Raw genomic sequence first — 72,089 nt, 5'->3', positions numbered from 1 at the left:
CCTGGTCAGCATTTATAATCTTTTAAATATGTTGTTGTATTCTCTTTGCTAGTGTTTTATACATTATTTTTGCAATAATATTTATTAGAGATTGTATTTTATGCTTTGTCTTTTTCTGATTTAAGTATCAGGATCTTTATTTGCCTCATAGAAGGGTTTTATTAGGATCTTGCCTTTCACTATTTTTCCAAAGAATTTATGTAATAGTTGAATTAATTATATTTTGAATGTTTGATAGAATTTACTTTCTGGTCTCAGAAGTTTTCCCCCTTTGGGAAGCAATATGATATAGGATTGCTCAATTTCTTTTTATAATATTGAGTTATTTAAACTTTCTTCTCATTCTATTAATGTATTTTAATGTTTTTGTAATTATGTATCTGTTTCATGTAAGTTATCAGGGTTTTTGGGAGAGATTGTTATATACTTGAAAAACAATCAACGAACATTTATTTAGTGCTAAGTGATGAGAATTCAACAAAAAAACAAAAATAATCTATGACCTCAAAGAGATTCATTACAAAGAAATCACATAGATAAATCAAAAAGTACAAAATCAACATAGTAATGAGGGTTGGTGTCCCTTTAAGATTCCTTTCTAATTGCCCGACCCATGACTGACCTTGATTCACAAATCCTGGTCAAAGGCACCCTTTGAATATCCGGGCCCAGACCCCACCCTCAGCTCAGCTTCCCCCAGCCCTCACCTGATCTGAGCTAACTGAAAAGCCCACCGAGAACTTAGGGGTACCACCCATCATCTTTTGGGTATAAAAGAGGTGAGCCTGATCGCCCTCTTGGCAGGAGCCCTCCCTGTCAACACATGGTATTCTTCCAGCCATGTAAGGGTTCCTGCCCACCTAGTGGCCACCTTCGGCCCTGGCGTCTTTCTAACTGAACTTCCAAATTTCTACAATAAATCTTTTATTTATCAATTTAGGTTTTCGGGTCTGTAAATTCATTTTACAGGGGACATTGCGCCTCAAGAGGTTATCTATGCGCTGAGAAATGGGGTTCCCCTTTCCTTTCCCTCATTAATAGTTTTAATGATTTCATTTATTTCCCCTTAATTTATTAATTCTTAAAATATTCATCTTTTTATATTGGCAATTTGGTTTTCCTCTCTCTTTTTTAAAATACATAAAATAAAATATTTATTTTGTTCATTCCCTCTACTTTCTCAACCCCATCAAAAAAGACAAAAACAAAAAGCATCTCCTTGTTTTGTTTGTTAATTCACTGTTTTTTTTAAATTTCCATTTTTATCTTTGATTTTTCAAAGATTTTCCTTTTGTATTTAGTTTTTTTTTTTTTAATTTTTTTTATTATATATATATATATTTTATAATATTGTCCCTTGTATTCATTTTTCCAAATTACCCCCCCTCCCTTATTCCCTCCCCCCGATGACAGGCAATACCATACATTTTACATGTGTTTGTATTTAGTTTTTAAAAAGTTGTTGCTTTTCTATATATTTTAGTTGCATATCTAGTCTCTAGATCTGTTTTTTCCCTCTTTTGTTCTTAAAATTATGAATTTTACACTAAGAAACTGCTTTGGCTGGTTACCAAAAGTTTTGCTATGATATCCCTTTTTTGTAATTTTCTTCTGTGGTGTTAACTATTGTTTCTATGGTTTCTTTTTTGGCCCAGAAATTCTTTAGCATTAAAAAAAATTAGCTTCCATTTAAGTTTGAATTATTTAACCAAATATCTTTATTGATTCTAATTTTTATTGCATTGTGATCAGTAACTATATATTTAACATTTCTGGTTTTTTTGCATTTATTTTGATGTTTGTATGCCTTAGCATATGACACATTTTTGCATAGGTGCCATGCAAAGCTGAAAAATATGCATATACCTTTTTTTGTTCTCATTCTGGAATTGCCAAAGGTCTATATTATCTAACTTTTAAAAATTTTTATTCAGGTACTTAATATCTTCCTTGTTTACCTTTTTGTTAAATATTTTTATAATTTAAAAATTTCACTTGTCAAGCATGTACTTCTCAACTTCTGCCCCATCCACAAATTGAGCAAAAAAGAAAAAACAGAGCCCATTTTACAAACATGTATAATTAAATCAAACAAATTCTTACATGGACCATATTTTTAAAATATTCTCTTCATTCTGAGATCTTCATCTCTTTAAGAGGAGGTGAGTAATATGCCTCATCATGAATCCTCTGGAATCATCATTATGCTGACCAGAGTTTCTAAGCCTTTCAAAATTGTTTGGCTTCATAATGCTGGCATCATTTAAATTGTTCTACTGGTTTTGCTTATTTCACTTTGCACCAATTAATACAAGTCTTTCAAGGTCCTTTTGTGAATAATTTTTATGAAATAGAGAAGAGGAAAGAGAAGGGAATAAACAATTATAAAGCAAGGCAATGTGCTAAGTACTTTTTTACAAATATTTTCTCATTTGATATTCACAACCCTGAGAGGTAGATGCTGTTATTAAATCCATGTTACAGTTGAAAAAATGAAGCAAGCAGAGGTGAACTAGTTTTCCTAAAGTCACATATGTGAGTAAATAAATGAGGCCAAACAGAATGGTATTTTACAACACAACAGTAATTTACCATACACACACATATAAGCACAGAAATGCATATTCATATATATTCACACCCCATAATTTGTTTAGTAATTCTCCAATTGAAGGGCACCTCTCAGTTTCCAATTCTTTACTACTGCAAAAAGAATAGTTATAATGTTGTTATACAGTCTTAATTAGACTTCATTTTCTTAGGACCAATCCCGCTCTTATTCTTCCTTCTATCTTCTTCCTTTTTCTCCTGTTTCTTAGTCAATTGAATTTTGTTATGTATGTATTATCTTCATTTCCTTTGACTAGTTCAGATATCAGTGAGATTTGGGTATTATCTATTTCCCTCTACACTTTCCTCCTCATTATATATCCCTCTTCTTGTACACACTGATTATATATTTTTGCTAAATATCCTCTTCATATTAGTGTTAATGAGCTTCATTTTGTTAAATTTTTTATAGTCTCTGAGTGTCTCATCTGGTTCTAATCTTACCCCACTTAATTGATCCAGGTCTTGCCTAGAGTAATGTGATGGGGAAAAAGGATTCTGAAGAACTTTGGAAGAAAATGAAATGAATTGAATTGAAGTCATCTAATCAACTATGATTCTTATTATGTGCTTAAAAGCTATTTTAGACCTTCTGTGGTTCCATTAAATCTGTTCCACTAATGGGGGAAAAAAAAACTCCTGCAAAAGGTTAAAATCTGCAAAATTTTCGATTGCTTCTTTATTTATTTATTTTTTAGCCTAAGTAGAAAGAACAACAGGAAGGAAAGTCTGCATAAAGTTTTAGTAGCCCTAGAGTGAGATTTGGATTCTTATTTCTTCTTATGCTCTGCTTTGGACCTCAATTTACACAAATGATAAATATAAGATAATTTGACAGAGAAAAAAACTAATAACTTTGCTTATCAAGAAAGACTTTTTGGAAAAAGTAGCTTGAAGCAATCTGATTCTTGAAGGAAGCTAAGGATTATAAGAAGCAAATATGAAAATGGAGTGCATTATAGACCTGGAGAAGAGTGTGTGCAAAGATATGGAACTGGGAAATGAAATGCTGAGTTTGGAGAATAACAAATAGGCCAGTTTGACTGTAAAATGAGTGGAGGGGAACAGAGTGAAATAAATATAGAATAGTAAGCTGGAAGCAAATTTTGAAGGCCTTTAAAAGCCAAGCTCAGTGATATATATTATATCTTAAGGCCAATAAGGAATCATTGAAAGATAAGTTTGGTAGGTATGTGAAGGATGGGTTAAAAGCAGGGAGACCAATTGGAGTGGTCCAGACGAGATGTTAGAAAAGTCTAGTCAAGGATGTCAGTGATGTGAGTGGGGAAAGGGGGACACGATGTGAGGGATGTTACAGAGGTAGATAGGAGAAGACTTAGCAACTAACTGGAAGTGAGGAAGGAAGGAGAGGAAAGAATGAATGAATTTGCAGTGCAACATGTTCTCCACTAACCTCCTTTTAACCAAAAACTCAGTCATTTTTACCATTAGGGGTCTCCCAGCAAGACCACTTGTATCAAAGCTAAAGAAACAAAAGCACAGCTAGAAAGAACAAAGAAGAAATGGGCAAGGGACACATCTGTGTATTTCTAGAAATAGGACTCTAAACTGGTACCAACCTGTTAGAGAAGGATGTAGTTTTAGAGCTGAAAAACATAATGCAGCCAAGTATAGCTGTTATCAATTAAGATTCTGGAAACCTCAGCAATACTTGGGAAGCCCATAAAAGGACAAGAACATAAAGATTCATTGTGACAACAAGGCCATGGTTATACATCAAGGCCAATGGAGGAAAACAAGGATCAGGAGGGATCTGACATCTGTTCCATGGGGATGGAAAAACTGTCATAACAATTTCCACATACATCTGGCAAGACAATGTGCAGAGAAAGCCAACTGAATGAAGGCAGGCAAAGCTAAACCCAGAAGTGGGAGTCCCAGTACAACAGTACAACAAAGCCAAACAAACACTACCAGGCTCACCTTCAACTTAATGTTAAAACTTTTAAGGAAGTTTATTTGAGATGAAATAAATTGTTGTGTTTCTCTCACTATTTCCTTTCCCTGTAGCTACTGATTCATCAAGGAGTCCTAGAAAAAAGGAAGGAAAAGCAACTAATATTGTCAACCTTTCTGAAGTCTCAAATAAAATAGTCAAATCCTGTTTTGAAATACCATTCACAAAAATAAAATAAATCACCATTCAGACCACAATCCAGTCTCCATGTTATATCATGGATAATGGTGAATGAAGACTTAAAACTATTAAGTGAGGAACTGGAAAGTAAAGGTAAAGTTTGGGAATGTTGGATGGGAGCAAAGTTGGGATACACAGATTACAGGGAAATATAAATCAAGGCAGAATAATGGGTCAAAAGTCAATAGTCAGAATAGCAAAAGCAGACACAAGAGAACCTTGGAAAAGAAAAACCTTCCTGAAAGACAAGATTTTTCTTATTATTTCTCATCCAATAGAAAGCAATAACTGGCTTTCCAGAGCAAGACAAAGCCTTACAATTTAAAGACTACTGGAGTGAATGAAGCAACTCTTTCCAATCCCTGAGAGGTCCTGACAAAGATTTTAACCCTCCCCCCCCCCAGGCAATGATCTACTTAATTCAAGTTATTTAATATGAGGGTTTTTATCACAACCAATGACTTGGACAGTTTCTTAAGATTTAGACAGACTGCATCTGTGATTTTCTTGATGGAAGACATAAACTCCTGGTGAGGAAACTCCTACCAATTAAGATCAGCAACTAGCCTGTAATATATAGTTTTAGAAAGTTGTCTACTTCTTTACGTACTACATTTGATGTGAAGTAAATTCTACCCCTAAAAGTTAGTATCAATAAAAAGGCAAAAGATGCTCTGGAAATACTATAAACTGCTTAGTTTTTTTTTTTTTTAACTCTGGCTTTGGGGTTGGGATCAAATCTTGATTCAAAACTTAGCCTCTAATACATCAATCAATAGAGCATACTATGTTCCAGGCACTGTCCTAGATGCTGGGGATACAAATATAGTGCATAAAACAATTTATATTTCCAATGTGCTTAGACTTTAATGGGGAAGACAACTGCATATTGAATGAGTTCCTTAATGTTTCTGGTGTTCATTTTACCTTGATATAAAATGGGTATAATATTTGCAGTTCCTACATCACAAGGTAGTTATTAGGAAAGTGCTTTGTAAACATCTTAGTGCTACATAAATGGGTAGGTACTATTATAAACATTTGGGCTACTTAAAATTTACTTACTTGAGTTTAGAGAGAACATTTCCAGAGAGATATCCAGAATCCTGAGCCTTATTCCTGCCTTGAAGTTAAACAATATTTAACCAGATTCCTTAATTCATTTATATTTTAAATCAAAAACCATTTTCTAATCCTTTCTTCTTGGCAGAATAGTGGTAAGGACCAAAGAAGAAACAAAGTTTAGGTAAAATACAATCATTGCCCTCATGGAGTTTATATTCTAGTAAACAAATAAATCTAGTACAAAATATTGGCCCATTGGGGTGAGATAAAACATAGTTATCATCTATAGGACTTTTAACATCTATATAACTTTAATCTATAAGTCAAAACAATACTTTCTATTATGACTTTAGAGGACTGACCTAGCAAAGAGATGATGGCCTATATAATAGGTGAGATAAGGCATGCATTGTTACATATGATCAGTATGTTGATTTCTTTTTCTTGATTTTATGTGTGTGTGTGTGTGTGTGTGTGTGTGTGTGTGCGTGCATATACATAATAGATATAAAGTGTTTTAGGGAGATTTAGGGTAAGTGAGAAAGACTTCATATAGAAGGAAATGTTAGGGCCAAACATTGAAAGATATTAAGAATTTTAAAAGGTGGGGTTAAGCAGTGACTACATTCTGGGTAAGGGGGACAACAAGTGAAAAGTGCTTTTTATAAGGAGGAATAGTAAAGATAATTCTTTTAGAGAGGAGGTAAAAGTAGAGAGTCACTGTGGAAGGGATGTTGAAAAATAGATACACTTATTGTACTATTGGTAGAGTTATAAACTGGTCCAAAACTGGTCCAGCCATTCTGGAGAACATTTTAAAATTATGCCCAAAGGGTTATCAAACTGTGCATATTCTTTCAACAAGCAACGTCACCATTAGGTCTATACCCCCAAAAGATTTAAAAAACAAGAAAGGAAAAAGACACACATGTATAAATATATTTATAGTAGTTTTTTCTATGAATTGAAAAATGAGGGGATGCCCATCTATTGGGGAATGGATGAACAAGTCATAGTATATGATTATGATGGAACAGTATTATGTAGTAAAAAATGAAATGGATGATTTAAAAAAAACATGGGAAGAATTATATGAGCTGATGCAAAGTGAAATGAGAAGAATTAGGGGAACATTCTACACATTAACAGGAATATTGTATCAAAGATTTAGCTACTCTGAACAATACAATGATTCATGACAATTCCAAAGGACTTAAAATGAAAAATACTGTCTAACTCCAGAGGCAGAAGATGAACTGATGAATTTGAAGCATGTTATCTTTCATTTTTCTTTCATTTTTTGTATTTTTCTTGCTTTTTTCTTTTACAACATGGCTAATGTGGAAACATGTTTTATATGACTTCATATGTGCAATGGATATCATAAATTAAAATTAAATTTTAAAAAAATAATAAATGGAAAGTGGCATTATGTATACATATAAAGTGACAGTATATATACATATATATAAAATAGTATTTATTATATGACTAATAATATAAATGGAAGCTATCGATGTCAATGTAATCTGAATAATATAGTTCTTATATTAGAAATGTTACCATGGAGACTGGGATATCAAAATGATTAATGAAAGAATGTCTATAACATTGGTGAGTACTGCAATAGCCACATCCCAGATTGCTTGTGACCCTGGATAGAGACTTAATAATGAAATAAGTTAAGCAATAAAGAAGTTGGTGTGTTTTGTTCAAATAATTACACATCTTACACATACAATTCCCATCCATCCTCCATCCCATAGCTAAAAGAATATAAATTTTATTATTATTTTAGATCAGACCAATCATTTCATTGCTACAGAGAATTTTTGGTGAGAAAAGTGCTTCTGTCTACAGGTAAGTCAACACCTACTCTGTAATTTGTACTCAGAGAATTGCCTAAGGCACTGAGAAGTTATTGACTTACAGAGAGAGTCACATTATCAGTAAATCAGATGCAGGACTTGAACTCAGGTCTTCTTGACTCTAAGGTCAGCTCTCTACTAGACCATGTCACCTCTCTTTGTGATAATTATGAAGGAGGAGGAAGAGAAGGAGAAGGAGGAAGAGGAAGAGGATGAGAAGGAGGAAAAAGAAGAGGAGGAGGAGAAGGAAGAGGAGGAGGAAGAGGAGGAGAAGAAGGAGGAAGAAAAGGAAGAGAAGGCAGAAGAGAAGAAGGAGGAGGAAGAAAAAGAGGAAGAGGAGGAAGAGAAGGAGGAGGAGAAGGAAGAGGAAGAAGAGGAGGAGGAGGAAGAGGAGGAAGAAGAGAAGGAGGAGGAAGAAAAAGAGGAAGAGGAAGAGAAGGAGGAAGAGGAAGAGGAAAAGGAAGAGGAGAAAGAAGAGAGAGGAGAAGGGAAAAAGGAGAAATAAGAGAAAAAGGAGGAGAAAAAAGAAAAAAAGGAGGAGGAGGAGGAGGAGGAAGAAGAGGAGAAGGAAGAGAAGGAGGAGGAGAAGGCAGAGTAGGAAGAAGAGAAGGAGGAAAAGAAAGAGGAGGAGGAATAAGAAGAGAAGAAGGAAAAAGAGAAAGAAGAGGAGTAAGAGGAGGAAAAAGAGGAGGAGGAGAAGGAGGAAGAGGAGGAGGAGGAAGAAGAGGAAGAACAGGACAATGTTGGAGGGGATGTGGGAAAACAGGGGACATTGATACATTGTTGGTGGAATTGTGAGTACATCCAGCCATTCTGGAGAGCAATTTGGAACTATGCTCAGAAAGTGGTCAAACTGTGCATACCCTTTGACCCTGTAGTCTTACTACTGGGCTTATATCCCAAAGAGATTTTAAAGAAGGGAAAGGGACCTGTATGTGCAAGAATGTTTGTGGTGACCCTTTTTGTAGAAACTGGAAACTAAGTGGATGCCCATCAATTGGAGAATAGCTGAATAAATTGTGGTATATGAATATTATGGAATATTATTTTTCTGGAAGAAATGACCAACAGAATGATTTCAGAAAGGCCTGGAGAGACTTATATCAACTGATGCTGAGTAAAATGAGCAGGACCAGGAGATCATTATATACTTCAACTACAATACTATGTGATGATCAATTCTGATGGCTTGGCGTGACCATATTCAACAATGAGATGAACCAAATCGGTTCCAATAGAGCAGTAATGAACTGAACCAGCTACACCCAGTGAAAGAACTCTGGGAAATGACTATGAACTACTACATAGAATTTCCAATCCGTCTATTTTTGTTCACTTGCATTTTGGATTTCCCTCACAGGCTAATTGTACGCTATTTCAAAGTCTGATTCTTTTTGTACAGCAAAACAACTGTTTGGACATGTATACATATATTATATTTAATTTATACTTTAACATATTTAACATGTACTGGTCAACTTGCCATCTGGATGGGGGGAGGAGAGGAAAAATTAGAACAAAAGGTTTGGCAATTGTCAATGTTGTAAAATTACCCATGCATATATCTGGCAAATAAAAACTATTAATAATAAAAAAAAATACTATGCTTTGATCCATATTCAGTCTCCATAGTTCTCTCTCTGGATGCAGATGGCTCTTTCCATTACAAGTCTATTGGAACTGCCTGAATCACCTCATTGTTAAAAAGAGCCAAGTCGATTACAGTTGATCATCACACAATCTTGTTGTTGATGTGTACAATATTCTCTTAGTTCTCTCACCTCACTTGGCATCAGTTCATGTTAAGTATCTCCAGGCTTTTCAAAGAAAAGAACTGCTATAAATATTTTGATTACAAACATTTTTGCACAAGTATGTCCTTTTCCTTTTATTATGATTTCTTTACTATGATTTCTTTTATTATGATTATTATGACTTCCTTTTTTATGATTTCTTCTTTATTATGATTCTTTGGAATACCCAATAGAGCTGCTGCTGGATCAAAGAATATGCAGTTTGATAGCCCTTTGGACATCGTTCCAAATTGCTCTCCAGAATGGTTAGATCAATTCACAAGTCCACCAGCAATGCATTTGTGTTCCAGTTTTTCCACATCCCTCCACCATTTATCATTACCTTTTCCTGTCATCTTAGCCAATCTAAGAGGTGTGATGTGGTCTTAATTTTCATTTCTCCAAATCAATAGTGATTTAGAGCATTTTTTTAAATGACGAGAAATGACTTTAATTTCTTCATCTGAAAACTGTCTATTCATACCCTTTGGCCATTTATCAATCAGGGAATGGCTTGCATTCTTATGAAGTTGAGTCAGTTCTCTATATATTTTAGAAATGAGGTCTTGCAGAAACACTGGATGTAAAAAAATTTTCCCAGCTTTCTGCTTCTCTTCTAATCTTGGCTGCATTGATTTTAATTTACAAAACTTTTTGATTTAATGTAATCAAAATTATCCATTTTTTATTTCATAATGTTCTCTAGTTCTTCTTTGGCTATAAATCCCTTCCTTCTCCACAGATCTGAGAAGTAGACTACCCTTTGTTCTCCTAATTTATTTATAATATAATCCTTTATATCTAAATCATTCATTCATTTTGACCTTATCTTGGCATAGGGTGTTAGATGTTGGCCAAAGCCTAGTTTCTTTCATAATATTTTCTAGATTTTTTTGGTCAAAATAGTGAGTTCTTATCCCAGAAACTGAAATCTTTGAGGCTATCAAACACTAAATTTCTATAATCATTGACTATTGTATCTTGTGAACTAAGCTTATTCTACTGATCCACTACTCTATTTCTTAGCCAGTACTATATGGTTTTGATAATTGCTATATTATAGTTTTAGGTGTGGCTAGGCCACTGTTGTTTGATTTTTTTCCCACTAATTGCCTTGAAATTCTTGACCTTTTGTTCTTTCAGATGAATTTTGTTATTATTTTTTCTAGCCCTATAACATATTTCTTGGTACTGAGGTATGACATTGAGTAAGTAGATTAATTTAGATAGAATTTTAATTTTTATTATATTAGCTTGGCCTACCCATGAATATTTGATATTCTTCCAATAGTCTAGATCTAACTTTGTTTGAAAAATGTTTTGTAATTGTGTTCACATAATTCCTGGCTGTGTCTCAGCAGGTAGACTCCCAGACATTTTATATTATCAACAGTTATTTTAAATGGGATTTCTCTTTTTATTTTTTCCTGTTGGACTTTGTTGGTAACATAGAAATGCTAATGATTTATGTGGGTTTATTTTATATCCTGCAACTTTGCTGAAGTGGTTAATTATTTTTAGTAGATTTTTAGTTGATTCTCTAGGATTCTCTAAGTATAACATCATATCATCTGCAAAGAGTGATAATTTTGTTTCCTCCTTACGGACTTTAATTCCTTCATTTTCTTTTTCTTCTCATTGCTACAGCTAACATTTCTAGTATATGATTGATAGTAGTGGTGATCAGAATTACTTTAAATGTCAAATCAGCTTCCTCTGTTATAATTTCCACCCATGAAATAAACAAGATCTCTAGGAAAAAATATTTTTAAAATAATAAAAGAATGTTCATTTGCTTGTTTTTCTTTTCAGGAGTCTGGATTAGGGGAGACATGGTGTATAAAGTTATAAAATTTTGCAGCATTCCCCTGGAAGAGATGTTATTAAAACTATCTTTGAAAAAAGCCAACTAAAACAATGAGCTCTTTTTTCCAGATGGAAACAGATCACTCAGCAAGTGTCAAAGCACAAATCCTATAGGACCCAATTCAGTGGTAAAGTGCATTTTAAAAATTCCTTGGAGCATATGTTTTTTAAAAAAAGATTATAGACAGCCAAGAAAACACTAATTTGAAGATTCAAAAGGAGAGATGGAGTTTGCCAATGGCATTAATAAGAAACATTCATTCTGCAAGACTTCCAACAGACTCTTAGAATTTGGGACTCTAACCAGGACCCCAGTCAATTTCAGTTTACAATTAAACAAATTTAGTTCTTCGAAGTTGGAGAAGTACATGAAAAATGTAGATTTGGGCTGAAAATTGTTTCCAGGCTATTTAAATGGACCACAAGCCCATTAGCAAGCTAGAAAAACAATTAGCTTTATGAAGTTTTCCCCCAAAAAATTCTTTTTTGAAATGATTTAATTACATAATGCCTTGGACTGACATGATTACCTGGAGGATTTATTTAAATGCTTTTTAGAAGTTCATTTTCAATCTTCCATAAATGAGAATGACATTTAGATTATAGCCACAAACACACATGAATTTTCAAAATTGTTTTATTTGATCCTAACTTGGATCAAATGGGATGGGATCCTTGGGAGGATTTTCATATTCTACACACACTTTCTCTGTTCAAAACATTTCCATTGGCCAGACTAAGAAATATTTTTTTTTTTATGAGACCATCATTTATTTTTTGCTTTAGAAGAAACTATTTGTTTTGGACATTTGCAAATGTATAAAATGAGTCTTATTAAAAGATCTGGTGGACACTGTATTACCCAATATCATCTAGCATTTCACAAAAGAGTTGATTTTGTAGTATGCTTAGGAGAAGGAACTCTGTATTCTCTGTATGTACTTAATTTCTAGAATGAAGTAGTATAAAGTTCTTTAGTTTTAAACTGAGTAACATCTCTAGAGGTATGAACAAGAGATTCTTGGTTTTCTACCTTTTAGGCTCTTTAGATATGTATTTTTGACAAATTCAGATTTATTAGCATGTATCCCATCTAAATTAAAACAATTCAGTTGCCCCTGTGATCATTATTGTCAAGATGGTTGATGGTAATAAATAGTAAAAGTTAATTAATTTGATTAACATACAGGGTTTTTCCCCTGTTGGACCTATGCTGGGACCATATTTAGTATTCATAAAGACGGCTATCTCTCTCAATCCCCAATTCAAATTAAAAATTATATTCAATTTTTCTCTTAATTTCTTTCTTAAAGCACTTAGCACAATATCTAGCACATAGTAGGTGCTATATGAATTCTCGTATTAATACCAAAATTACTTGTTATAATAAATGGCTATCTTGGAGATAGGGGAGATATACAAGGGGAAATCTTGAGAATGTTAAAACGACTCAAGAAAAGTCTATTAAAAAAAAAAAAAAACTAAACTCAGGAGAGTTGAATAATTCTTTGGGTATTTATAATGCTCTCCCCTCAGTTATCTCCTGAGATTTGGGTTTAATGTTAGGAATAAGCATTTAGTCGTGGACACCTCTTCATTATCTCATTTGGGATTTTCTAAGCAGAGATCCTGGAGTAGTTTAGACTCTGGGTTACTTGAGGCTCTGTCAAGTTCCACCAGATGCTACCACACTGGAAAGGCTTAGAGCTGTAGGGGGGGGGGAGAAACCCAGGATGATTTGTCTCCCATCTCAGGTTCACTTTGCGCCAGGCTGCAGCAGCTTGCTTCAGTGTGTAGATCACCTGGTGTACAGAAACAAAACCATAAATCTGGAATTTATTTTAAAATATGCTCTATAGTCTTTTTCCTCTTCCTTACACTTTAGTGAGCATGTTTCTTACTTTCTAACTCACAGCATATTAATAAAAAATTAGCAATTATTTTATCAACCTCAGCAAAGGAATGACACCTACGGCACACAATGGAAAAGCAATGGCAACAGAAATCGGACCCATTTGGCCATCTTTCTGGGGTCAAAGCCCAATGGAACGCGGAATAGATAGCTAGCGTTTACATAATTTGGAGAATTCTTCACAGATATTCATTTATTTTATGAACCATGCTGAGATGTGGCTATTTATCCCTATGAGGAAATTGAGGCAGACAGCATTAAGTGATTTGTTCCGGGTCACACATTAGCAAGTGTCTGAGGCCAAATTTGAGGGTCTTCCTGGTTGCGGGAACAATGCTCTGCCCCGTCCGGAGCGAACAAGGAAGATTCACTTTTCATAGAGGGATGGGACTTAAGTCAAAGTGTATCTCACTGAGAAAAACAGCAATCCAAGTTCTTCGCCAGACTACACTGGCTGGTTCCACGCGTATCATGGGCACTGTCTGCATTACTGATGCTAACAGGTTTGGAACCTTCTGGGCCACATGAACCTCGAGGTTAGCCAGGTTGTAAACCCAATACGACCAAACCACCCCCGAACGCTGAGGTTGGAGCCTGCCTGACCCAAAGCCCTCCATCATAGGCTGGCTACCCAGAATTCTCTGGTTCCACTGAGAAGGATTCTGGGAACTGTTTTCTTGTGCGGACCCAGGAGAGCATGTTGGGTATTAACTCAGGGAAGTTGGGTGTGGCAGGCTTAATGACCTCATGACTCAAGCAAATGTAAGCCTAAGCCCCACCCAAACTCCACACTCCTTCAACTGTTGCTAACGTAGAAGCCCTTGGGTGCCAGACTCTAGTGTCGCACTTCCCCGGCCCCTCCTCTTTCTCTTCCCCCAGCTCAGCCTACTCTAGCCAATCATCACGGCTCCAGTGCCCCGCTTCAGCCAATCCCGAGCCTTCCTATTTTGAGCGGGAAAAGCCGAAGCTACGGGAAAGGCAAGAGCACGCTAACTGCCCCTTCTTTGCCCTGTCTCTGGGGGAAACAGGTTCTTGGCAGGTGATGCCCATTGGCTCCTGCAGGAACCAATCAGATGTTGGGGAGAGGAAAGAGGACCTGAGAGGGAGGGGGGAGGGGGGAGGCAGGAGGGGGCGGGGACGGGCCGGTGCCAGGTCGCGTGCCGGGTCGCGAGCCCTTGGGTATGAAATGTAACGGCCTCTCCCCCCCTCCCCGGCCCCTCCCTCCCCCGCCGGCCTCCCCCCCTCCCCACAGACGGGCCTCAGGCGGCGCCGGGGGCGGAGGCTACGGCGGGAGCGGCGGGGTGCGGGCTGAGGGGAGCAGCGGCCCGACGCCCCCCCTCATCCCCGACCCCGGGAGCCGAGCCTAACCGCGGAGGGGCTGGGGGGGCCCCAGATGGAGGTGAGAGGCGGAGGCGGCCCGCCCGGCTCCTACCCCAAGCACTCCAGCCCCCTCGAGCCCGAGGGGGGCAGGACAGGGGGATGGCGGGGTGTGGAGGTAATGGGGGTCGGGGTACCCTGGAGTGGCTGGGCACGGGCGCGGGCGAGGCGCCGCGAAGGATCGGGAGGCGGGAGGGGAGAACTGCCCAGCCTGGGCCCGACGGGAGCAACCTCCCTGCTGCCCTGTCAGATAACCGACCGGGGCCAGGGGCAGATTGCTGGGCTGCAGCGGTGGCAGGGATCTTCGGAGGAAGACGGAGCCCCGGATGGCCGAGGCCAGGGGAGGGAGGAACTGGGCCGGGGTTGGGGGAGCGGCGCCCTACGACAGAACTGACCGGACCAAGATCCGGACTCAGATCAGGACCCGAGGGCAGGGGAGGGAACTCCTGAGGAGGTTTTGAGCCGCTTGTGAGGGAAGGACCGAGAGATCACAGAGGTGTGAGGAGGACGTGACGAGTTGTGGGGGCCCAATTTGAAGACTATGGAGGTGTCGAGATGTGGGGGGCCGTATGAGGGGCACGCTGAGGTGATGAAGATTGGAGGGGGCCTGTGAAGGGTGAGGAGGTGACGGAATAGGGAGGAGGCCGTGTAAGGGAAGAGTGAGGTGACGGGTGTGGAAGGGACCATGTGAGGGAAGAGCTTAGGAAGTGAGGAGTTGTGGGTGTCCCGTATGAGAGGGAGGGCTGAGGTGGTGACTGGTGTGGGGGTTACAAGGCCTGAGGAGGTGACGAGTTGTGAGTGGCCCGTGTTAGGAGAAGGCTAAGGAGGTGACGGGAGGTGGGGCGGTTTATGAGGGGAGGGCTGAAGTGGTGACGGGATGTGGTGGGCCGTGTGAGAGGGAGAGGTGAGGAGGTGACGAATGTGGGGGGGAAGTCGTGTGAGGGGGAGGGGTGAGGTGACGGGATGTGGTGGGCCGTGTGAGAGGGCGAGTTGAAGAGGTGACGGGATGGGGAGGTTCGTGTGAGAGGGAGGGTTGAAGAGGTGACGGGATGGGGAGGTCCGTGTGAGAGGGAGGGCTGAGACTGAGGTGACTGACGGGGTGTGGAGATTTTGTGAAAGGAGGGCTGAGGAGGTGACGTGGTGCTGTGGGACCCTGTACGGGAGTCACTGAGGAGAGACAGCGGGGTGTGGAGCCCTAGTGAGAGAAGCGCTGGTGACGAGATGTAGGCTCTCTGTGAGGAAAGAGCATTGGGCGGGGGGAGGCTGCAGAGCCAGCGGGTCGGGAGTCTCTCGAGGGGGAGTTTGGAGGCGATAGGGTGTGGGAAAGGGATCGAGGAGGACTGGAAGCCAGGTCAGGCCCCTTAGCGAGAAAGGGCTTGGGAGGAACCTGGAGTAAGCATCCTGAACTAAGGAAAGGGAGTGGGGAGAAAAGATGGACGGCGATGACAGCGCTTAAAGTAGCACAGCACCTTGCTCCATATAGTAGGCGCTTAATAAATAATCATGGGAATTGACATAGGTCTTTTGAAAAAAATGTCTTGTTGAGCTACTAGGGTCAGGAGATGACACGACGTGTAGACCTGAGGGGGACCTTGGGAAGGTCGAAGCTGACAGATTACGAGTCCTCATACGGGAAAAGGGACCTGTGTGAGTGACTGGAGGAAGAGCTGACTGAGTCAAGAGCCCTCTAGTGAGGGGTGGGAGCGGGGGAAAGAGGGGGGAAAGAGAAGACAAGCTCTTGGGAGGGACTAAAGTGAGTAGATCTCGGAGGAAGATATCGAAAGAAATTTGACTGAGTTACCGGGAAGTTGAGAAATTAGCTAAATAGTCCCGTACTTCTACCTCCCCTTTCCCTTCCCATATCTACATGGAAGTCCATGGAATCTCAGTACACGGATTCTGAGGCCACTTTATTTGTTGGGAGGATCGACCTCCCGTTACGCTGACTTACAAATACGGAGTTGGGTTTCCCTCGGGATCAGAAGAGACTAGAGCGGGCCTCGGGAGGATAGGGAAAAATCCTTTGCTGGGATCCCACCTATCCGGCCTCTTTGAATGTATACCAATTGTTTGGCCTGTGTAATCCTATTTTTAAAGGATTTACTCGTTAAGAAATCCGAATCCTTTTCCAGAAAAAGTGTCAAATCAGTCTTTGAGACAGTTCATTCGGTACATTTCCCTTTATTCATGCTTTCCTCCTTTTCCATTTCTGTTGTCCGCAGCCCAAAGTCGCTTTCCGTGGAGGTGCGAATCGCTGCTGGAACATTAATGCAGATACCAGCAGCCGATTAACTGATGTGTTCAACAGTGTGATGTTGACTGGCTCCACTTCCTTCTATGATTGCTACAAATCACAGGTTTATTAATAAACTTTAATTCCGTGTTAAAGTTAAGTACTGTCAAGCATACCAAATTATTGCAAAGAAATTCATCTTCACAAATCATCCAATTCATAGTGTTGATGAATCTCTGATTAAAAGAGGAAAAAAACTGAGAATTTGCAAAAAAAAAAAAAAATATATATATATATATATACATATATATGTATATATATATGTATATATATATATATATTCAAATATCTTTGAAAAACTGTTCTGTGGAATACTTAACATTTTTCATTAAACCTTTTTATCCTGTGCTCAGCTTGATGTGTGATCCAAGATATATTAAGAAAACTCTTTTACATTAATTTCTTAATTTTTTGGGAACACTTTTAAAAAGTTATTATATGCATATATGAATCTAAAGAGTAGGTAATTTAAGGGGAAAAGTTTTATTAGCTTCTTGCTCTTTTTTGATGTGTGCTACTATACTATCCACTTTTTCTCTCTTAGAAACTTATTTTCAAAAAATAAGTTAACAAAAGTTAACTTATTGGGGCAGCTAGTTGGTGCAATCGTTAGAACACTGGCCCTGAAGTTAGGAGGACCTGAGTCTGACCTCAGTTCAAATTTGACCTCAGACAATTAACACTTACTAGCTGTGTGACCCTGGGCAAGTCACTTAATTCCAAATGCCTCAGGGGGAAAAAAGGTAACTTACTGGTGTAATTTAATTGCTGTCATTTGAAATTTTCATTTGGTCAAGTCTGAATGCATGGAAATATTCTTCATCACTACAAAAATGCCCATGGTTTAAAAGTCAATGGAATTCACACTACCACCCCCCCATACACACAATTGTGTATCATCAATATTTTAAATGGGGATAATACTTACCTTTTTCATATTGGGCCTTTGTAAGAAAAATGTAAGAAAAGTAATAATAATAATTCACATTTAGAAGCTGGTAGCTACCCAAGACTATTTGGTTTTGTACACACTTAGGCATCTGTATATTACATCTGTATACATATTTTAGCTGGAAGAGGATCCAGATGTTTCATGTATTTATATATAAATCTCTATCACACTAATTCAGTGTTAAAATACTTCGTGGCAGGCTTAAGCTTAATATTGAACTTCTTAAAAAATTGAATTTTTTTCCAAGTCTGAATAAAATTAATTTAAAATGCAGAATATAGTTGAAATGAAAGAATATCCTCAAAATATATTTAGGTCTAAGCAGGAGGGCTTCATCATTGTAGACAGAGAAAGTGATTAAATATTTCACTAAAGAACTGAGTAGTAAAAACCAATAGTTGGACTAAAAAATGAGCAGACTAAAAATTTTAGTGGAACTTTCAGTAAAGTAATTCTATATTCAGTTTATTCAAGAAACTTCTGTTTATTGGTAACCTGTTAAAATTTTCTTCCCAGAAACCTGTGCTGGAACCTTTCAAATAGTGAAAAATAGTCATTAAATTTCTTTAAAAATACTTAATATGTGTCATTTCATTCTTATAGTTTCCCTAAGAAAGGTAAAAGAGTAGAGAGTAAGAGGTAGTGTTGTATAGTAGTAGAAATAACAATAATAAACATAAGTGTACACTGAATGAATCACACTATGTGCTGGCAGAGATACAAAGTTTAGATGAGACATTGTGCTTGTCCTCAAAAGACCTTCAATCTAGTAGAGTGCTATAATAACACAATATTTTATGATCATTGTATTAGAAAGTTATAAAACTTTGGGCTCTGAGAAGGGTGTTGCTATTGAAGAGGAATCAGGGAAGACTCCATGGAGGAGTTGGCATTTCAGTAATGCACAGGAATAGAAATTCAACAGATATAAAACTGGAAGAAGGGAGGGAAAGACAACATTACAGGAAGTAGAAATAGCTTTTAAATTCCACTATTTAGCAGCACTAGCCATAATCTGAAAACTTAAGATTCTAGTCTTCAGTGCTGTTACTCAGTAACATAATGTGTTGGGCAAGTCATTTTACCTCCAAAAGACTTGTCCTTATTACTAAAATATAGGTAATACTATTTATCTCTGCTAGTTGTTTTGAAAAACAAATGAGATCTTGAGAAACGACAATATACAAATGTAAAGTGTTACTTTTTACATACTTTTTTTCTGGTGAGGCAGAGTATTTCAGTTATATAATTTGTGCAAAGTTACACTAAGTCTATGTGATATCTATATGAAAAATGAAAAATTGAGCCACTGTACATACTCTGCTTTAGACAGCCAGAGTCGTCCCTTAAGCTCTGATTTAAGATTAGTCTCTCAAATTCTGTTCTTGTGTTTTTTCCACTTGTATTTCTCATCACCTTAACTAATAATACTCTGTCAAAAGAAGAAAGAAAGAAAATAAATGTATTAATGATTAAAATGTTTCTTCTAAATTTCAGAGTGAAGACAATGTAGATTTACGGCAGACATACACTCCACTTTCTTCATCCACAGAATATTCAAGTTCTGTTGATTCTTCCCTTTTCTATGCACCATGGTCAACATATGGAGATGATATCAAGCAACCTACTAATTCTCAAATCAATGTAAAGAACAGGTAAGTTAATGAATAAGACATCTGAAATTAAATTAGCTTTTAAGTTGAATAAAACATTTGCAAATTGTGAGGGTGGAAAAATTAGGATAAAAAAAATTCAGTTATTATGTTGACCAGCTTGATTTAACTATATGGGGCATGTAACTACATTAGCCCATTTTTTACATTATTTTTTAAAATGAATCACAATATCATCAGAAACAACCTAGTTTTGAGACATATTAGCTTAGTATTTGCTGTTCTGAATTGCAAAAAAAATGAAACCTTTATGTAGAGGCTTCATATAATACTAATTTGATTATACAATGAATCATAGATCCTTAGAACTTGATATATATGCTCTTTTCTTAAAATACAGAAATCCTCACTCATTACTTCAGCCTTATCAGGACTGTGATTGGTTGGCATTAGTTTTATTTATTCATCAAGTTTTTAAAATAACTTGAAGAGGCTGCTTTAGGTAAAGTTAATTAATTTAATAGCAATTGGGATTTTTTTCTTTTAATAAAATTTAAGAATTCCCATTTACAAAGTTATCTTTTTTGTTAGGTTAAAGAGCATAGTCTCCTAACCATTCCTTCTCTGCAGATTTTCCTTCATAAGTTTTTGATAGTTAACCCATTCACAGATATATCAAAAGTATGATTCTTAATAAACAAGAGGCAGTGTTATATACTTTTTAAACTTTGGTCCTTATTCATTGAAAAATATTGGACCTTTAAAAAAATTAATTCAAAGTAAAACCCCAAAGATGCTAGTCTTTACTGAAAATGATCTTAAACAAGATAATTTACATGAAATAATTTTCAAATGTGTACAGCTAAACAAATAATACATATGTCTAAAATAACAGTAAAAATGTTAAAGGAGAACTTTTTTACAGTGAAGAAGGGACTCTTTAGGGGAAAATAAAATTGTTCAGAACATAGCTTCTTTAAACTCTTGTGTTCCAGGCACTGTGCTAATCATTCGTGGATACAAAGAAAAAAATGAAAGTCTTTGCTCTCAAGAAGGACAACAACTATAATTTATCTAGTCCATGAGTTTTGAAAAGGTTTATTGGAAAAGTTATACACTTCAGAAAAGTCAGGAACAATAACACATAAATTTTATGACTGCTTAGGAAAATAATGTAGTGAAAAATCACGATAAAACTAATTTTAAGGAATCTGGTTTTGCTGATGAGCATAACCTTACTTACTGATTCTCAATTTCAGCAGGGTGGTACAAGGAAAAAATCACTGACTTAGAGCTGAGTTTCTTAAACTTTTTCTACTTGCAACCTCTATTTGCCTGAAAAATTTTTATGTACCTTGGGTACATATGTACCCAATATGTAAAGATATGTAAAGTAGGCATACAAAACAAATATTTACTGATAATAAATCTTAATTTTGTAACCATCACATTCAATTACAAAACCCTAAATGGGGTCAGGAACCACAGTTTAAGAAGCTGGAACTTAAGAGCACCTGGGTTCAGATCTGTTAACCTCCCTCTGCCAGATTTTCATTGTTTTTGAAGAGGTTAGACTAAATATCTGTCCTCAGAGATCCTTTTGTGATTCATGATCCAGTGATGAATCATTCAGATAACACATAAGGTCCCACCCAACTTGAACATTCTGCAATTTTATGATATATAAAATGAAAGTATATCTGCTATTTAATTCAAAAGTTCCATTTTGGGGATCAAATGAGATTTATGTGAAAACATTTTCAAAAGTATATAGTTACACAAATAGAGATGTTATCTAAAATGTCATAACACTAAAAAAATTTGAGGAAAAGGGTAAAAAGTGGTGCAGATTTTTATAAAACAATAAATTATAGTTTAATCAAGCATTTAGTAATTATGTTCTAGGCATTATGGTAACCATTTGGGGATAGATTTTTAAAAAATGAAATACTTCCAGTTCTCAAGGAAAATGGGATTTTTATAATTTTTTTTAATGTCATGGACCCCTTTGGCAATCTGATAATGCCTATAGGTCTTCTCATTATGTTTTTAAATAATATAAGAAATTGTTAAATTTCAGTTATAGGCCAGTAAAAATAAAGATGTAAAAATTTCCAGTTCTCCTAAAATCTATACCCGGATCTTTAATGGTTCATGGATCTCACATTAAGAACTTGATCTAATCTCTGAAAAGGATAAAATGCTATTTTACGTCACTATACGTTTGTAGATTATGCCAACTCACTGGGTAAGACATTACTTAACTAATTTAAAACTATAGCTTCCATTACACTTGATACTTCCCCTGAGTATATCAAGTTTTAGGTCTTAGTGTCCATTCTTATCATTTTATAAACCCCAAAGGAATAATGACTTGCCCAAATGACAAGTAGTAACAGAGCAAACTTTGACACTGGAAATAAGAAAATATAGATTTTTCAGTGCAAAGGAAAGAAAACTGGATTTTGAGTCGGAGAACTTTGATCCAAATCCTAGTTCTGCCTCTTGCTACTTCTCAGTAACCTTGGGCAAATCAACATCTTGAAGCCTGTGTTCCTTTCTATAAAATGAGAGGGCTGTATTTGATGTAATTTATGAGGTCTCTTCTAACTCTAAATTAGTGATCCTGAGATTTGCTACTCTTTCTATTAACAATTTTTAATCTGAGGTCCATGAACTTGTTTTTAAGACTATTTTGATAACTGCATTTCCACAGAGTTTTTCTTTTTGAATCCTGTGTTTTTTGCATTTAAAAATATTTTTGAGAAAGGGTCCATTTGCTTACCAGATTGCTAGAGGGGAGTCCATGATTTATTAAGAAGTTAAGAACCACAAATAATTGAAACCTAAAGAAGTTAATCTGGAGCCTAAGTCACACAATTACTTATCCTTTCTTATTAGTAGCAAATTGGGTCTAGAAACCTAGATCTCTTAACTAATAATCTATCTACATTAAGCCCTTTAAAATCTTGAATTACTGGGAGGAACATTACAGTTTTACTCTGGATATACTTTACTTTCAAAAACAAAATTTTGGGGAAAGTACTGATTAAAGCAGCACATTTAAATATTTTATGCAGAAACTAGGTGTTGCCGGAATAATAGATTATAGGATTAGCTAGGGACATAGATGGAATAATAGGTCATATAGGATTAGATAGGGACAGAGAACAGAAAATTTTATCTCCTTTAGTCTAAAGTATACAGTATTTGGTGTATAGAGAAATAGCTAGGAAATTATTATTCAGCTATATGGTTTGAAATAAAATGGAAATAGAACTGTCCTGCAAGTAGACAGACTTCATGCCAAAGTGAAAAAAAAAATTTTAGTTACTAATACTAGTTGAAATGCAAATACAAATTCAATCTAAATGTTAAGTATTAAAATAATATAAGACTAGAAAAAGACATTTGTAAGGATCAAATGAGATAATTGTAAAGCAATTAAATTAACACAATTGCCTGGCACATAGTAATACTCTATAAATGTTAGCTATTATTATTACATATTATAGATAAACAATTTACAAGTAGTATTCGTTTTCACCAACTATGATTTGTTTTTAGGATTCAGACTGAAAGAAATGACTATGGCAGTGAAACAGACTTATATGGACTTGTGTCTAACATTTTGGAAGAACAAGATAAGTCACAGCCATATTTTGCTGAGGGGTTAGTATATTATATATGACCTTTTAAGCTTGCATATACTATCTGCACCTCATCCTTAGCCTTCTTTTAGTGAATAGAGGATCATTTGGCAGTCAGATTTAAATCACATTCACTTTTAGGCTTAACTTCATTGATATGTAAATCAACATGGCTCTATTACTCAAATTTTCATTCTGTTTTCATTTTTTCAATTGCTGTTAACAATTTTTATTAGGAAAATTGTTCTTATCATATTCAAAACATTTTGGCACATGGGTTAAAGTTTGGCATTAGAAATATATAAATTTCAGAGTTTTTATATATTGACTCCAAAGAATAAAAAACTAACCCAGAAGCTCTGGATTTTGAATATTTCCTAAATAGGAACCATGCAGTATATATATATACATATAGCCACTAAAATATTCTAATTTCAAATACATCTTCATCAAAACACATCCATTTTAATTATGAAAGAATACTCTCCAGAACTTTTTCTTAAAGTTAATTGTGTTTGTTAACAAAAAAGGTAAGCTAATCAAAAGAAAAAAAATTTATTCTCTTACCATATGTAGTTAATGAGACACTATAGTGGGATTTTATTCATTGGCTTGAGTGGCCGAAGGAAAAAAATACAATGAAGAGAGAGTGAAGTTAAGAAGGTATTTTGTGTATATGTATTTCCAGCAGGAAATAGCTATCATTATTTAAAAATTTCTGTGATACAAAAGGTTGATAATGTGCTATGGATAATTGGAGAAGAGTTGAGTGGGACAAAAAGACTGAGATCTTTCAAATCCTTTCTCACATTCTCTAATGGGGAAAAAGTATCTTTAAAAAGTCCAAGTTGTAATTAAACATAATTTATTTGTTCTAGGACCTGCTCCTCCAACTTAAAGTCAGTTTGGCCCGTGAATACAAGCAGATTTGCAGATCACCATGACCTCTTGTCAGAAACTAAAAGGCCAGTAGATACAGCCATCTCTCAACAAGCTTTTTATGGTGGTGAATCTGTCTCAGCAGTGGAAAAGCAGTACCTGCACAGTAATAATCTCACACCACAACAGAAAATAGATGAACTTTATCATGGATTTACTAGCTTAGACCTTGAAGAGCAATGGATGTACCCCTCACGAAGTGATCATTCCAACTGTTACAATATTCAGACAAATGATACCGCTAAGACAACATTCCAAGAATATCCATTTATCAAAAACTGTTTTACACCACAAGCTGGCCTATCTGATATCATGAAAGAATCAGGGGTTGATACTTACCCTTATGGAAGAGAGAAAATGTGTGCCAAAGGGCTTGAGGCACCATTACAGCAAAAAAGGGCAGAGATATTTCTTTCTCAATTCAATAGATACAATGAAAATGCAGATTATTGTAGATATCCAGAATATTCTCATCCTAATAAAGCTAAGCTAAATAAATGTTCAAATTTTAGTGTTCAAGATAACAAAAAATTAGCCAATGGAACACCTGAGACACCAGCTGTAGAAACAGACACATACACTAAATTATTTCAAGTTAAACCAACAAATCAGAAAAAAATGGAGGAGACTATACAAGACCAACAGAATTTCACATTTTCAAAGACTACACCACATTTAACAGAAAAGCAGTTTGCAAAGGAAGCAGCATTCACTGCTGATTTTGGGTTAAAATCGGAATATGGACTGAAATCTCACACAGCTTGCCCAGGTAATAATGATTTTGCTAGTGTCTCAGAAAAAGCACAGTTTTCTAAACCTGAGCCCCAGAATTCTGAATATTTTAAATCAGTGAATTTATTATCAAATTCAGCAACATCTTCCGGAGGTATCAACATAAGTAGGCCAACCTGGATGAATGTTCAAACAAAAAACAGCACTCCTGTGCCATATCGAAATCAAGGTAACTTGATGAAATTGAATAGCCATTTAAGTGCAGCTTCAAAAGGTGGTAACCATTCTTCAGATTTTCCCCAACTATCATCTACAAATTTAACCCAAAATAGTAATTTGTTTCAGAAATATTGCCAAGAAAATCCTTCAGCATTTTCTAGTTTTGATTTCAGTTACAATGGTACGGAAAGAATTCAGTCTGTCAATCATATGGAAGGACTGACTAAGACTGGTGAAGAAAGTCTTTTTGAATCAGTTACAGATAAAAAAATAAAGCAGCCAAATGGATTTTGTGATAACTATTCAGCTCAGCAGTATGGGATCATTGAAAATGTGAACAAACATAATTTTCAAGCTAAACCCCAAAGTGGACATTATGATCCTGAGGAAGGACAGAAGCATTTAGATGGTTTATCTCAAAATACTTATCAAGATCTGTTGGAATCACAAGGTCACTATAATAGCCACAGACAGGGAAGTGGAGACAACAATATTGTTAATAACCGTGTGAATCGTACGCAAGCCTCATGCTTTTCTAATAATTACATGATGGGAGACTTAAGGCATAATCAGAGTTTTCAGCAACTTGGTTCAAATGGATTTCCTTTGCGATCTACCCATCCATTTGGCCATTCTGTTGTTCCACTATTGGATTCCTACGATTTGTTTTCTTATGATGATTTAAGTCACTTATATCCTTATTTCAATGACATGATGTATGGTGATAATTCCTTTTCTGGTTTTGTGCCAACGTTTGGATTTCAAAGACCAATTAAAACCCGAAGTGGACCAGCTAGTGAACTTCATATTCGTCTGGAAGAGTGCTATGAACAATGGAGAGCATTAGAAAAAGAGAGAAAAAAGGTAATACAAAAATATCTATTTAGGAGTAAATTAATTATTAGTGGGATGTCAGTATTATCATCATTCAGTATTATCATCATGTTAGTTCAAGAATAGCCTGTCTTGCTGATGAAGCTGAAATCTTTATTCTGCAGTATTAAAAACTCTAAGGTGTTTTTACAAAATGCAGAGGGACTAGATAATAAGATAAATTGTCTCAGAAATAAACAAGACAAAAGCACTTAACAGAATTGAATGTGTCAATCTCATCAAGGTTGAAAAAAATCATTACAAATAATTTAAAGAAAATAGTAACATATTTAATAATGCTTTGTTTTAGCAAAGTACCTATAGACTGCTATATAAAATAGCTAGAAGTAAACATTTTGACTATAACTATGATTTAGAGACCACAAATTCCAAGCTATATTTCATAAATAATTAAATTGCTAATTTTAAAGGAAACAAAATCTTCATATACAGAGGCTATTAGATTCAATATTTAATTAGATTAAATAGATTTAATAAATCCTTGCCAACCTCAGCAAATTCAAACTTCCTTTGGTACTTGTTTGGGCAAGATTTAAGCCATAGAATGGTAAAGAGTTGGCTTAAATGGGATGATCCATACATGTATGTGTATATTAAAACTTATTCATTGTTTAATATTGTGAAAAAATGAGATGTCTAAACTTTTGCAATTTTTCTTAGACTGAATTGGCTCTTGCCAAGAACTATCCAGGGAAGAAAGTTTCCAGTACTAATAACACTCCAATTCCAAGGCTGACCTCTAACCCATCAAGAGTTGATCGTCTAATTGTAGATGAACTACGAGAACAAGCCAGAGTAAGCTATTTTTAAAAAAAATTTGTATATTTAAATCAGTTTGTGTATTTTTAAGTAAGACTTTGAAGGATTTAAAAAACCTCATTTGAATTAGATTTTTAAAAATAATGTCCATGTTCTTAGTATGAAGATAAATGTTTTAAAAGCTATTTTGAAAGAGGACCTTTATAAATCAAAATTTTTTTTACCAACATCTTAAAAGGTACTACTTTCAGACATAAATTGGTAATCTAACAAGGCTTTTATAGAAAAGTTTTTAAATATTTAATAATCCCTTCCCAAATATTGATCCAAAAATTTCCCCACATTTCTTAACTTAAGCTATCTTTATAGTTTAAGTTAGTGTATTTGTAGTGTGCACTTTGTGAAACATAGGGCTATAATTCTTAATTTTCCTAGCTATGCATCATTGATTTATTTCGTTTATCAATTTATGTGCCTAATTTCAGAGTAGTATAGTTATGTTCTTGGAAAGTTATGTAATGGTATCATATTTTTAAAATGGAGAGAACTGTGCTGGAATATTGAGAGAAATCTGTTATTGGGATTAATGAAACCCCACAAAAATTTAGTAATTTTGGATTTTGGAGTGACAGTGTGCAAATAATTGCATATATTCTTTAAAATCTTATTTTAAAAGTTAACACTTCCCAAGTAGAACTTTTTAAAAATGTCTTTTAAAGTTTTAAAATTAAATAATCAAATCAGGTTATGTCTGTGACTTAACAAAAGCTTTATGAATCAAGAATATAGTAGAATCGACTTACATTTTATTTCCTAATTGTTTCCTTTAAGCTGTTATAAACAAACTATTAGTGACCTTTCCTAGAAGTAGGCCTCTTGTTTTTTGTTTTTTTTTTTCAGTTCTTATAGACTACTGAACCTGTTAATATGCAATCACTTAAAATTTTTGAGAAAATGTCTTTTTAATCCAAGGGAAATGTTTATTCTGAGAAAAATGTCTAGCAAGTTAAAATAAACTAGAAATGTCATGGGTTTCATGTAAATAATTATGTGAATTTATAATTTAAAAACTAGTTTATTTTTTATAAAAACAATTTCTAGTTAAAAACCCTTTAGCACTATTAAGTAATATATAGTAGTCATAAGAGAGGATCTAAAAACTAACAATGTTCCTTCTAGTTATATAATAACTTGGAGACTTTGGTTCATAGGTTATAACAATTTTATTTGACTTAAATACCATTGTTCAGAAATATTCAAATGTTGAGTCTTTTTTGGCTATCCTAACTTTTGGAAAGTTTCCATAGTGTTTTCACATTGTGGAATTTTTCAGAAATCTGTTAAAAAAATTAAGTCCACTAAAAGCTACATAAAACTTTATCACATTTTTTTTCTTAACCTTTTAAGTAACTCTTTGCTTTTCTTTAATAATAATACTAAGTTATAGGTTTGTGCTTTTAGTATAATGTTTTGTTTTCTAGGGGCATATTTTACTCTGTCCTATAAACCTATTTTTTTTTTTTTGAGAGAATCTATGGGCCTGATTTGACATAGTCTCAATCTATAAAGATAAATTTTGATAGAACAAGGAAGCACGGTGATAAAGCTACTCAAAGGTTTTTTAGAACTGCATTTGTTCTATGGTATATGATTAGAATCTGAATTAGCTAGCTTCTGGAGATAATTACCATATTGATTTGTTCTATGAAATTCTAATTGTCAGAGAAAACTACTCACCATTTAAGAACTTTTGAAGCAAGCCATATGACAGTTGGTGGCTTGCACCCCTTAATGTTCCAAGAGTTCATGTCTGCTGAAATGAAATTGACATTATAGAAACTAATTTTTTAGCATAGTAATCAATAGGAATAAACTGTTTATCTCCAAAATTTCTTTGGGGAATGTTTATAGTTGTAGAATTTTTTTAATAGCCACAAAAATAAATATCCTGGATTTTCCCAAATTCTGAATGCTTTAAACCAATCAATATGGTTTCTTTTTAGAGCAGTTCTCAGCTTCCCATTCATCTATATATGTATTCTCTTCTTTAAACTCATTTGAGTGGATTAAAATGAGGTTATCACTGAAAGCACAGTTGAATTATTGTTGGAGAATGTAGTTAAAAGTTGAATGAATCATATGGAAACCAAATAGCAGGAAAAAATGATGGGTTGTCTACTTTTTTTTTCCTCCCTCATCCCCAGTGGCTAGGAATTCTTAATAAATGTTGAATTGGATTTTACTTCCAAAGTAAATTTTTAATAATCATCTCATTCTACCTTTACATCTCTAAGTAGGGACAGGTTTTATTTAAATTATTTTTGCACATGGGGAAACAAAATCAAAATTAATCAATTTGGAATTTAATGACTTTTATTTATTAAATCTATTTCCTCAAAGATATCCCCCCCAAATGCTAAAAAAGATAACACCTTGTTCTATATCTGCCTATTATTTACTAACATTTAACTTTTTCAGTGTTGCTAAGTTCTTGAAGTCAGACACTTAAACTGTTGAAATGAGCTTTTTTTAATAGCAGATAAATGACTTTAATATTCTTCTTAAAATACAAATTTGTTTTTACTGAAGTTTGAGGCAAGGCAGTGTGGTTATATGCCTTACCTAATTTTAAAATACTTCCTACAGGTTGTAACTTTACTTGGCAAAATGGAACGTCTTCGCAGCTCTCCCCTTCATGCCAATATTTCTACTGCTCTTGATAGACACTTGGAGTCTATTCACATTGTACAGTCACGTAGAAAGGATGAAATTGTAAATGCTTCAAATCGGCAAAGGCAAGGAGTTCCTAGATGCCAAGATGACAGAGGTACCAATCAATATTCCTTCTTTGGTAAGGTGATGCTAAATCTAAAGAGTTATTATAAGAGAACAAAGTACTATGTTAATTTTATATTTGATCAGAGGATCAACAAACATTTTTCCCCCCAAGGAACATTTTTAAAGCTTCTAGCTTACAGTAGAACTTAAATATTTAAGCAAACTTAACTTAGATTTTAAAAACTCAGAAGAAAATGCAATTCCTATTAACTTTTTATGTCCTTCAAAATTAAAAAAGTTTTCTTTTTAGTTTTTCTTTGGCAGCCTTTTGATTTCTGTCTGTACAACTGAGATAAAAATCTGTACCCCAGATAAAACATGTTAAACATGTTATTTTTTTCTAGTAATCAAATACACACTCTTCCCCTCTAAACATCCTCCATACACATACACACACACACACACACACACACACACACACACACACACACCCCTCCATACATCCCAACAGAATGTCATTAGATCAAGAAATAGCCATCCTTCTTAAATAAGAGTGATATTACTTTATTTTGGAGGCTATAATGCCAGGTGGTTTGTTTGTTTTATTTTTAGATTTCAAGAATTTTTTAGGTGATATCTAACATGAACTATATATATATATATATATTTTTTTTTTTTTAGATGTGTTTGCCCTTGCCTCAGCCATCAAAGAGATGTGTGTGGCTACTCGGAAAGCACGCACTACCCTGTGGTGTGCACTGCAGATGACCTTGCCCAAAACAGCCAGTACTGCTGGCCAAGTGGATGTGGAGAAGGCTTTACAGGATATAGTAAACTGTGAAGATAAAGTCCATGAAAGTATAAATAGCAGCAATCCTATGAACCAGAGAGGTGAAACAAACAAACATTAAGGAAATGCCAGCAGAACATGAAGAATAAAAGCTGTTAAGTAAATGTATCAAGACATTCTAAAGTAATTTTAATGAACTTTTCAAGCTCGAGAATTTCAGTACATTAATTTTCTTCCAGATTTAAAGTTAATACCTTAATGAAGTTCGACTTCTATTTTTAAAAAAAAAAATCTAGAATACTATTTCTAATGGATCAGATATAGTTAAAAGTGAACTCTCAAAGGTAAAGTTGACTACTCTAGGAGTTCTAGCTAGTCAAAGATAACAGGTTAGTTTAAGTAAACTGAATATTTCCTAACAACTAAAGTATTACTTAAACCTATTCTGCAGTGCAGGTAAACGCAAATGTGAAATTCTTCTAGGTGATAAGTTTCATTTAGGTTTGCCTTAGTAAGTAATAATTCCAAATAATGAATCTAAGTGACTGTAACCCAACTAGGACTACAGTCTTGTAACCAAGACAAGTTTTGATTGTGATGTAAAAGTGTTTTCCTTGCAAAACTGGATAATACCTGGGAACCAAAGGAAAACAAGGCTATACCCAATATTCATGTAAAAATTTAATATTTAAAATACTACCATATTTATAAATTTGAAATCTTAGCGCCTAAATTTATGGAGGGAAATGCATCTGATTCTCCTAAATTAGTGATAAAAGTGCCAGTGTAAAAACCATGCAAGTTACTGAATATAAAACCTGTTCAAATCATTTGTGTATATTCTTTAAAATTTAATTATAATATCAATTATTAAATGTTGCCAATTTTAAAGTATTTAAATTGAATCAAAACATAACATTTCCATTATCTGAATCTTTTAGAAAGACTTGCTGCACAGCAACTGAAATAATGACTATAGTTCTAATACCCTTGGTTTTGCTGCTTTTAAGAGGGTATCACGAGGTTCTAAAATGTATTTTTTTAAAGTTACTCTTTAGCTAGTTTGGTTTACAATTGGTTAGTGTATATTTTGTGTAGTTGTGTTCATTAGTTTGCTTCTGTATTTTTTTTTTGAGAGCTCTTGAAAGCTTGGCTTTTTCTGTTTCTCATCACTTAATATCTTTGTATTGAACGTGAATAATTTATTCATTAATATGAAATGTTGTATTATGTGGCTCAGAAGACCTTGGGTTTTAACAATTCTAGCATGAGTTAAACTATAATATAATGTACTGATGAAATTTAATTGAACTACCCTTGACTAGAAATACTGATGTTTTAAATATCAGTGTTCTTCCTAGTTTTAGAAATCCTGGTATGCAAAAAAAAGGAGTGTAATCACACCACATAAATTTTCTTTAGATGATGTGCGGAAGAAACTGATTGAGAATGCAGGAGAAACTGTAGTGAAACCATTTTGATCATTGATATGCCTTAAGAGAACTGCCCAAATGAATTACATTGAGGGTAGCCAAATAAAATAGATCACCCCACCACAGTCACTGCACAGAAACTGGTTAAGTTTGACATAAGACATGTTGGATGTTATGAAAACAAATATTGTACTGAATTTAGACTGTCAGGTAAGAAATAAATTAGCATTTGTTGAAAATGTCTGATATCATTATTCAACATTTACATCCCTGATACAGCTAGCAGACTTAAGAATTGGTTCACTCACTATGTTCATTAGGAAACCATGTAACTAAATTTAACATAAAATTGGTGAGTATTGCTGCTAAGTAATTTTGAATGAATATTTATGTTGTATTTGGGTTACAGCTGAATATATAATTGCTAAAATGCTACTACCTAAAATTGAAGTTTTGTTCCTTGTACTGATCCAAGAATTTCAGGATGTTTCAAAAATCTGTAGAAGCCTTTCTAGTATATAATCAAAATAAGTTAGGTCTAGATTGTATGTTAAGAATATATCTATATATCTATGTATAGATATATAGATATAATTTTTTTTTCACTAAAGAAACCATGTTAGAAATCCTTTCCTAATAATAACCCCACTTCCAGTTATTAACTGATCCTGACCTGGTTATCTTTAAATAAAAGATATTATTTATACCTTTAGGTGATTTGAATCAATATACACTGTCTTTTTACAGCATAATTTTAAAAAAATTTCTATATATTTCAATTCCCTTATATCATTTTAAGTAAAAATCTGAACAAGCTATTGGGAAATAGCCAACAGCTTCTCCAGTGAATATGTAGTGTTTCTACCATTTTTGTTCTTTTTTTCAAAAATCTGGTCAAACCTAAGGAAATTAAACTATACCAAAAGTGGTTGAAAAGCTACTTTGAAAAATATTGTTATCCTAGAAGAGCCTGGAAATTCAGTGTTTTGGGGCTGTTCTGCTTGAGATGTTCTAGAATGTTACAGCAAAACCCAAAATTTTGGCTAATTAGTATTAAATGAGGAGATAGTAAAAGGAGAAATTTAAACAGCCTCATCCCAAACTGACATCACTGAAGACCCATATTCATTTAGGACTTCTGGATGACATACTTAAGCTGTTAATGAACAAACAATCCCTTTTCTCTAAAATACTGCTGAATATTTTTGTCATTTTGGATTTTAGTTGTAACATATACAGTCTCAATATCATATTTAATAATGATTACAGTATTAGGTAGGTTGAAGCAAGTCATTCAGATGTAATTTGTTATTTTAATAATAAAGACTGATTCCTTTCAACTTTTAAAAAATCTTAACTTAAACTGCATAATTAATTTAGCATCCAAAAAAGATCTGTAATGTCTTTTCCAGTGTGAGAACTGAGGTGTCTGAAATCCAAAAATATAAACGTATGTTAACAAATAACTGAGGACTTTCAAACATAAAATTTATAAAGATATAGTAGCTTTCATGGAGAAGTAAAAGTACATATGGTTTCTTCTGTACTTGAAGTATTCTCTTTGATCCAAGAAATGACCATGTTAAAATGCTGTAGGGTATTACTAGACTCCAGTTGTCCTAAAAAATTTAGCCAACATATTAGGACTCTAATAACAGACAGCATGGAGTCAAAATTCTTACACTTCTAAGTGAATAGTTTTATACATTTAGAAGAAGATGGGATTTCAGAGGTCCTCTAGTCCAACCCTCTCATTTTGTAGAGGAACAAAATAAGGCAAAAGAAGTTGAATGACTTGCTCAAAGTCACATTGGTAGTAACTTTACAAGAAGTTAAGAGAGATGAGATTTAAACTAAAGTCTCCTCTTACCTCCAAAATCAGCAATCTTTTCTGCTTTATCATACTCTGAACTTCTTTTCCCATGGTTAAAGATGATTGAAGAGAAAACCAGAAGAAATCGGAAAATGGTGATTTAAATATCAGAAGTTTATTTGGAAAAAAAAAAGTGGAAAATGTGAACATTTACATTTCTGAAATGCTATGGCTCAGGAATATTTGAAAGAGAGAGAAAAACCTTTCCTTAGCCAAGCATCATTTTAATAATCTGCACACAAGTTAAAATGGTCTGTTACTCCCATGTAATCATATGAAACTGATATACCTTCAGTGTGTTATTCAGTGAAAGTGCCTTCTCTGGGTTATTTTAGAGTCAGTAGTTGTTTACAATCAAAGAGAAGTTACTTGCAACTAAATCTAGCCAGTGAAGCAAGCAAAGATGGAGAGCTTCTGCTGGCATCTGGTCCATCCAAATGGACTTAACAATAATGCAGGCATCAATATCTTCCCAGAATCCAAATTTGGGTGAATAGCCAGTGGCTTTCTTCTCCCCAGTGCTCCCTACTTGAAGAATGAGAAGGTGGACCAGGAGAGGCTAATCTCACTGTTGGATATCCAGTGTTGCTAGAGATTCCTAATGTTGCCAGAGATTTAGTGTTGCCTTTTTCTTTAGGGAGATGACCTCTCTATCCACTCCATTATTCTATCCTTACTCTTTTAAACTAGGAACCATTAGAAGTTTTTATTTATATTCAGATGTATTAAGGTGTAGGAATGATACTAAACTGTCACATTGGGAAAATCATGGTTACAAGCTATAAAATCATAGCTACGTATTTAGCTTTGCACTGATGTGATAGTCATACTAATTTTTTTGTTGTTTTTTAAACTTCCAAAACTACCTCCACTTCCCTAGGCTTTAGCAGCTTCTGCTCCTATAATTAAAAAAATAAAATCTGGATTTAGCTTCCTATATTACCTGATAGAAATAAAGACCACCACATTTTAGAACTAACTGCTATTTCAAAATACACTTCCACTCTACATTCTGTCAGGGAGAAATAGTATCCATTCCAATCCTACATACTCCAGGTTTAAAAGTTACATAGCTAGTTTTTTGGCCAAGAAGAGGAAGACCAAAATTTTTAAGTGATTAATAAAAGGATCACAAGAATTGATTTGCTGAAACTTAAGTCACGCCTTCTCTGATCTTTGGTACAGAATTGGCTACATTAATCCAAGTTACCCACACCACAAATCACATGGCACATTTTGTAATTAAACATTTGTGATTTTTCTTTCGGCTGTGTAAACAAGAGAGGAAATGCATTAGGGAAATCATCAGGACTTATTTCTCCAAAATACACACCATATGCAAGACCCAGTTTCTTCCTTTGATCAAGTCCTTGGGGAGGAAGAGAGGATCCAGACGTTACCGTTTGCGCTCCCCTTTCTGTGTCCTTTTCTTTTCCTTCTCCTTTCGTTCCTGTTTGGCCAGCTTGTCTTTCTCCCTTTGTAATTTGTCTTGTTCCTTCTTCCTCTGAGACTCGTCCCGTAGTGAATCTCTCTCCAATTTTCGAGCATTCAAGACATCTTCCACATTGGTGTTTCGGAAGAGAGCTGCTGTTGAGTTAAGGGTTAGTAGCATAAACACATCCACTACCACTAGCACCACCTTATTCCTCAAATTTTTGCTTGCCTTCTCCCTTTTTAATGAGTTCTTAGTTTTATCTGTTTCTAGATCATCTTGAGTTTCTATACACAGCCTCCTGGAGGGTAAAGATCATTCAGCCATTCAGTCTTAATTTAGATGCCTGACATAGACAGGAAGCAAAATAGTCAAACTGGTGAAAAGTCTGAAAGAACATTACACACAGAATAGGCTTATTTCTGTATACATAGTTGGATTTTTGTAGTCCAAACATTGCACTTTCATTTGGATTTTTGTAGTCCAAACATTGCACTTTCATTACATATTCCCCTGAAGTGTCTGAACCAATGCAGATGAGCAAGTTTATGGTCTTCAAGGACTTGGAACATGGAAAAAAGGTTAAAGGTTAAAGACACTCAGGTTCACGAAGCCAGCATGTATTAGAGACAAAATTCAAACCCAGGTTTTTCTAATACAGAGCCAGTTCTATCTGGGATATAATGCAGTTTAAAAAAAACCCTGATTTTAGAATGAAGAAATCCTTGATTTTCTACCTCTGCCATTTCATCTGTGAGTTTAGACAAGGCACTTAATCCCTCTAAACCTATTTATATGTAAAATGAGAGAGTTAGACTAAATCAGGTGTCCTTAAGTTGGGATCCATGAAGTTGTGGTTTTTTTTAAATTTTAATGACTTAACATTGGCCGCAAAACTTAAATTATTTTCACTTAAAAACTAATTTTGAGAAGTTCATAAGCTTCACCAGATTGTCAAATATGAGTATCCTTTCAGCTCTTAATAGTTAATATATTTGCTTTTCGAACATGAAAAGCATAATAAGAGTATATTGCTAAATGTCTGGAAAAGGAAATAGGCTACTTATAAGTGAAGGATAATTAGTGGACAAGCTGTCTATGAAAAGCAATGTTAAACAGAGAAAATTCACAACACAATGTAATACCTCCTCCCACTCTATGGAGGATTTAATGACATGAAGTTTTGTTCTGCTCTAGTAGAAAGAATACCTTCATAAGGCTTATGCATATAAGCCCACTGAAATTAAAAATACTTTAACATGTATATATACATATATATAACTATATAATACACACACACATAAAATTTGTAGATATGTTAACCTTAAGTTCTACATAATTAAAAAATTGTAGGTAGACACTCAAGTATTTGAAATGTTTTCCTAGTTAAACATTTTCTTATGCCTTTAATAATTTGCTTAAATTTAATACTGTGCTTTTTTTCAGATAGTACCAAGATAAAAGTCCACTTAGTCTTGGTTCCAATTATCACAGAATCTGAACATTAGTAGGATTTAAATAAGTTTTAGCAGTTAAAAAAATATAACCTGGGTAAGCTACTTCGAAATTTGAGGAATTAATCATAAACTTTGGCTGGCTGTACTAGCAAAGCATTCTTTACCCCTTAAACACAAATTGTTTCTATCTGGGTATCTTTGCATTTACTTTTCTCTACTCCTCTGAATTTATTCCCCTCCTCATTCAGACACCTCCAAATCTACAACTTCTAGGAATTCTTCCATAATCAGATTTCACCTAATTTCTCAATGCCTTCCCCTAAACATATTTACATGTTTAATTTCAAATTTATCTTTTTTTACTTGAATCTATAGAAACATTCTTTGATTAGAGTATTCTACCTTGCCAGCTAATGTAGAAGGGGCCTTAGAGTAAAGCGACATCTCTTCAAAGTTTCTTTTATATTCCCCCCCCAAGACAGGCACAATACTCAAGAAACAGCTTTTGGAATCCCCATGAAATTTACTCTTCCCCCCTACTTCCCAATAACACAAGGTAGCATGAAAGTCATTATTCTTAGGAAAGACTGAGGAAGTAATTGGGGAAGAGACACCAGAGAAGGATACATTTTTCGGTCCCAATGTTCATTGTTGTAGCAACTGAACCATCCTTCTCATCTGCTTCAGTAAAGAGAGTTAAGGAATGAACAGGAAATGGGGATGGCTAATTCCAAACCAAACTATTCCATAGATTCATCTCTGCTTAGATTTATTAAATACCCAAGTAGGAAGAAGGACAAGACTTAATTTGCATGGTAATTTAAGGAATTAAAATTATTTGCTTCAACCTTGTTGCCTTAATATGAGACCCTGGGAAAAGACCTTCCCTACAAACTTCATTTGGTCTGGTTTGGCTAACCTTTTGCTAAGAGATTAATGACATTCAGTTTAACAAATTTAAGTGCAAGATACTATGCTTATAAACATGACCTCTGAAGGTTTCTTTCCAACCCAAGGAGTAGACATTTTTTTATCAAAAATATTAAATCTGCTGCTCAGGAATCTTGGGGACAAAAAGAATTGACCTGAATTGAAAATATAATTTCTCCCTAAGTTAGAGCCTAGCAGCTAGCTATCTGGTGAATAATCATTTGCCAGACAAACTAGGAGTGAGTGTTTTAAGCTACTAGTAAATTCCTAAAAATGAAAACAGAGCCTAACCCTGTTCTATAGGCAACTGACTTGTGTTAGATACACAAAAAGCCTTTCCCAATCGCTTTTAATTCTAGTGCTTTCATTTCCTATTTATCTTGTCTATAGTTTTTTTGTATATAATTATGTTGTCTCCTTCATTACACTATGAGCTCTTTGAGGGCTATAACTGTCTTTTGCTAACTCTCTTTTGTCCCCAGTGTTTAGCAAAGTGCCTGGCATATAACAGGCATTTAATGTTTACTGATTCTTACTTCACCCAGCCAGTGGTACATAACCACTCCATGCTCCCCTGGGTCAAAACCAAGAGTCCTATGTTCTCACTGTACCTACTTTCAATAACAGATATTAAGAAAATGCAATCCAAACAAGGCCATTGTGGTTTTAGTTTAGTAATTCATGAAAAGAATGCATCATATAATTAATTAAAAAAAAAAACTAGCTCTGCCACTAAATACATCTATATATAGGTCTAAGCATGAATAGCACTGGGGTGAAGAATATTGGGCACTCGGTTTACAAACCTATAAATGTCAGGGAGAGAGGGAAGTCACTTCACCTACTAGGGCTTCAATTTTTCCATTTTAGTATGGAAAGAATAATTCTTGCAGATGTAAAATAACATAAGATAAAGATGCTTTGGGGGAAAAAGTGGTTTAACACAATGTTCACCAGACTGCAAGATGTTTTCCTGCTACATCTAAAATGGTTTACTTTGTGCAATCAACATGTTCTTAAAATGTGTAAGAAGTAAAGCATACCTTACTCAAAAGCCACTTGGTAGTGTGGAAAGAACATTAGGCTGGGAATTGGGAGACCTAGATCTAAGTTCTAACCCTTACTAGCTATGATCATGAAAAGGCCACATAACCTTTGAGCCCCAGTTTCCTCATTTGTAAAATGAGAATAAACACTTGCATTTAAAAAATTGAAACTGCAGAGTCCTAGTTATTCAGAATTTACATTAGTTCTATATAATGCTTTCTTACAAGTTATTCCCATTTTAGAAAGTGAAACTGAGGTAAGCATGGAAAGTATTTGTAGGTTTCCCAAAGTTACAGTGTGGATTGGCAATAACTGGGGACATCTTGGATCTTCAAGAACTTTAGTGATAAATCTCCAGGATTCCAGAAAGGATATTCTTCCTCATCTGTCACATTGGCATACTGGGCCAATAGAGCAGCTTTCCGTTGCTTCTCCTCCTCTGACACCATCTTGGGCTTCACCACAATCTGTGCCTGCTTCTCAATAAGGGTGGCAATGGCTTGTACTTCATCTGGTATAGAGTTTTGGGGGAGAGAGAAGTAATGATAAGGTTGTATATGATAGGGGTCAGCTCTGATTAACCAATAGTCCCAACAAGATCAGGACTGAGTCTGATATTAGTGCCTGTTCACTCTGGCTCTATACATGCTGGGGTTCATATTTTCATTTTCCTAAACGAGAGGGTTCATTCTCAAGACTTGCTTACTCCAACTTCCCTCTCAAGAAACCTAGTAAAACAAGGATCAACTTACCTTGGGCTCCTTCATGCTTTTAATGATGCTAAGTGACTATTCCTGGATGATTATGCTAGTTTAAAATACAGTCCATTTTAACTATAAACACCAACAGAAAAAAATAGTGCAGACTGTTTGAAATTGATTCAATTTGGTACTAATATTTGCTATTGACATTTTTTCCCCAACTCCCAAATTAATGGCCAGTTAATTAGGCCAATTAATCTGTTTTGCCAAATGAATTTGCTTTCCAAAACACTTAATAGAAGGTAAGGTAAAGGCTTCCTCTGGAAGGAAAGAGTCAGCCTAAACTATTTCATATAATCTACACAGCATCATACACAATTCCCCCCCCCCCCCCCCCCCAGGCTGGGGTTAAGTGACTTGCCAGGGTCACACAGCTAGGAAGTGTTAAGTGTCTGAGATCAAATTTGAACTTGGGTCCTCCTGAATTCAAGGCTGGTGCTCTATCCACTGCACCACCTAGCTGCCCCCCTCATACACAATTAATTGTAAAAAGAGAGGCAACCCTGAAGAGAGGGATATTGACCCATCTGCAAATCCATAAGGAGAGCCAAAAATCAGAATGACTTGGGGAGAGAACAGAATCAATATGCTTTCACTGAAGCAAAATGAGAAAAGGAAACTGATGACAACTATAGGAAATTTGACACTGGCATGATTTATATAAAGGACAAGCGCTTAAGAGCTGCACAAAGCTATTGGAGAAGCTTTCAAGAAATAGTGCCAACTAGTACTACCTTCTTTTTTCTCTTTGGTGACAACATTCTGGGTTTCCGACCACCGCTCAACAATCTCCTTGCAGATATCGAGGAGTGAGTCTTCTTCCTAGTCAGAGAAGTAGACCAGGTAATTCCAAGAAGGCCAAAAAATCTTTAGGTGACCTAAGAAATCTGAGAGGCTCAATGCACAAGATGAGACTGATTCCAGCCAAAGCTGGAAAAGGACCCAGATGTTTTGGAAGACAAAGCATGCATATTATTTCACTCTTAGGACTTCTAAATATCCCCAAATGGAAAAGGGCTGAGTACCCAGAAAGTAATCTAGTCTCATCACTATCCTAGAATTCATACTTGCTAGGTTAATCCCACCTACCTCCAGATGAGCCAAACTCCAGGGGAAAAGAATCTCCCTGTCAACTTCACTGTTCCTTTTGAGATAAATGTGCCTAAAAGGCACATCACTCATCAGGGACTATGGTTGTGGAACACTGCACATACTGTTGCGCTTGGTAGAGATGTTGTGTAGTTTTGCTGAACTGTTTCCTTATCTGCCTTTTTTAAAAATTCTGTTCCAAAGGATGACTTTTTTTTTTTAAATTAAAGCTTTTTATTTTCAAAACACATTCATGGATAATTTTTCATCATTAACCCTTGCAAAACCTTGTGTTCCAATTTTCCACTTCCTTCCCCTACTCCCTCTCCTAAATGACAAATAATCCAATATGTTAAACATGGTAGAAATATATATATATTAAAATTCAATATATGCATACATATTTATATAATTATCTTGACGCACAAGAAAAATCAAACAGGAAAAAAATGAGAAAAGAAAATGCAAACAACAAAAAGAGTAAAAATGCTATGCTGTGATCCACATTCAGTTCCCACGGTCCTCTTTTTGGGTTCAGATGACTCTCTTCATCACAAGATCATTGGAACTAGTCTGAATCTTCTCTTTGAGGAGAGCCCCATTCAGGATGGCTCTCTTAGAATAGGGAGGAAAATATTGGGAAATGAAAGTGAATTTTTAAAGAATTTAAGAGCTTGCCTCCTGGAGAACCTTACTAAGCATACTTTAGTGAAATCATTCTTCTTCTTGAATTTGTCAGATATTTAATGGAGATTAGACCTCAGACTTACTGGACTACAACAAGGAAGGCATAGAAGAGAGATGTGTCCTATCAGTCCATCTATCCATCTATCTACACACACACACATTTACATATATAGACATATACACTGTATCAGTTTTAGTTTTTCTTTTTATTACAATTACTATGTCTTCATTCCTTCCTGTCAAAAACTAGCAAAGGAGAAAAAAAACAGGTCACTGAAATATGCCAAGAATGCTTACAATGCATCCAAATGGAAGCACAATACACTACTCAGCAGGGGTACCAGAGGCTAACATGTTTTAAAACTTTGAATGTTAGTGATTAATATGTACCAATGGCAGGCCTGAGGTCTGAACAGGGATCAAAGAAAAGGAGAGATAGAGAAAAAATAAAGGGTACTAGGGAGTAGAAAAAAGGCTGATATGGAGAGCATGGGCCTTTGACCCAGATTCATCCCTTATGTTACTGCCTTGGTCTCCCTAGAACAGCTATAGGTTTCCTGCCTGACTTGTGATTGGCCCATGCAACAGACAAAGTGAAGAGTCTGGAGAGGCCAATCTTTCTAGTCCTAAAGAAACCTTAATCACCAAATCCTGTCTCCAAATGTGCCTTTAAAAATATATCACTTCTAGTTATTTGACCCAGGCCTGATCTGGGGATTAATCTCATTAGAAAACTTTGGTTTTCCTGGAAGGGGATCTGATAGTTTGTCAGGGAACTATAAAATCATACTCCAGCATCAGATTTGTATGGGAAAGAAAAACATATACACTCTCTAGAGTGGTAGGAGTGCCAACAAGATGCCCCTTAAGTACTTAGAATGTACTGTATATTTTTTGAAAACCCTTCCATCATCTCTTTATTTGAGAGCCAATGTGAAACAGCAAAAAAATACCAAACTAGGAGTCAAGAGTCCTAGGTCTGAGAAACCTGACTTTGCTACTTATGGTGTGACTGGGCAAAAATCATTTTATATTTCTTGTCTTAGTTTTCCCATCTATTTGTCTGAGACAATTTATAACACTAACAGTACCTACCTTACAGGCTTAAAGTGAGTAGTAGGCAGGCATGAGATATTAACTTAATGGATGGATCTCCTTTCCCCAGTTAAATTGAATAGTTTCCAAGGACAGGAATATTTTCTACTTCTCCAAGATTCCTCTCACTACAAACATCCCTCACTTCAAGGCCCTGCAGACTAGTATTGCTCAGTTGATGCTGTTGTCATACTGATGTCATATCCAATTTCCTGGCAGTTTAATATGTGGTAGGGGAAATTAAGAGAAAATGGAACATAATGGACCAAAAAAACACGCTGAAAACAAACCAAATTTTCTATAGGTGGTGTGGTCTTAAGACATTAATTTGATTCTTGAAGAACTAATCTTTTCTACTAGGAAAAGAAAGACAAGCTGGATAAATTCATGCAGGGAGTCTCAAAATTCTTAATGGGGATTTAAGGTACTAAAGCTAAGATTTTTGGGATACCTTATATTTGGTTTTGTGAGCAGATGAATGGTTCCAAATAAAGACAACCTATAAACAGGTGGTCATGGCAGATGGCACTATAGCTTTCATCTAAGAGTTTTTAGAGATTTTCCCAAATGGGATCAAAAGAATCTTAATCAGCTTCCAATTCCCAGCCACCCATTCTTGGTAGCAGGGAGAAAATAACCTCCATCATGACCACCTAAACTGGATTAATCCACTTTACAATTCATAGAGCCTTAACTAAAAATTTTAGGAGAACCCTAAAACTTTGTCCAACTTTGCTCTGTGACCCAATTAATGCCACTAGCTGAGTCAGTGGTAATAACAAGCCTGGCCAGGAGACACCTAACAGCTGCCTCTGTGTCAAGTTACTCAGTGATGAAATATTCTTCTGTTGGCTTGCACAGATCTTCTAAAGGAAAAATGTGATTGGCATGAAGGAAGGAAAGATTAAGGGGCTCTAATGTATTTGGAAAACTTGATTCTCTCCAAAAGGCCATGATCCTAGATGGGTCCTACCCATTCCCTAATATAGCTATTTCCTATACCATAATTAGCCAGCCAGGGCTCCCAGATCCCAATACCAGGTATAACTAAACTTCTTCCCCACTCTGACATTAGTTCACTGATCCTGAGTGAGTCACTTAATCTGAGACAATGTTTTGGCATCAATTTGTCACAGTATCATGCTGAAAGCAGCTTATAAATCTTTATAAACTGCTGTAGATGTGAGCAATCCTTAAGGCTGACTTACAGGCAGCAACAAATGTTTTGATATGTACTTAGTTCAGTCTCCAGTTTAGTAGACCTATAAGCTATTGACATCTTTCAAAAGCTCCTACCATCAGCATCTATCAGTCTTCTCCAGCTGCTTTTACTCTCTGAGGCATAATACAGAATGGGAATAAGGGAACAGCAAATTCACAGATGTTCAAAGAGTACAACTATCTATCTACTGACCAGCTGGGCAGCTCTCTTGTTTTCCTGGCTCTACAACAGTGCTTCAAAGTCTGGTTCATTTGGTCTTGCCTGATATTCTCAAGGCCATTGACGTTACCTAACTGGGACCCCATTTCTTTATAATTCCCACTACAGCCAGAGTAGTGTCTCCTGATCTCTTCATCTCAGGTCACCAGAAGCTGCTGGTCTCAGTCCTTTCAAGCTTCCAATTTTCCCAACCCATCCATTGGTGGGGTAACAAAAAGTATGCCATTTACTATTAAAGAGTTCCATAAGTTACAGAGAGCTCTGATGAAGAGACTTTGAATATGTTTGCCTGCCTTAGAAAGTACTCCTAACAATGTCAAATTATGTCCTATGCTAGCCTCACGTAGGTAATCTCTGCAAATTTTCCCTCTCTCATGGGGCATACCAAGAAGTATTGTGTTATTAATATATGCATTAATACAACACTCCAACAGCAACTCCTCCCCCCACCCCGAAATTTATATCCTACATACCTACCATTACAGAGTTTGGTAGTTTATTGATCACTTTATCAAACCCTTGCTCTACATCAGCAACTGGACAATGTGCCCAACCAATTTTCTGAATTTGTTCATTTCAGATGATATCAGAAGAAAAGGCCTGCCAGGGAGAGCTATTAACAACTACACACTTTGGTCTTCTGCATCCCCTTCAAGACAGATTTAATTTTGGCTTTAGTCAATTTCTGTTGCCTAGAGAATGACTCTGGGCGGCAGTCTTTTAAGTATAAAAATTTAATGGCCACAGAGGATATAGCTTAGTCAGATTATATATTATAAATGGAACTAAGAAAGAAATATAAATTGTCTTACAAATATTATCTCATTTGGTCCTCACCACAACCCTGGGAGGTAGGTGTTATTACAATCCATTTTACAGATGAAGAAACTGAGGCAGAGGGAAGTTAAGTCTTGTCCAAGATCACAACTAAGAAATGTCTGAGGGTGAATTTGAATTCAGATCTGCCTGGTTTCAACATTCATTTGTTCTTACTGCCCCACTACGGGAGACTCAGATCAAACAATATCAAAAGAATTTGCAAAGGTTTGCACAACTATTTCTGTACAAGATGTTATGAGTCGTATAAAAACCCTTGAGGTTTTGGCTTGTTTGTCCTGAACTGTTTGCTTGTAATCGTGTCCTCTCCCCGCTCCTCCTCCCCGTCCCCCACTAAGAGCTCCTTAGAGGCAAAGGTTTTTTACCTTTCCCTGACACTGGATATGGCCCCTAGTGGAGACTTAATAAATGTTTACTAACCTTTATATAAGTGAGGAAACTGAGGCTCGGAAAGGTTAAGTGACTTAAGACTAAGTCATACATCTACCTAAATATCAGAGCGGAGATTTAAACCTGACGCTCCAAAATCCAACACTATGCAGGCTGACTCTCGGCTGACTTCATGATTCACACCCAGTAGGTGCTTTGTGCATTCTTCCTCCATTAGAGAGTAGAAATCAAAGGGATTTAAGTGAAGGGGAGAAAGGGGGTTGGAGTGGGAAAGATGAAACCCAGTTTTTCCCAAGGTTTATCCCCCCAAATCCCCAAAAAGGGACTTCCCCCGAAACAATCTCTCGAGCAGGAAGGGTGACATGAGGCTGCCTTTAGTTACAGAAGAGAAAGCTGAGGCTCAGGGAATTCACTCGCCTAAAAGTGTGCGGAGTGAAGTCACCTGTTCCCCCCCACACACACACCTAAGACCCCATCTCCTGGGGCTGCTGAGAAGATGAAGCGCTCCGCTGCCTCCACCACCTCCCGCCTCTAGCCCGGGTTGTACTACTGAGCTCCCCCCGCGCCCGCAGGCTCCTCCCCCTTGCTCCCCACCCCCACCCCGACCTCCTCCAGGGGCGGGCCTCCGCGGCTCCACGCGGGGGCGCCGGAGCCAGGGCAGGGCAGGGCAAGGCGGGGCGGATGCCCAGGCTCCTTACCAGGAAGGCGGCCAGGATGCCCTGAAGCGCGTCCAGCCTCTCCTCCTCGTCGTCCTCCTGCAGGACGCCCCGGATATAGGCGCCGTACACGGCCCAATCCACCCCCAGCGCCTCCAGCCGTCCATCCAGCCACGGCCCGAAGCCGCCGTCGCCTTCACCCGAGGCCGTGGCTCCGCTGGGCGCCGCCATCTTAGGGCCGGGGTCCTCCCCGCCGTCGGGCCGCCTCATGCATTGCCTGATGGGGACGGCCCGCCAGGCTTATTGCGCATGCTCCCGTAGAGCGCCGGCTTGATCTGGGGCGAAAATGGAAAGAGTGGAAGGCGGAGTCAAAGATTAAAGAGACCGCCCCTCGGGAGGGAAGGAGAAGTGATTGGTCTTGTGTTATGTGGCAGGCACGGGACCCGCCCTCTTTAGACCTGTCACTTCCCACTATGTTTCAGCGGTACTTAGACTCGCGGCGGTGTGTCCCTGCTTAATTGTCCCAGAATTCTTGGATCGTATTCCTTTGTTCTCACCTCAGTCGATCAGTATATTAATTATTAATAACTACATTAATAATAACCAGCATTTATATAACGCTGTTAAGATTTGCAAATCTTTCCCTCTCTCAGGTAAGGAGGTGCTATTATGATCCCCATTTTTTCCGGGGAGAAAACTAATAGAAGTTACGTGACTTGTCCAAGATAGAATTCAGTCTGCCTGATTCCAACGTTCATTTGTTCTGTCAGCCAGCATTTATCACCTCAGCCCTGAACTAATCGCAGGAGCTTGCTGGGGAAGCATGGGGGGAGGGGAGAGAGAGGGGATGGGCGGGCGCGAACCTCCTGTAACACTAATGCCTACTGACCTCCCCGGCTTCCTTTACGTGCCCATTAAAATGTCAACTTCTACAGGAGGTCTTCCCTAACCCTCCTAATTCCAGTGTCCTCCTGTTAATTGTCTTCTCTTTATTCTATATATCGCTTGCTTTGTATATATTTGTTTGCATGACGTCTCCTCAATTCGATTGTAAGCTCCTTGGGGCAGTCTTTTGCTCCTTTTTGTATCCTTTGCTCCCTCCTCCTTCCCTTCCCTTCCCTTCTTTCCCTTGCCCTCCCTCTGTCCACATAGAGGATCATACCCTTACCTGCAGATGCTCTCAAAAGCTTTGTTTCATTTTGGGATCATCAAACCCTGGTAAGATATCTTGGGGCTCATTGACTGGATTTCTTAAGGACCATGCCTTAAACCCAAACCACTCTCACTCATTGATGGGCCAACAATAGGGTCCCAAGCCAAGTTCCAATTGGTCTTGTTTGGCTCCTGATTGACTCAGAGTGAATGTAAATAGCAGTGATTTTTGTCTCTGAGATTCTCTTATTTATTTATTTACTTACATTCGTGCATACACACAGACATCTATGTATATACACACATATCCATGAATAAACACACACATATACACATGTAATTTTTTGACTAGATGAAAGAGGTCATTTTTTGCCTCATTTGTTACCCAGCTTAAATCACCCAATGGATGGGGCTTCAAATCAAACTGACACCTGTTGAAGATCTTAGCTTTAACCAAGACAAGCTCTCTCACTGAATCCAGGGCCATCTGTAGTCATCCTGATCTATCTCTGACCACTGGACCCAAATGGCTGTGCCACTCTGTTTCACATTTTCTATTCCTGGTGTCTATTATATCCCTTCTTCTTCTTTTTTTCTGTAAGCTCTTCCCTAAATATATCTTTTGCCAAAGAAAATGGCCAGTGATAATTCTTCATATGACTGAATCCCACATTTTGATGCCTACTATCATCTGGTGTCATTTTGGTGCCGGACCAACCCATCACTTACTTTTGTGCCAGGCATTCTTGCTAAGTGCTGAGGATACAACATCAAGTCAACAAGCATCGATTAATCACTTACTGTATGTCACTTACTGTCTAAGTACTAAAATATGGTCTCTGACCTCCAGGATCTTACATTCTAAAGAAAGGGATAGCATGTAAATAATTAGGCATGCACAACATACAGATCCTTCCATCCTCCACTATCTCTGGAGGTCTGTCTGAGCTTCTGGACACTATCTATCCATCTTATTCTCTGTTGTCCCCCTTTCTTTTTGTCCTGGATTTTTCTCAATGTGACCAACCATCAGGGTTTTTCTCAAGTGACCAAAGTATTTATTTGTTCTTCAAAAGAGTAGCCTGAATGTAAGTATTAGACCTCTTTGCTGTTCACAGGACTCTCAAAAGTCCTCCCCAAGCACCACAATTTCATTCTTTGGGGCACTCAACTTTCCTAAAGAGCTTTAAATACGCCACCCAGAAGTCTAAAAAGAACTTTGAGTCTTTGAAATGTTCTGCAGTCTTATAAAACTCATAAAAATGGCATTATTGCCTTCCCTGTAGGGCATTACAGTTTACAAAGCACTTTTACAGAAATCATTTCACCTATAGAAGTTAGAGCCAAAAGGAACTTTAGAAATTTGAAGAAGATACAAACCCAGAAAACCCACGACAGCATATAAGGCATAAACCCGAGTTTTTACCCATATTTCTCTGGATTTATTCTGGTTCTCTTCCTAATATATCACAATGCCTCATTTGAATTCCACAACAAAAGTCACTGCTTTTGTTATTATCCTTATATTATAGATTTAGGAATAAGGGTCAGAGAGCTGATAACTTTCTCAGCATCCTAAAATTAGGAAGTGGTGGAGCTGGGAATAAAACCCAAGTTTTCTCTTTCCAGTTCCACAATTCTCTTCCTCAAGGGCTTTCACTCTATACCATACCCAGAGGCTTCTCTCTCTTGACTTCTGTTATGAAGAGTAAGTTACACCATATGGGAATATGTTTTATGATGTATAAAATGAGAGAGCTGGTTTGGGTAATTAATAATTTAATAATTATGCTAGTGGATAATTAATAAAAGGAATCAGTGGCACTCCAGTGCCATTCATAGAACCTATTCAATGCTTATATATGCTCTTGGAAGAATAGGTGTACCTGAGGGTTGAAATCGACTCTGGTTGATTAATAATTAGAAGAATGAATATTATAATGAGAGGTGGACTTATTCTGATGAGGGTCTAGAAAGACATTACTTTGATCATTCTCACTCCCAGACTCAGGTAAATTAGACAAGAATATACCACCAAGTACACCTTGCCATTCAAGCTTAAATAGAATACAATGGATTTCCCAACTTGGATAGAGTCTGAACAAAGTGTCAGAAGAAAATTAATCTAATCTCAGTATCTGCAATGCTTTTCGGATGCTGATTTGACCCAAAGGAGAATGTGGAGGTAGGAAGGGAAAACACTCTGGATTTCCCCAACAATTAGATATTTAATAATCATTCCTCTGTTTTTTCATGATTATACATGTATAACCTATATCTAATTGCTACTATCTCAGAGAGGGGAAAGGGAAGAAAGGAGATGATTTGGAATTCAAAATATTTTTAAAATTTTTAAAATTAATTTTATAATTATAATTTTTTACTACATATGCATGGGTAATTTTTTACAACATTATCCCTTGTATTCACTTCTGTTCCAAATTTTCCCCTCCTTCCCTCCACCCCCGCCCCTAGATGGCAGGTAGTCCCATACATGTTAAATATGTTATAGTATATCCTAGATACAATATATGTGTACAGAACCGAATTTCTTGTTGCACAGGAAGAATTGGATTCAGAAGGTAAAAATAACCTGGGAGGAAAGACAAAAATGCAAACGGTTTACACTCATTTTCCAATGTTCCTTCTCTGGGTGTGGCTGATTCTGTCCATCATTGATCAATTGGAACTGAATTACATCTTCTCTATGTTGAAGATATCCACTTCCATCAGAATACATCCTCATACAGTATCGTTGTTGAAGTGTGTAATGATCTGCTAATTTCACTCAGTATCAGTTCATGTAAGTCTTTCCAAGCTTCTCTATTCATCCTGCTGGCCATTTCTTACAGAACAATAATATTCCCTAATATTCATATACCACAATTTACTCAACCATTCTCCAATTGATGGGCATCTATTCATTTTCCAGTTTCTAGCCACTACAAAAAGGGCTGCCACAAACATGTTGGCACATACAGGTCCCTTTCCCTTCTTTAGTATTTCTTTGGGTCAAAATAGTTTTAACATTTTTCTTCTCAATTATATGTAAAGACAATTTTTAGAATTCAATCTTACAAAATTTTGATAAATTCATATTTATAAAAAAGTTTAAAATTGTTTTTACATGTCATTTTATATGTAAAAATATTATTCCTTTAAAAATAAATAAATAAAAGAAATGACTACTACAGCTGGGGGGAGGGTAGGAGAGTGATTTATGCCTAAGAACAAGTTTTACTTGGTTTGCAGGCTTTCACCAAAATGAAAATTTCGATTTCGACTTCTTTCCCTAAAGAGTAAATTTCATGCAGATGTTTTTTACCCAAACATACATACACATGAAAATGTCACTTTAGAATAGTTTACAATTGAGAAATGTAGAGAGTAGGAATAGGGTACCTTCAAGGAAAGAAAACATTAAACAAGTTCTAGCTGTCTGTATCCCAGAATTGTTTCATATTCTTGTGATCAGCTAGATCTTGCTTAGTTTGAACAAAGAGCCTCTTGAGTTTAAGCTAATGTTTTGCGTTCCTGAGGTCTAGTAATTTCTCCTCAAAATAAAGCTTCCTACCTAATTCAGAATTAGGGTTTTTTGCATTATTATCACCACCTACTATCTTTCTAGTAACTATTGTAAATCGACCAGTACAGAAGATTTATGGCTCAATCAATTAACAAGTTTATGAGGTAAGGAACTTTGGGGCCTCTTTCTAGCCCTGTGTGGCTTGAGGTTAAAGGGCTTTCACTTTGAGAATCAGAGGCCCCTCATTGGCTACAGAGCCTTAAGGGCTGATGATTCAGTGGATAGGGGTTTAGGCAGCCTTTTCACTATTCTCTACCTCCAGCTGCACATCACCTCAGGACTCTTTGAGCTATTTCTCCAGAAGAGGAATTGGAGAAGGGCAGCTTGCCCCCACCCAGCACCTAAGTTTCCTTGCAGCTGGGAGCACATGGTGTCAAAAGCACAAGTCCTGGACCAACAAGCATAAAGCGAGTTTTAGGCTGCCTCTTTTCTAGTCTTTCTGGTCTTAGGCTAATGAGTATCTATTCTAAGATGTTGATACCATATTTTCAAAATTAAAGAGTACCCTCCAACTTTCTGAAAATATAAAGTATGTTACATAACAAGGTCTTGATCAAAGGAGTCCTTCAATCAGCTTAATGGATTATAGATTAAAAAAAAAAGTCTTCATTGGAGACTTTGTTTCTGCCACAGAAGATGCCAACATACTCATTTGGTTTCTTAGCTACTCAAAAGTCACTAAATTAGGGATGAATTGTTGACTGAAACTGTTGGCTGAAATAAGTGGATTATTGTAGCTCCAAAGCTGGAATAATGGCTAAGAAGCTAAGCTAAGATACAGAAAAGATACAACTTGGACTTTTTCTTTCTGTATTACCATGAGGTATTCAGACAATGTAAGCAAATAGTGTCACCACTCTAATAACATTAAGTGTGTATTCCTTACATAAAAGAAAGGGGCGTGGAGAGGAGAGAAAGAGTTAAAACTCTGGCAAATGGGACTTATCAAAATGTCAGGAGTTGCCCCTCTCATAACTCTTAATTCATTTTCCTTTTAAGGCTAACTATATTAAGTCTGATGTAACTCTGGGAAAGACGAATATCTAGCTTGAGGAGAATTATATTGTTTTGAGATATTATGGGGGAACCTCTGCTTTCTGCAAAGTTATGAGTGATGAGTCTTTTGTTTCATTTTCTGTAGTATGAAAATGTATGTATGTTATGTAGGTTGCCCTGTACCCAGTATATTTGTTATATTTATAGTTATCTTAAATACTTATATAAAACGCTTTTACACTCATTGGTGGGTTGGTGGAGACCTAGACATGAAACCTGTTCAAAAAGCTTCCAGGATCAGTTAGAGATAGGGGCAATGTATTCGAAAATAAGAGTGATGAGAAGGGCTTTACTTACTTTGAACTCACTGGAACATAGTTATACTAAAAACAAAAAATCTGATTGTTATAGGAAATATACTTTATGAGATTGGTAGGATGTGTGTCATTTCAAAACAAAAGCTAATAATTTTTTTTACAAAGGAAAATATTAGATCAATTATTTTTACCAGTGACTTGGACAGAGGCACAAATATTATGCTCATTAAATTAATAATGACCAAAAAAAGTGAGTCATAGTTCACATATTGAACAACAGAGTTAGAATCCAAAGAGATCTTGACTATCTAGATCAAAGCTTCTTAAACTGTGGATTTCGATCCCATATGGGGATTTTTAAACTTTAGTTCACAGTTTGAAGAGGAAGCCAACCCCCTATCCACTTTCCCAAAAGTGTGAAAATTGAATTATGTTAAGAGTCATAATTTCCATGTCCAAGGAAGTTGTAGTTTCAATGTATTCTGTGTCCTGCCTGGTAGAGACCATATCTGAAGGGGTATATTCCATTCTCTAGAGAGCATCCAGAGGGAAGAAAGCAAGATAATGATGAGTCTAGAATCCATATCATGTATCTGTACCTATAACTAGGTAAAGGAATTAGAGATATTTAGCTTGGAGGAGAAAAGAGAGGGGAAGAGTGGAGGGAGGTAAGACAGCTGGCTTCCAAAATTAGAAAAACTGTTATGTTAAAGATGAATGGATCAGAAAAACTTTATAACCAATTAGAATATTCCATGGCTGACTTGAGGGGTGGAGGGTTCCCTCCATCAGAGGCTAGATAACCACTTGGCTGGTATGTTATAATAAAGATTCCTTTCAGACACGGATTGCATTTCACAAGTCTGATGAGACATATCTGTTGTTATCCTTTTCTGTTGCTCTATAAGGTAATTTCTATTTGTTCAAAAGGTATTTCTGTAAGCAATTATAATTACTATCATTATCTTATTCTTATCTTTTATTGCTTTTGTAATTGAATACAGTGGTAAGATGATAGCTCATTTTCTGCAGATTATTAAAAGCATTTTCACAGAAATTCTAGGAGCATACAAGATGATGGGGATGATGGTAAATTCTACAAACCTGCAATTTCCATCATTTTATTGCGTGATTTGCATCAATCATTAAGCTTCAGGTCCTTAAGGCTAATTCTTTTCTATAATTTATAGTGGTAATTATTTAATTATTTTTAAAAGTGCCCTTCAATTTCTGTAAACAAATCCTTATGATTTACTCATTCATTTGTTTCACACTTTGTCAACATATTGTTGATGGAGTTCATTCAAATGTTTGACCACGGTGGGTCTTCTGATTCTATGACATTAAATAGTTTCCTAACTCATAAAGTTGCACTTAAATGTACCTGTTTTCAGCCTTTACTATTGCTTTATGAAGTGAGCTTTTTTTTTCCCAAAAAATGTTCTGCTTGTTTGTAATGTCCTCTGAGAAGATCTCTCAATTCATTTCTTCCTTTTTGAGGAGGAAGTAGTCATTTTTCTGTTGCTGCCTCAGGGTGATGAGCATTATGTTGTGTTAACAATGTTTTGATTTTTGGGGGGCCCTCCCTATTATTATCTTTTTATCTTATTTCAAAGAGTTCAAATTGCTATTAGGCTATTATTCTTTTATATTAAAAGTTCTATGGACTACTGTACAGTGAATGAATGAATGCAAAAATATTAATTGCTAAAGTGTACCAAGAATTGTGCTAAATTCTAGGAGTTGTTGAAGAAATACTACATATTCTGTCATAGATGCCCCTCTGTCAAAAATAATTTTTACTAATTTAGGTTATTCTATATCTTACCATTTTTCTTCTTAGAGAGAAATGACCAAATTGATAGTTTCCACATGCCCTTGAACAACTCCACAACTCCCAAGTCATTGTGAAGTATATTTCACATGTAATCAAAAAACTGATTTAGGCTTATAGTCTCAAGGGACAGATTTTAAAAGACCTAGGTTCTTAATGATTCTGTCTTTGTTCCCAATTACAGAGTGAAATCTCTAACAAATGACTTGGATTTTGGAATCCCAGAACTGCATTAGGAGGGGTCATTCTCTCTTCTGTGGTTTCTAGAACTCCCACACATAGTCATGTACAAATATTTATGAAAAATAGGATTAAATCAATCTGAAGCAGTATTCAGTAGAATTAAAAATGGCACTTAGACACAGGTCCCAGTCCCACTCATCTTAGTAAGGAAAGGAGAGACAAGTTCCATCTTATATGTGTGTGAGGGTTCTAGCATTGAAGATTAAAAACAAAACCACAGTCATATAATTTACCATTTTAGTCTCATGGGAGGACAGGAAGTCACCAGAATGTGGTGGAAAGTCTCATCTTCTCTTGAGTGTTCTCTCACACTTTTTAAGAAATCCTTAAAACTCCTATAGTAGGGGAAACTTCTGTAATGCCAGAAAAACTGAGGCAGGGTAGAGATTAGAGAGTATTTAATAATTTGTTAAATGAGAGAGATTTACTGGGACCAAATGGATCCATGGTTTGGTCCCAAGAAGCCAGCAAACAATGAGAGTTCTCAATGACCTATATATATACATAGCTCAGACTCAGGGGATAGACTGAGGCGGGGGCGGAGTCAGGGTGCAGAGAGCAGGAACGAGACTCTGACAGGGTGGGGTGAGCCTCTGGAGATGAGATGACCTAATGGGGGGAGGTACCCCAGACATGGGGAGAGGCATCTTGATAAGACGGTATCTGACATTCTGATAACTTGGGATGGGGAGAGGCATTCTGATATTCTAAAACATAAGATCTTTTATCCTTATCAAATATTCTGAAAAAGAGGAAGGGGAGGTTTTGCAGGACTGAGCTTTGAAAAGTAGGGAAATCAAGTCAGGATCAGGATTATGGAAACTGAGAACTGTGGCATAACACTTCCACCTACAATCTTTCTTTAGCTTCTTCTTTTCCTAAATTTGAAGGAAATGACAGAAAGATTGGTACACATATTCAGCTAACTATCATTTAATAAGCTGCTACTTTTGTGCCAAGCACTATATTAAGCCCTGCAGACACAAAGAAAAATAAAATCGAGGCAAGGTTCACAAAAGGTTTAGGAAACAGTTTAAGTAATAATTTACTTCATCAAAAAGAATAATGTTCAGTTCTAGGTACACAACCTCAGAGAATCATTTTTCCTAAAATGATTTCCTAATGGTTTTCCTAAAACCATTCCTCTTATAGAGTACTTAAGATTTTCTCACTTCCAGGTGCTTTTACCTTCTTGTCACTACTTTCTCTGTAGAGAAAGTGGGGCTGTTGACTTTGCCAGTCCTGCCTCACTTAAATCCAATTCATTTGCAAATCAAGACATCCTCCTCCAGAAGTCATTGGTCCTCTTTAAGAATAAAAGACCAACAGCAACAAGAAACAACCTAAATTACATTAATTGAAGTAATCCAAGAATTGTCTTCTTTATTACCTTCTTTACTTTTGGGAATAGGAAGTGATCTTTATGTATCACTTCTGGGCTTGGGAAAAGGCAATAATAACCTTAATTAGCTCTGAGGTTTTCCTATTCAAAAGCCTAGTTAACACAAATCTGGTAACCATTTCTTTTTCTGGAGCTTTAGCTTTCTTTCTTTCTCTTTTTCCCTCCTATTTTTTCCAATGGTATTTTATTTTTCCAAATACACGTAAAGATATTTTCAACATTCATTTTTGTAAAAACTTTGTATTCTGAATTTTTCTTCCACTCTTTCTAAGACATCAAGCAATCTGATGTAGGTTAAATATATGCAATCCTTTTAGATCCTTTTTATATTTCCATATTTGTCATGTTGCACAAGAAAAAATCATGCTAAAAGGGAAAAAAGACCATAAGAAAGAAAGAATTAAACAAAAAGGTAAAAATATATCCTTTGAAAATATTTTTAAAGTTAAAGGTTCTGACAAAGGTCTCATTTCCAAAATATATAGAGAACTGACCCTAATTTATAAGAAATCAAACCATTCTCCAATTGATAAATGGTCAAAGGATATGAACAGACAATTCTCAGATGATGAAATTGAAACTATATCCACTCATATGAAAAAGTGTTCCAAATCACTACTGATCAGAGAAATGCAAATTAAGACAACTCTGAGATACCACTAAACACCTGTCAGATTGGCTAAGATGACAGGAACAAATAATGATGAATGTTGGAGGGGATGTGGGAAAACTGGGACACTGATACATTGTTGGTGGAGTTGTGAAAGAATCCAGCCATTCTGGAGAGCAATCTTGAACTATGCCCAAAAAGTTATCAAACTGTGCATACCCTTTGACCCAGCATTGCTGTTATTGGGCTTATATCCCAAAGAAATACTAAAGAGCGGAAAGGGACCTGTATGTGCCAAAATGTTTGTGGCAGCTCTTTTTGTAGTAGCTAAAAACTGGAAGATGAATGGATGTCCATCAATTGGAGAATGGTTGGGTAAATTATGGTATATGAAGGTTATGGAATATTATTGCTCTGTAAGAAATGACCAGCAGGAGGAATACAGAGAGGCTTGGAGAGACTTACATCAACTGATGCTGAGTGAAATGAATAGAACCAGAAGATCTCTGTACACTTCAATGTTGTATGAAGATGTATTCTGATGGAAGTAGATATCTTCAACATAAAGAAGATCCAACTCACTTCCAGTTGATCAATGATGGACAGAAATAACTACACCCAGAGAAGGAACACTAGGAAGTGAATGTAAATTGTTAGCACTACTGTCTATCTACTCAGGTTACTTATACCTTCGGAATCTAATACTTAATGTGCAACAAGAAAATGGTATTTACACACATATATTGCATCTGGGTTATATTGTAACATATGTAAAATGTATGGGATTGCCTGTCATCGAGGGGAGGGTGTGGAGGGAGGGGGAGATAATTTGGAAAAATGAATACAAGGGATAATACTATAAAAAAATTACTCATGCATATATACTGTGGAAAAAATTCTAAATAAAATTTAAAAATATAGATATATATCCTTTGATCCACAGTCAGTCTCCTTAGTTCTCTCTTTGGCATTTTCCATCCCAAGTCTATTGAAATTGCTTTGAATCACAGAACTGTTGAGAAGAGCCAAGTCCATCACAATTAATCATCACATAATCCTTTTTATTGTGATTGATGTTTTCCTGATTTTTTTTTTCACTTCACTAAGCATCAATTCACGTGTTTCCAGGCTTTTCTGAAATTAGCCTGCTCATTATTTCTTAAAGAACATTAATATTCCATTACTTTTATTTATCATAACTTATTCAGCCATCCCACAACTTAAGGGCATTCATTCAATTTCCAATTCCTCGTCACTACAAAAAGGGCTGCTACAAACATTTTTTGCATATATGGATCTTTTCCACCTTTTTTTTTTTTTTTTTTTTTTTACTATTTTACTATTTCTTTGGGATACAGACCCAGTAGTGACACTGCTGGATCAAAGGGATGTAAACAATTTTATAGCCTTTTGGGCATAGTTCCAAATTACTTTCCAGAATGATTGGATCTCACAACTCCCACCAACAATGTTAGTATTCCAGTTTTCCCACATCCCCTCCAACATTTATCATTATTTTTTCTTATCATCTTAACCAATCTGAAAGATGTGAGGTAATGCTGCAGAATTGTCTTAATTTGCATTTCTCTAATCAATAGTGATACAGAGCATTTTTATATGACTTGAAATGGCTTTAATTTATTCATCTGAAAATTGTAAATATCCTTTGACCATTTATCAATTGAGGAATGACTTACATTCATATAAATTTGACTCAGTTCTCTTATATATTTTAGAAATGAGGTCTTTATCAGAAACACTGACTATAAATATTTTTTAGTAGCTTTCTGTTTCCCTTCTAATCTTGTCTCCATTAGCTTTGTGCAAAAACTTCTTAATTTTATGTAATAAGAATTATCCATTTTGTATTTCATACTGTTCTCTCATTCTTCTTTGGCCATAAATTTTCCACTTCTCCATAAATCTGAGGTAGACTAAACTTTGTTCTACTCATATGCTTATAAATATAAGCACATATCTTTATATCTAAATCATGAACCCATTTTGACTTTATTTTGGAAGAGGGTGTTAGATTGTGATCAATGACTGGTTTCTGCCATACTATTTTCCAATTTTCCCAGCAATTTTTGTGAAATAGTGAGTTCTTATCCCAAAAGCTGGAGACTTTTGGTTTATCAAACACTAGATTACAATAATCCTGTGTCTTGTGTATTTATCTAATTCTGAGAGAGGGAGGTTGAGATCCCCCACTAATATAATATAGTCTATTTCTTCTTTTAACTCACTTAACTTCTCCTCTAGGAATTTGGATGATATACTACTTGGTACATATATGTTTAGTGTTGCTATTACTTCCAATATCTATGGTATCTTTTAGCAAGGTATAGTTTCCTTCCTTATCTCTTTTAACTGGATTTATTTTTGCTTTTGCTTGGTCTGAGAACAGAATTGCTACCCCTGTTTTTTTTGTTTTGTTTTGTTTTGTTACTTTAGCTGAAGCATAATATACTCTGCTCCAGTCTTTTATCTTAACTACATATATATATGCTTCAAATGTGGTTTTGTAAACAACATATTATAGGATTCTGGCTTTAAATCCACTGTTATCTACTTCTGTTTTATGGGAGAGTTCATCCTATTCACATTCACAATTGAAATTACTACCTTTGTATTTCCTGCCATCTTATTTTCTTTCATATATACTTTTCTCTCTCCTTTCACTCTTTCCTCTTCACTAGTGTTTTGCTTCTGATTCCCTCCTCCCTCAATCTGACCTCACCTTTATTAGTCCTTTCCTTCTTATGCCTTTCCCCTTTTTACTTCTCCCCTTCCTTCTATTAGCCTCCCCTTTTTTTCCTCCCCCCCCTTCATTATAGAGTAAGACAAATTCCACATCAAACGAAATATGTATATTATTCCCTCTTTGAGCCAGATCCAATGAAATTAAGGTTCAAACAATGCTCATGCCCTTTCTTATTTCTCTCTACTGTAATAGGCCTTTGTTTCTTCATGTGGTGTAATTTACCCCATTTTATCTCCCCTTTTTTTCTTTTCTCAGTATAATCCTATTTTTACCCCTTAATTTATTTTCTATGTAATCATTTTTAAAGTCAATTTATACTTACATCCTATGTCTGTGTCTATGTTTATCCCTTTTAACTGTCCTGACAAAGATACAGTTTTTAAGAGTTACAAGTATCATTTTCCCATGTAGGAATGTAAACATTTTAACCTTTAAAAAACATAGTTGTGGTTTTTTTTATTCTTTCCTATCTACCTTTTTATGTTTCTCTTGAGACTTGATCAGATTTTCTGTTCAACTCTAGCCTTTTCATCAGAAATTATTGAAAATCCCCTATTTCATTGAATATCCATTTTTTCCCCTGAAAAAAAATGCTCTCTTCCAATCCTTGTTGGCTCTTATATACTTTATTATAATTATATCATTACAGCATATTGATTATGTGTGATCTTAGAGAAACATTACATTACCATGCTAAATACTAAGTATATGTAAACTAGATAACCATTGTCTTTTTTTTTCTTCTTCTTCTCTTCCTTTTTCTTTTTCTTCTTCTTTCTGTTAAGCATGTGGGATTATATGTATTTGAAATGTTCAAATGACTCAAACCATTGTCTTATCAATTCCTCTGAGTTAACCCCTTGTTTCAAGTATACTTCTCCAGAGTTCTAGCTCTCTACAATTAACTCTCCTGGATCTATTTTCCAAGTCAGTTGCTTTTTCCAAGGAGGTATTTTATATTTTCTTCAATTTTTTTCATTTTTAAAATTTTGTTTGACTGATTTTTGATATCTCATCAAGTTATTTATTTCTATTTGTTCAATTCTAATTTTTAATGAATTATTTTCTTCAATTAGTTTTTTGACCTCTCTTTGCCAATTGTACTTTTTAAAGGAGTTGTTTTATTTAATGGATTTTTTTTCCCATTTTGCCAAATCAGTTTTTAAGTAGTTGTTTTTTTTTTCATTTTGTCAATTCTATTTTTAAGGAGTTGTAGTCTTTAGTATATATATTTTTTCCATTTTGCCAAATACATTTTTTAAAAAATTGTTTTCTTCAGTTAATTTCTGTGCTTTCTTTTTCAAGTTAATAGCTTTTCTCCCCAAATTTTCACAATTCTCCTACATAGCTCTCATTTCTTTTCTGCATTTTTTCCTATCTCTCTTTTAAGATCTTTTTTGAGCTCTTCCAAGAGAGCCCTTTAAGATCTCTTGGAAGTGAGAGTTCATGTCCCACTTCAAGGCTTCACCTAGAGGCATTTTGCCATTGCTGTCCTCTTCTGGATTTGTGTTCTGATCTTCCTTGTCTCCATAATAGCTCTTTATGGTCAGGGCTCTTTTTGAACTTTTGCTCATTTTTAAAAGTTGAGCTCTGCTCCTAGGAGGGACGTTAGTTTCCTATCTTACCCACTTTCCTATTAAGTTAGACTTAAACTAGAATATGGGAGCTAATGGCAGCTTTGTTTCCCCAAGATAAAAATGAAACATTCCTTACTCTCCTGGAGCTTACACTGTACTCAGGGGAGATAATACATAAAAAGAATTCAATTGTAGGATATTATTGTTCTGTAAGAAATGACCAACAGGATGATATCAGAGAGGCCTGGAGAATCTTACATGAACTGATGCTGAGTGAAATGAGCAGGACCAGGAGAGCATTATACACAACAACAAAATTATATGAGGATCAATTCTGATGGATGTGGCTCTCTTCAACAATGAGATAATTCAAACCAGTTCCAATTGTTCAGTAATGAAGAGAATCAGCTACATCCAGAGAGAGAACTATGGGAAATGAGTGTGGACCACAACATAGCATTTTCACACTTTCTATTGTTGTTTGCTTGCATTTTTGTTTTCCTTCTTTGTTAGGATTACTAGGTGAGAACTCAGGTCTTCTAGACTTCAAGTCCAATGCTCTTACCCACTATACTACTTAACTGTCATATAGTCTCATGTTATAAATGAAGAAATTTTCAAAATTGAGTGAATTGCCTTCAGTCACACAGCTAGTAAGTATCAGAGGTCATATTCAAATCATATTCTCTTTTTACCCCAAGTCTAGAATTCATCTTTTCTATTCCAACAAGCCATGCTCCAGGAAATATATGAGATGGGAGGAACATCTTGCACTATGAGTGGGCTAATCTTGGAATCAGGAAGATCTGGGCTAAAATACATACTTCAATGATCATGTGTAAGTAGCTTAACCTCTCAATGCTCCAATTCACCAAGGCTCTCAGTTCAAAATGAACTGCTGATTTGCACTCATAATCCCAATTCTGGATCCAAATAATGTAGGGAACCGTTGTCTCCAGGCAGTTGCCGTTAACTCTTGTCCAGAGAAGTGACTTCCCTTCCTGCAGAGAGCCCCGTCAGGCCTGATGTAATGCAGAGACTTCTCTCATCTCTGGAGTGGTGTCCTCTCTTATCCTCCCAGAGAATGGGAGTGGGATAATGCAAGGGCTTCTGGGAAGAAGTACTCCAACCAATGAGCTTGCTCCTTCTAGGATTCCTAAGGTGTAAACTCCCTTTACAAGGTCTGAGCCAGAGAACTGTCAAGTCAACCTGAGTTCTCACCTAGTAATCCTAACACTTCTTAGCTTTTTTTCCTTTCTTTCTAGATCTGATTTTTCTTGTACAACAAGATAACTGTATAAATATGTATACATATATTGAATTTAACATATACTTTAACATATTTAACATGCATTAGACTACCTGCCACTTAGGAGAGGATGGGGGGAAGGAGAGGAAAAGTTGGAACAGAAGGTTTTGCAAGGGTCAATGCTGAAAAATTAATCATGCATATGTTTTGTAAATAAAAAACTATTATAATAAAAAAATAAAATTAAAGCAATTTACATTTTTTTTTAAAAAAAGGAATTCAATTCAAAAGGGAAAGAAAGGGTCTGGAGATCCTAAAGGTGGATAAATGGGTGAGATCAGAATGCCTGAGGGTCCTAAAGGCACATCAGATCAGATAACCCTGCCTATATGTCTTGGGGAGTATATATGCAGGACTTTTTTAAAAAAATTTTTTAAACTTTCAGAGGCAGGATTAGGGCAAAAAGTAAGGTTTAGTGTTCTTCTAATGTATCAGAAAGCTTGCTGTTGGTGCCTCCCAACTGAACCAAGTGATGTAAACAGCTATAGAGTCTTCCTTCTCTTCCTTATCCTGCTATGCCATAGAGTCTGGACCATCCTGTAGCATCAGAACAGCCCCTAGGGTGGTTAAGGTGAGGGCAGAAGGAAAGCATGGTGAGAGTTTCTGCTTTCACCTTTCACAGCAATTATAGTTCCACAAATTCCATTACTTTGCTGTTGGCCAATTTCCTACTCTCCCTCCTCATACCTACACACAATGGCTGAGTTGTTGAATTTGAATATTGTCATTATTATTGTTATTACATATTGAAAATGTTAGTGAAAATCCCATTTTGGGAGATTGCTTTTCTAAGTAGAAGAAACATTTTTTAAAAATAACATTTTATTGACAGTACATATGTATGGGTAATTTTTTACAACATTATCTCTCGCACTCACTTCTGTTCTGATTTTTCCCTTCCTTCCCTCCACCCCTTCCCCTAGATGGCAGGCAGTCTTCAACATGTTAAATATATTATAGTATATCCTAGATACAATATATGTGTGCAGTACCTAACAGTTTTCTTGTTGCACAAGGAGAATTGGATTCAGAAAGTAAAAATAACCTGGGAAGAAAAACAAAAATGCAAACAGTTCACACTCATTTCCCAGTGTTCCTTCTCTGGGTATAGCTGATTCTGTCCATCATTGATCAACTGGAAGTGAGTTGGATCTTCTTTATGTTGAAGATATCCACTTCCATCAGAATACATCCTCATACAATATTGTTGTTTAAGTGTATAATGATCTCCTGGTTCTGCTCATTTCACTCAGCATCAGTTTATGTAAGTCTTTCCAAGCCTCTCTGTATTCATCCTGCTGGTCATTTCTTACACAACAATAATATTCCATAGCATTCGTATACCACAATTTAACCAACCATTCTTCAATTGATGGGCATCCATTCATTTTCCAGTTTCTGGCCACCAGAAAAAGAGCTTCCATAAACATTTTGGTCCCTTTCTCTTCTTTAGTATCTCTTTGGGATATAAGCCCAGTAGTAACACTGCTGGATCAAAGGATATGCACAGATTGATAACTTTTTGGACATAATTCCAGATTGCTCTCCAGAATGGTTGGATTCGTTCACAACTCCACAACAATGCATCAGTGTCCCAGTTTTCCTGAATCCCCTCCAACATTCATCATTATTTTTTCCTGTCATCTTAGCCAATCTGACAGGTATGTAGTGGTATCTCAGAGTTGTCTTAATTTGCATTTCTCTGATCATTCGTGATTTGGAACATTCTTTCATATGAGTGGAAATAGAGAAACATTTGTTTTATATATGACAATTCTTTTTTGCATGCATATTAAGAGTTAATAGTATATTTCAAACTCCGATTCTTTTTGTACAGCAAAACAACTGTTTGGAAATGTATACATATATTATATTTAACTTATACTTTAACATATTTAACATGTAATGGTCAATCTGCCATCTGGGGGAAGGAGGGGAAAAATTAGAACAAAAGGTTTGGCAATTGTCAGTGTTGTAAAATTACCCATGCATATAGCTGGTAAATAAAAGCTATTAATATAAATAAATAAATAAAAAGATATTTCCATGATGGTGATAATAATAAACAAAAAAAATATGTTTTAAAAAAAGAGCTGATAGTATTCTTTTTTTTTTCTTTCTAAATCATAAACTATTATTTTTTTCTTGTCTTTGTTACTTTTTAAAATATATTCTATTTCAAGGCAGCTAGGTGGTGCAGTGAATAGACCACCAGTCCTGAAGTCAGGAGGATGTGAGTTTAAATCTGACCTCAGACACTTAACACTTCCTAGCTGTGTGATGACCCTGGGCAAGTCACTTAACCCCAATTGCCTCAGTAGTATATATATACTATCCCCCCAAATATTGCATATTTTTCTTTGTTTATATATTTATTTTATCTTTCCAGTTATGTGAAAAAAAATTTTTACATTTGTTTTTAAAACTTTGAGTTCCAAATTCTCACCCTTCTTCCCTCCCCCCAACATTGAGAAGGCACATATGAAATTAGGCAAAATATTTCCATAAAAGTCATGCTGAGAAAGAAAATATTTATCTTTATCACCCCCCAAAAAAATTAAGAAAAATAAAGTGTTTTTGTTTGTTTGTTTGTTTTCTTAAGTATGCTTCAATCTATATACAGATACAAGCAATTCTTTTTCTGGGTGTGGATAGCATTTTTCATTATAAATTCTTCAGAGTAGTCATAGTTCATTGTATTGCTGAGAATAGCAAAGTCATTCATAGCTGATTATCACACAATATTGCTATTACTTTGTATATATAATGTATATAGTACATTGCATTTTGCATGAGCATGGAGGACTTTTCTAAGAGTATAGAATAATACTATTCCATCATAATCACATACCACAATTTATTCAACCATTCCCCAATTGATGGAAATACCTTCAATTTCTAATTCTTTGCCCTGAGAAGAGAAGGCAAAAACATATTTTTGAACATATTGGTGCTTTTCCTTTTTAAAAAAATCTCTTTTGGAATTCATGCCTAGTAGTAATCTTGTTAGATCAAAGGATATGCAAGATTTTATAGCCCTTTGGGCACACTTCATATGTTTTGATCATTTATCAATTGGGGAATGGCTCTTATTTTTTATAAATTTAACTCAGTTTCCTACAGAAAAGAGGCCTTTATCAAAGAAACTTGCTTTAACATTCTTTTCATAATTACTGTCACTAACTATATTCACCCTAAACTGTTTATTGTATTCTCTCTCTCCTTTCATTCTGCCTTCCTCAAAGTGTTTTGCTTCTGACTACCCCCTTCCCAAATATGCCTTTCTTTCTATGACCCTTCCCCTTCTCATATCCCCTTCCCCTCCTTCCCCTGAAGGTATAATAGATTTCTATACCCATATTGAATTTGTAAGTTATTTCCTCTTTGACTCAATTCTGATGAGAGTAAAGTTCACTTACTCCCTCTGCTCCACTCCCTTTTTCTTTTTCCATTGTAAAAACTTTTTCTTACATTTGTGTTTCTTGGCTAACCTTGAAAAGATTGTCCACAGGTTTCAGGCACATTCACCCTGGCTTGTTAGTTTCCTTAAAGCTTCAAGAACACATGAAAAGCTGGGCTTCACTGATCAAGGAATTGTTTGAAATAAAGCCTTTTATCTCAATCTAGCCTCAAACAACTAATACCATTCCACCTCTCCCTTTCTCTTTCTCCCAGTACATTCCTCTCTCACCCCTTAATTTTATTTATTTGGATATTATCCCTTCATATTCCACTTACACCTCTGCCCTCTCTTGTAATTCTGAATTATCAACTTTTCATGTAGGAATGTAAGCAGATAAATTTTATTAATTCCCTTATGATTTCCCTTCCTGATTATATCCTTATGATGGGGGTTGAGGTCCCTTTAAGATTCCTCTCTGACTGCCCATGGCTGACCCTGATTCACAAATCCTGGTCAAAAGCACCCTTTGAATATCCAGGCTCAGCCCCACTATCTGCTCAGCTTCCCCCAGCCCTTACCTGATCTAAGCTAACTGAAAAGCCCGCCAAAAACTTGGGGGTACCTCCCATCTTCTTTTTGGTATAAAAGGGCCAAACCATTGCCCTCTCTGCAGGAGCCCTCCCGGCCAACACATGGTATCCTTCCAGTCATGTAAGGACCTGCCCGCCCAGCAGCCACCTTCGGCTCTGGCGTCTTTCTAACTGAACTTTACTTCCAAATTTCTACAATAAACCTTTTATTTATCAATCTAGGTTTTTGGGCCTGTAAATTCATTTACAGGGGACACTGCGCCTCATGGGATCTTTGCGCCGAGAAACAGGGTTCCCCCCTTTCCTTTCCCTCATTACTTATGCTTCTAAATCCTGTCTCTGAAAATTAAATTTTCTATTCAGCTCTGGTCTTTTTATCATAAATTCGTAAAATTCCACTATTTCATTGATTTTCCACCTTTTCCCCTGAAAGGTTGTATTCACTTTTTGCTTGGTTGTAATCCTAGCTCCTTTGCTCTCCAGAATATCACATTCCAAGCCCTCAAATCCTTTAATGTAGAAGCTGCTAAATCTTTGTTATGCTGACTGTGATTTGAATATTTGAATTGTTTCTTTCTGGATGCTCGCAATATTTTCTCTCGGACCTGGGAGTTCTGGAATTTGGCTATAATATTCCTGGAAGTTTTTATCATGAGATCTCTTTCAGGAGGTAATTAGTGAATTCTTTCAATTTCTATTTCACTCTCAGATTCTAGAATATCAGGACAGTTTTTCTTAATTTCTTGAAAGATGATGACTAGGCTATTTTTTTTATCATGGTTTTCAGATATACTAATAATTTTAAAATTATTTCTCCTGCACTGAGTGAATACCTATCAGTTGGGAAATGGCTGAATAAATTAAGGGATATGAAGGTTATGGAATATTATTATTCTATAAGAAATGATCAGCAGGATGATTTTAGAAAGACCTGGAGAAATTTTCATGAACTGATGGTAAGTGAAGAAACAAGAGCACATTGTACACAACAACAAAATTATATGATGATCAATTGTGGTACACTTGGCTCTTTTCAACAATGAGATGATTCAGGCCAATTCCAATAGACTTGGGAGGGAGAGAGCCATTTCATCCAGAAAGTGGACTTAAGCAAACTGAATGTGAATTACATCATATTTTCACCTTTTTTGTTGTTTGTTTGATTTTTTTTCTTTCTCAGTTTTTTTCATTTTTCATCTAACTTTTCTTGTGCACCACAATAAATGTGGAAATATGCTTAAAAGAATTGCACCTGTTTAATTTATATTGGATTACTTACTGTCTAGGGGAAGGAGTAAAGGAAAAGAGGGAGAAAATTTTGGAACATAAAGTTTTGCAAGGATGAAACTATTGAAAACTATTTTTGCATATATTTTGAAAATAAAAAGCTATTATTAAAAATTTTAAAAATTATCATCAAAATAAAAAAAATTTTCAATCCAAGTTTAAAAAATACTAACAATTAATTAATTATCTCTCCTGGATCTTTTTTCCAGGTCAGTTATTTTTCCAATGAGCTATTTCACATTGTTTTCTATTTTTTCATTATTTTGATTTTATTTGCTTGTTTCTTGATTTCTCATAAAGTTATTAGCTTCCTTTGCTCAGTTCTAAAGAATTATTTTCCTCAGTGAGCTTCTGTACCTTCTTTCCCAATCAGCCAATTTTGCTTTTTAAGGTATTCTTCTCCTTATTAGTTTTTAATATTGCCTTTTACATCACTCTCATTTCACTTCCTAATTTTTCTTTTTCCTCTCTTTCTTGACTTTCAAAAGTGTTTTGAGTTCTTCCATGTCCTGAGATCAATTCATATGTTTTTCTTGGAGGCTTTGAATGTAGAAGCTTTGAATAGTATTCTTTGAAACACAATGCTTACTAAAAATCCAACTCCTTTGTTTTTCCTTTTTCTTTTTTCTTAGTTTTTTAAAAAGTAACTTCTACAAAAACTTTGGAACCCACCCAAACCTTCTATGTTATTCAACCTATTAAGGTCATTGTTAGAATAATAGTGATAATTATCATTTATGTAATTCTTCAAGGCTTTGGAAATTGCTTCACAAATACTAATTTATTTGACCCTCACAATAACTCTGGGAAATAGATGCTATTATTTTCCCCTTGTTAACAGTTGAGAAAACTTAGATCGAGTCTTGCCCAGAGTCACAAAGTGTCTGAGGCTGGATTAGAACTTTGATCTTCTGACTCCAAGTCCTGTACTCCATTTACTGTGCACTTGTAATATAATTATTAGTAACCAAGCTAAGCAAATTACCCCTCCTGCGATAATTAACCTTCCAATTTTTCTATTATCATTTGAAGTTACTCATGAGAGCCAATCCATCACAGATTTCCCTTTAAGCAACACATGCCTGCCTACCTCTGAGGCCACTAAGGGTCTTATACATGTTCTAAAGCCAAACTGCCTCCAAGATCAATCATGAGTATGGAAGAAATTGTCTACAAATTCAAGCCTGTGTGTCCTGGTTAACCTTGAAAAAAATTGTCCACAGGTTTCAGGCCCATTCACCCTGACTAGTTAGTTTCCTTAAAGCTTCAAGAATCCATGAAAAGCAGAGCTTCACTGATCAAGGTATTGTTTGAAATAAAGTCTTTTATTTCAATCTAGCCTCAAACTGCATTGCTGCAGAAGACTCAGCCCATGATCCCAGAGATCACAGATATTTATATTAATATGGAGATGGCTGGTAAAGAAACAGAAATTCTACCAATCCAGGATTATGCCCTCATCTGGAATTTTCTAAAGAGTCTTTGGAAGCTTCTTTATTGGTTTGCCTCACTATTGTGACTGGTCACTGTTCACCCAAGAAACTCCTGTTTCTCGTCTCCTTTAAAAACTCCTCTCTTTGGGAAAGGGTCCCACATGTGCAAAAATGTTTGTGGCAGTCCTTTTTATAATGGCAAGAAACTGGAAACTGGGTGGATGTCCATCAGTTGAAGAATGGCTGAATGAGTTAGGATATATGAATGTTATGGAATATTATTGTTCTACAAGAAATGATCGCAGGATGATTTCAGAGAGGCCTGGAGAGACTTACATGAACTGATGCTGAGTGAAATGAGCAGAGCCAGGAGATGATTATACATGACAACAAGATTATATGACAATCAATTCTGATGGATGGTGACTCTCTTCAATAATGAGATGATTCAGACCAGTTCCATTGATCTTGTGATGATGAGAGCCATTTACATCCAGAGAAAGGACCGTGGCAACATTACAACATAGTAGTTTCACTTTTTTGTTGTAGTTTGCTTGATTTTATTTTCTTCATTTTTTTTTAACTTTTTGATCTGATTTTTCTTGTGCAGCAAGATAATTATATAAATATATATGCCTATATTGGATTTAACACATATTTTTACAATAGATGTTTAGCATATATTGGATTACATGCCATCAATGGGAGGAGAGTGGGAGTAAAAATTGGAACACAGGTTTTTCAAGGATCAATGCTGACAAAATTATCCTTGCATATGTTTTGAAAAGAAAAACTTCAATAATTTTTTTAAGTGAGTAAACAAAAAATAACAACCAAACCTCCTCCAAAAAAACTCCTCTCCTCTAATAAACCTTTCTAGAATATACATGAATTGCAAATTGAGTTTTGCTTTCCCCTTTTGGTGCTGCAGAAGCAACATTTAACTCCGTTACTATCCATGTAGAGAACATTGGCTCCTAAAGTTTGGGGAACAAAGGGGCAGCTAGATGGTGCAGTGGATAGAGCACTGATTCTCAAGTCAGAATGGACCCGAGCTCAAATTGGGCTTCAAAAATTTAGTATTTCTTGCACAAGTAACTTAACCCCAATTGCCTCTATAAATAAATAAATAAGTTTGGAGAACAGAGAGTTAGGTCCAACCTTTGGAAATAGGTCTTTGGACCTGGGACATGGCTGAGCTCAGAGTGTCACCTAGTGGTTAAGGTTGAGATTGCGCCAAGACTCACCATTTTAGGCCACACTTATGGGAACAATTTGCTCATACAACACTCAGGAAAATGAAGTAGATATATGAGAATAAAGGAAACTACATGAGCCATCACCAATAACCCCTTACCTATAACTTAAGTTTTGCAAAGCATTTTACATATGCTACCTTTGGTGATCCTCACAATACTAGTAGATATCATTGGTGGTATTCAATTATTTCCATTGTGTCTGATGCTATAATCCCATTGGGGTTTGTTTGGGCAGAGATATGGAGTACTTTGTCATTTCTTTCACCAGCTCATTTTATAGATGAGGAAACTGAGGCAAACAGGGTTAAGTGACTTGCCCAGGGTCACACAACTAGTATTTGAGCCTGGATTTGAATTCAGGAAGATGAGTCTTCCTGATCTCAAGCCTGGCACTATAGCCACTGTGCCACCTGTCATTGTTATGCCAGTTTTACAGATGTGACAACTAAACCTCTGGCTATGTGCCACAGAAATAGCACAGAATTTGAATTTTGATCTTTTGACCCAAATCCAGTGCTTTTTCAGTGGACCACCCTGCCTCTTAATTAACTTCCCTGAGCCAGTTTCTATAAGTCAAACATAAGCAGGAATAGTTCAAAACCTACCACACCAGAGTTGGTGGAGCTGTATATGTATTACAAATGTCACACATTGACTTCAATGAGATTTTTGTTCTGATCTCAATGTTCTTATTATGTTCAACGGTGTCTGGTTGAATGTCTGAAATGTCCAGGTTGTAGGTTTCCTTACGGATGGTAAGATATAGTTTTAGGCTTTCTGTTGCATGCCAAAGGTAACATTTCCTTAAGTGGATTGCTTGGAAAATCTCAGCTTGGAGAAAATGGATCCTGTCAGAGAAGACATACTCTGAGAAATACTTCTCCCACACTTAAGAACTGTGGATGCTTTCCTGGTACTTGGTGGGGTTTATTTATGTAGGACTAGTAAAATGACTGATCACCACAAAAATCTTAACGAGCTTTGTACTTCCTTCCAGATATTAAAAAAATCAAAGCATACAAGGTCCAAAGATTAGCTAGTGTTTATTATATACTCCAAAAATGCAGCAGAAATTGGCAGTGATTTTCTTTGCACTCCACAGATAAGTTTTACACTCCTTAATGATATCTACCACCATCCTGAAATAGTAAAATCTGTTTATTACCTTGACCCACATGTGCAAAGTTATGATGTAATGATTTCACAGCCATAGGACTATATATTCTACATAGTGCCAAGTACTTTTAGTACTATGTATGGTATCAATCACAGTAGAGTTCTCTACTTCATTGCTTTAACTACATTAAGGCATAACATTATATTACAGTGTTTTCAAAATATTGGAATTTGAGTTCTTTGGCATGATTACTTTTTTTCTTGATTTGTATGATTTCTTCTAGTCCATCATCAGCCATTTATCCTCATTGCCAGTCATCTACAGGCAACTGAGACAAAGAATGTTGATTTAATGAAACATGCTTCATATATATTTTTGGCTGTTGGCTATGCCCTGGAATAGTCACACTTCCCCCTTGATCATAATCCAACTTCCTGGGTATCAAATATGGTTTTCACACTTTTAGGGAGAGCATCACTTGGAAGTCACATGGCCTTTACATGCAAAATCTGGCATGTGACTTCCCTTACTATATATATTATATATACATATATATATGTATGCTACTTATAGCTTCCTGCTATCCATTTCTGAAAATAACATTCAAATTAGCTGTCATCAAAATATGTTAGTGGATTGTTTACAATCTCTACTTGGAACTTTGGTCTATATATGTAGACTTTGAACTGTTCAGTGAATAGTATGTCAGTGGTTTTCTATTGGTAAATAAAGTTGGTTTCTGGTAATCATTACTCTCTCGCTATAGGACCTTCCAAGCCCTACACTTTGGCATCTTGTGTGCAAGACAAAGGTTTCTTAAGACACACATAGGCCAATATTTGTGTGTATGTGAGTTGATCAAGTCTCTGAACACTTGTCCATGTTTTCCTGTCCATTGATCTCCAAGTGATTTTATAATTTCAAAACAATATGTCATTTCTTGACTTTCTGTCTTTGTGTCTCTTCAATCATGAATGCATGAGTAAAATCATTTAATGATTTCATCCAGTGCTTCAGGTTTTATTTCATTCAGGGGCTTCTCAGTTTCTCATGGTTAAGAAATAATAAACAAAAATTGTCCAAACTTTAAAAATCCTCATATTTTCTTTTAATTTTTTATTATATATATATTTTTATAATATTATCCCTTGTATTTATTTTTCCAAATTATCCCCCCCTCCCTCTATTCCCTCCCCCCGATGACAGGCAATCCCATACATTTTACATGTGTTACAATACAGTCTAGGTACAATACATGTGTGTGAATATCATTTTCTTGTTGCACAATAAACATTAGAATCCGAAGGTACATGCAACCTGGGCAGACAGATATTAGTGCTAACAATTTACATTCACTTCCCAGTGTTTCTTCTCTGGGTGTAACTACCTCTGTCCATCATTGATCAACTGGAAGTGAGTTGGATCTTCTTTATGTTGAAGATTTCCACTTCCATCAGAATACATCCTCATACAGTATTGTTGTTGAAGTGTACAGTGATCTTCTGGTTCTGCTCATTTCACTCAGCAACAGTTGATTTAAGTCTCTCCAGGCCTCTCTGTATTCCTCCTGCTGGTCATTTCTTACAGAGCAATAATATTCCATAATCTTCATATACCACAATTTACCCAACCATTCTCCAACTGATGGACATCCATTCATCTTCCAGTTTCTAGCTACAACAAAAAGAGCTGCCACAAACATTTTGGCACATATATGTCTCTTTCCGCTCTTTAGTATTTCTTTGGGATATAAGCCCAGTAGTAGCGCTGCTGGGTCAAAGGGTATGCACAGTTTGATAACTTTTTGGGCATAA

General features: G+C 35.9%; 2 protein-coding genes across 11 annotated transcripts; one reads left to right on the top strand and one right to left on the bottom strand.

Annotated features, from left to right (window-relative positions):
- The first annotated feature begins 14,408 nt into the window (after positions 1 to 14,408).
- Positions 14,409 to 31,940, top strand: MEIOC (meiosis specific with coiled-coil domain). 6 transcript variants are annotated; one of them, XM_074261085.1, is made up of 8 exons: positions 14,409 to 14,671; positions 16,872 to 17,006; positions 19,392 to 19,549; positions 23,075 to 23,179; positions 24,036 to 25,911; positions 26,602 to 26,736; positions 29,347 to 29,551; positions 30,160 to 31,940. In XM_074261085.1, exons 1-8 carry the CDS (start codon positions 14,666 to 14,668, stop codon positions 30,387 to 30,389), a joined length of 2,850 nt encoding a protein of 949 aa, XP_074117186.1. In that variant the 5' UTR covers positions 14,409 to 14,665; the 3' UTR covers positions 30,390 to 31,940. The 6 variants fall into 6 exon arrangements, with proteins under 6 accessions (XP_074117186.1, XP_074117185.1, XP_074117184.1 ...); XM_074261084.1 differs by having other exon boundaries at positions 14,409 to 14,767; positions 29,347 to 29,527; XM_074261083.1 differs by having other exon boundaries at positions 14,409 to 14,767.
- CCDC43 (coiled-coil domain containing 43) lies at positions 29,212 to 45,700 on the bottom strand. 5 transcript variants are annotated; one of them, XR_012481166.1, is made up of 7 exons: positions 45,439 to 45,695; positions 39,936 to 40,023; positions 38,816 to 38,951; positions 37,091 to 37,149; positions 34,908 to 35,158; positions 33,572 to 33,615; positions 29,212 to 29,568 (listed from the first exon to the last, which is right to left on the bottom strand). XR_012481166.1 is itself a non-coding variant. In XM_074261089.1 (5 exons), the coding sequence occupies exons 1-5, from the start codon at positions 45,664 to 45,666 to the stop codon at positions 34,971 to 34,973; spliced, it is 699 nt and encodes a 232-aa protein (XP_074117190.1). In that variant the 5' UTR covers positions 45,667 to 45,700; the 3' UTR covers positions 33,668 to 34,970. The 5 variants fall into 5 exon arrangements, 1 of the variants encoding a protein (XP_074117190.1); XR_012481168.1 differs by having other exon boundaries at positions 29,212 to 29,506; XR_012481167.1 differs by having other exon boundaries at positions 33,572 to 33,612.
- Between the last annotated feature and the right edge of the window lie 26,389 nt (positions 45,701 to 72,089).

The sequence above is a fragment of the Sminthopsis crassicaudata genome, chromosome 4 (genome assembly GCF_048593235.1).
Source record: "Sminthopsis crassicaudata isolate SCR6 chromosome 4, ASM4859323v1, whole genome shotgun sequence".
NCBI classification, from domain to species: domain Eukaryota; kingdom Metazoa; phylum Chordata; class Mammalia; order Dasyuromorphia; family Dasyuridae; genus Sminthopsis; species Sminthopsis crassicaudata.
Note: the sequence above shows the minus strand (reverse complement) of the source record. Positions and strands in the feature narration are given on the sequence as shown.

Excerpts from the sequence above, each read along its gene's own strand:
- CCDC43 (XM_074261089.1), bottom strand. The coding sequence starts at position 45,666 with ATGAGGCGGCCCGACGGCGGGGAGGACCCCGGCCCTAAGATGGCGGCG. Across the intron at positions 40,024-45,438 it reads GCATCCTGGCCGCCTTCCTG|GAAGAAGACTCACTCCTCGA; the intron begins GTAAGGAGCCTG and ends TTCTCTGACTAG. Across the intron at positions 35,159-37,090 it reads GAACATTGGGACCGAAAAAT|CTCTCTTCCGAAACACCAAT; the intron begins GTATCCTTCTCT and ends ACTCAACAGCAG.
- MEIOC (XM_074261083.1), top strand. The coding sequence starts at position 14,666 with ATGGAGGTGAGAGGCGGAGGCGGCCCGCCCGGCTCCTACCCCAAGCAC. Across the intron at positions 14,768-16,871 it reads GGGGATGGCGGGGTGTGGAG|CCCAAAGTCGCTTTCCGTGG; the intron begins GTAATGGGGGTC and ends TGTTGTCCGCAG. Across the intron at positions 25,912-26,601 it reads TAGAAAAAGAGAGAAAAAAG|ACTGAATTGGCTCTTGCCAA; the intron begins GTAATACAAAAA and ends AATTTTTCTTAG.